This window comes from Cervus elaphus, chromosome 27 (assembly GCF_910594005.1).
Source record: "Cervus elaphus chromosome 27, mCerEla1.1, whole genome shotgun sequence".
In the NCBI taxonomy this organism is placed as follows: Eukaryota; Metazoa; Chordata; class Mammalia; order Artiodactyla; family Cervidae; genus Cervus; species Cervus elaphus.
This window is the reverse complement of record NC_057841.1, coordinates 10,323,607-10,395,695: the sequence shown is the minus strand read 5'-3', so window position 1 is coordinate 10,395,695 and position 72,089 is coordinate 10,323,607.

Below are 72,089 nucleotides of genomic sequence, written 5' to 3'. Positions count from 1 at the left end.
TGTTATTCTGCTGCTGTCCATATTATCAGAATTATCAGAATAAACAACTAGAAATCTAAGTCATCATCTCCACTCCAAATGACTCAATGGGATGATATGCTTCTGGAAAATGTCTTAATATTAGAACCCCAGCAGAGGAGACATCAAATTCTTCAGTAGAACTGTAGCTATGACTCTATCAATAATCCATGGCACTTTTGTATTCCCGTCTGAGGCTGTTATACAGTTTTGGATGACAGCCTACTTCAACTTCATCATATGATCTGCCGGGACAGAAACTCATAACTGACTTTCAACACAGAGCTTTCATATAAAAGCAATAACCACAGCCCAGGAGTATTGGGAGGGGTCAGAAGAGTGCCCTGGTGAACAGGAAAATTTGGGGAAAAGCAGTTTGACACAAAGCGACAAAAACAAGCCCAGAAGGATGGCTCCTTAAATGTTAAAGGCAGGAAAGAAATGAGCATCTTTGAAAGACAGGCATTTGGATAGTTTTTTTCTATTGTGTTCTTTTAGGAGCTGTGGCTGTAGGTTTTAAATTGCTCTGTACAATTTCCACACGTACACAGTCTCCAAAGAAGAATGAGATCAAAAATTCTCCTGTGAAAGCGCCTCCCGCCAGATCAGTGGGTCTATTGTTTACAAACACTCCATATCCTGAATCAACTTCTCAAAATTACACTTCATTGTTTTCAAAAATCTCTCCAGAGAATCAATATGGGTGTGGTTAAGAACCTATTTGCTGGGTGGTTTGTAGGAGTCATGAGGGCTGATTGTTAAAACTTCAGTAATTTTGTGAACTAGTTATTAAACACAGACATTATTGAAAATTACATTACATAAATTTACAATTAAATAAATTATACTAAAACATAGGTCATATGCAAAAACATCACTCAAAATTTTTTAAGCACATTTTACTATTAACTATACTCTTGAAGTTATCTATGTCTCTGTGTCTGTGACATAGAAATGCTATAAAATTATTTGCTACCAGGCATCTTTTCAGGTTTCCCTTGTGGCTCAGACAATAAAGAACCTATCTGCCTGCAATGTGGGAGACCTGGGTTCGATCCCTAGGTTGGGAAGATCCCCTGGCAACCCACTCCAGTAGTCTCGCCTGGAGAATCCCCATGGACAGGGGAGCCTGGTGGCTACAGTCTATGGGGTCGCACAGAGTCGGACACGACTGAGCGACTAAGTACAGCTCTGTGCCTAGCAAAATCTAACTGCTCTGTCAGTAGTTTCAAATCGGTCAAAGTGGAAGTATGTCTATAACAAAGACCGTGTGGGACCTTCCTGGGACAGGCCTTCCCCCATGTTCTCCGCTTTAGCCCCTCTCTGAAGTACCTAGATGATACTATTTGATGCACATGTCCTGAGCTGGATGTTAAAAACCTCCCACTAAATGGAAGATGTTAACTACTTGATGACCACGAGCATACAGCCGTAGGCCTCCTGGAGCCTAAGGACTGAGAATGTTAACACCCCCCCATCCCTGAACCCCGCCCTGCTCCCTCACAACAGCCAATCAGAGATCCCCTACCCTCCCCAGAACCCCGCCCTGCTCCCTCACAACAGCCAATCAGAGACTTCTGCACCAGCTGATCACAGACCCTGAAGCCCACCTGCCTCTGCTGGCTTTTAAAAGTGTTTTGCCGAAACACTGTGGGAAGCTCAGGGCTTTATAGTGCATGAGCCAGCTGTCTCCTTGCATGGCCCTACAATAAACCTTTCTCTGCTCAACGTTTGTGTTAGGTCTCACTGTGCATGCCTACATGCTTAGTTGTGTCCTACTCTTTGCGATCCTTTGGACTGTAGCCAACCAGGTTCCTCTGTCCATGAGAATTTCCAGGTGAGATCACTGGAGTGGGTTACCGTTTCCTTCTTCAGTGCAGTGGATCTTCCCGATCCAGTGATCGAATCTGCATTGTACATAGGGCACCGGAACTTGTGTTAACGTCTGCACCATTGCAATCAGCAGATGCTACAACTCGGAACTCCACTTCTCACTAGGAGAGGTGGTTGGTTTACCAGCTTATCACTGTCTTACAGTGTTCTATGTTATCAACACCAGGCTTCACATTTGCAAAGAGAAACTTTATATCTGCCACTATACATCTTTATTGAAATATAACTGAATATTTTAATCACTCCTTTTAAACGCTGTTAGAGATTTTAAAAAAAATGATTACTATAAAACTCTCAAGGTTTTCATTAAACTTAGCAATCATGATTATCAATTCATTACAGAAGAGCAAAATGGTAAATTGTTAAAACAATTTCAAAGTAAAATGTCTTTTAAAAAATAGTACCATCTTTTAAGTTTAAAATACAGTTGTCTTCAGTATCCACAAAGGATTGAGTCTGGGACCCCTGCAGATAACAAATTTGTGGATGCTCAAGTTAGTTAAAATGGTGTAACATTTGCTTGTAACTGTGATTGAAAAATGTTGCTTGTCATACCAATAAACAAAGGATGTGGCACCCATCAGGTCACTACAGCTACCCACTTACAATAACTGGTAACTGTTTTACAAGTTTTGGGGTTTACCTGAACTCACATCCATGTGAATAACTATCAACTTGAGGAAATAAACGATAGCATCTGTGAGGCACTGACTCTTATGTTTTGGAGAAAGGAATGAAGATGCGCCTTTGAGCTTAGCACCGCTCTGTCACCTCACTCCGGCTGTGCAGCTACAGACTTCACTGTCCTTGGGCGGCAGGAGGAGCCACGTGGACCAGGCTGGAGAAGAGACGCAGATTAGCTAGATGTGCTAGAGCATCAGCAAGGTTTTGAAAGCACAGCTCGAGTAATTTTGGCAAAAGACTATGGAATCTATATGAAACAGAAATGGGGGCTCACCTCAATAACATGTACACATTCAAGCTCTAAACTTGAAGAATTTAATGAATAAGCTTTAATTCAAATCTAAAGGGCAGCTTTCTCAAAAGCTGAGAAATAATTTGGACTAGTGTTAAAGAATGGCTGGTCCTGAAAAGGACCTTAAGAAAGGTTTACATCAAGCCTAAGTTTCTCAGAAAGATAAATGTTTATCCATCCAAGTTCTGTGGCATCTATTCTACCTTGAAATATCTCAAGAAATAGCCCATTTGACATTTGTTACTAATCTAGTATATGGTTTAATGATTGCCATAAATCACTCGGTGGACATGGGTTTGAGCAAGCTCCAGGAGTTGGTGATGGAGAGGGAAGCCTAGTGGGCTTCAGTCCATGGGGTTGCAAAGAGTCAGACATGACTGAGTGACTGAACTGATAAATCACTTTATGTTTTAGAATTTCTCCTTTAGTGCAGTTATATCCACATATGTTATATGAATTGTCATTATTAAAATATGAATTAGCCCTTAACCATTATGTAAATGTAGACTATTGGCACTGATTAAGCTTCAGTAAAGAAACATGAAACTATAGAACTCAGATTTTTTATAATGTTTTTCAGAGCTGAAAAATCACAGTTGTTTACTTGATTAGAGTATAAAAGTACTTAATACTAGAGCTAGAAACATTTTTTCTGTTTGTATAATTTACATACTGCTTATATTTTAAATGTATACATCATAACTATATTCCTGACAGTTAAATAAAATATTGCATCTACAGTGTTTGTTAAAAAGTTATTACATTCAAACTGAAAAATGACAATGATTTAAAATATGTTTTGCTAGGCCAAATGCTTTGTATAAGTGATCACTAAAAAAATAAAGAATGGCTATAAAAGTAGGTAGTGACAATTATTGCTTGAATGTTCATACATTTTTCTTTTGTCTAAATAAGCTATACTCTTCCATTACTTGAAAAACAAACCAGCTGCCTGGCTAATTATATATATATACATATATAAACACACTGAATTTTAAAAGCATTTTTTCCAAAATGCAAGTTTCAGGTTATTAAAATCCTTTGTGAATGTCAGACTAAAAAGATACAGCTAATTCTTTCTGAGTTCTATGGGGAATGTATATTTGTGTGTTTGTTGGTGAGTTTTTCTAGTTATAATAGGATGTTTCTCATTCACATTTTAAGTTACTACATAAATATTTGGGAATCTAACAGATATAATTAGGTAGAACTAATTGCTTAGGTAGAAACAGCTACGAGGAATTCTTTACTGAAATACCTGTTTCTTTCTTCACTCTGCTGGATAAAGGAATTTAATTGAAATTAATTAACTAACCAATTTGTTTATTGGAGAGAGGGCACACTGCATGACCTGTGGGAACTTCAGTTCCCCAACCAGGGACTGAATCTGGGGGACCAGCAGTAAATGTGCAGAGTCCTAACCAATAGGCCACCAGGAACTTCTATTAATTAAGTAAATCTATCAAATTGAGTTTAGTGGATATTGCATGTGTGTAAGCGTGTATGTTAAGTTGCTTCCGTCATGTCCACCTCTTTGCAACCCTATGGACTGTAGCTCACCAGGCTCCTCTGTCCATGGGATTCTCCGTGTAAGAATACTGGAGTGGTTGTCATGCCCTCTTCCAGGGAATCTTCCCCACCCAGGGATCTTAGAACCCACCAAGGATAGAACCCACATCTCTTGTTTCTTGAATTGGCAGGTGGGTTCTTTACCACTAGCACCACCTGTGAAACCCAGATATTACTTTATAACCCCCAAATGTTTTCTATCTCATGACCCCAGGTGAAAGTGTCAAGAGAAAGGAACTATCCCTTACTTCCATTTACTTGACAGCTTTTCATTACAGCCATCATAGCAATCATATATCTATTTTTACAAATGTTGTGTCTATACTGTAGCTATAAAAAGAAAAGATAATTCTTTATTTATTTATTTTTTTATTAGTTGGAGGCTAATTACTTCACAACATTTCAGTGGGTTTTGTCATACATTGATATGAATCAGCCATGGAGTTACATGTATTCCCCATCCCGATCCCCCCTCCCACCTCCCTCTCCACCCGATTCCTCTGGGTCTTCCCAGTGCACCAGGCCCGAGCACTTGTCTCATGCATCCCACCTGGGCTGGTGATCTGTTTCACTATAGATAATATACATGTTGTTCTTTCAAAACATCCCACCCTCACCTTCTCCCACAGAGTTCAAAAGTCTATTCTGTACTTCTGTGTCTCTTTTTCTGTTTTGCATATAGGGTTATCATTACCATCTTTCTAAATTCCATATATATGTGTTAGTATGCTATAATGTTCTTTATCTTTCTGCCTTACTTCACTCTGTATAATGGGCTCCAGATAATTCTTTAGAAATAAAGAAATAAATTATATTTTTAAAATGTTACATGGTAAAAAGTTATATCAGCTTCCTATTAAAAATGTTTTTTCCATAATTCACACTTATAACTGTTCAAGCTCCCATTTTCCAGAAAAAGTTCCTGAAATTAAGGAGACTAATAGGGCTAAAACCTCTTTGAAGAAAAAAATAATAAATAATAAAGCTAACACACTTGTAAGAAATTGCAAATCCCTTAACCCTCAGTCTAATTTATTTTTCCTTTAAGATGTTAATCTGTTTGGTTAAATATACCAAAAAAATGTAAATTGGTGGCTGTTTGTAAATCACGGTTAAGAAAGAAGGTAAGTAAAAAATGAATAAAATAATGACATCCTCAGCAGAATCAGTGTAGATCTGTAAAATTGTACTGGACCTAGATTGGAGCAGTGATCAAGAAAGAAACTGGGGGATTTAATAAAAACTCTCCTTATTCATTTCACTCTAGCTGAAGGAAATACAGTCCAGGGCTTGAGGAGAAGAATGAATGAAGAACATGTCCATCTTCACTTCTGTGTTGTTTCGTCTCATGTGAAATCACAGTATGAACAAACAGAAAAATCAGTCTCTCAGAAACAGAAGGCAATTTAAATGCTGTGGTTAAAGAAAGTAAAAGGAAGATTCAACTCACAATCTACTGGTTTTGAATAACTTTGAAATTCTGCGAGTAGTTTCTTGAGTGTGAACAACCTCAGAGGCTGCAGACAAAGAAGACAGCTTGGTGGCAGATCAGTGACTGTGGGAGCCCTAAAGACTTGCTTATGCTCACTCTGTTTGATTTATGGCTTTAAATAGGTATTTCATTGTCTAAGATCTTCTAAAGATTTACATGTATTTAAATGGTCATAATTATGCTTTAACTAATTTGATTAAAAATTGGTTCATACCACTCAGTATTTCAGGATACACAAATAAGTATCTGCAGTTAATGTTTCCTTTGCCATGCTTCCAAAAAAATTGCATATATTGGTGATTATCCTGAGAGTACTGACTACTTAAGGATAAAAAGAGAGTAATTTTTTCATTCGTTTATTTGTAAGTGAAGTAAGTGAAAATGAATTTATATCTACATTAACAAACAGCTGTTGGGTAGCAAAGAGGAATGCTTGTTTGTTTAAAATATTGTCTTCTAGCCATTGTGGGTTTTCCATTTGTGTATATAATCAAGCTGTAACAAACCAGTAAATAGTCCCTCACTGAATGAGGCTAAAAGATTCCTATGGCTACATTTTTGTGTTCATTAAAGACCGGTCTCTACAAGGGGCTTCCCTGATGGCTCACCGGCAAAGATCCTGCCTGCAATGCAGGACACACAGCAGACGCAGGTTTGATCCCTGGGTGGAAAAGATCCCCTGGAGAAGGGAATGGCAACCCATTCCAGTATTCTTGCCTGGAAAATTCCATGGACAGAGGAGCCTGGCGGGCTGCCGTCCATTGGGTAGAGTCAGACAGAAATGAGGCGACTTTACAAACTCACATACATCATATATATTCATATATATTTTAAACATATAAATATATATATTTATGAATATCTATATAAATTAATTCTGAATAGATACCAATATGTAAATATAGAGTGAGATATTTAATAAATGTAAGCCTCCATTCTGTCAGTGCTAGAATAAAATTATGGCTTTCTTAAAACACATATTTTGGTAACAACTCCATCTTAAATAAATAGAAAGCCTAAGGAAACAACTCATGATCTTCTTGAGAAGCTTTTCCTATCATCTACCATTCCTTCTCACAGCAATCACATATCAAAATTCAGTGCACAATTATATACCTAGATTCTTAGGAACAGGGATAAACTCATATGAATGCACACACCTAGCATGCTGCTCTTGGCCTTCTACATACCACTCCCCACTAAAAGGAACCAGAAATTCTTGGAAAAATAAGCATTTCGAAAGCTGGCACAAAGAAGGTTCAAGAGGAGACTCCTATCAATTAAAAAATAAGGAAATGCTGAAAGAATGAAGGCAGCATGTAAAACTGACACCCAAAACCAGCTTGACCATATCTCCTAAAATCTGAACATCCAAATATATAATAATAACTTTATTATGCTTGATGAATAAAATAAGAATCTGAGTCCATATTGATCTAAAGAGATTGACAGTTTCCTAAGAACTGGAATATTAACAGCATGTTACATTACCTCCCCATAAAATACTTTTTTAATTTATGAAGGGAAAAGAGTAACTTCACAGCAAAGGCACTTTACAGATATCATTGTAATCAAATCATCAATGTGACTTCAGTAAGTAATGGTACAGAAGGATATCATATCCTGAAAAGGCCATGGTATCATTCATACCCTGTGATGTTCCTGCCTGTACATAACCTGAATCTAATCATGAGAACACATTTGAGAAACCCAAAAGGTATGACATTCTAAAAAAAAAATAGCTGGCCTCTAATCTTTAAAGTGCCAAGGTCAGAAAGGTCAAAAAGATGAAAGGACGATGAGGGATCTATCCAAACCAAAGGAATCGCTAGCCCATATTCTCATAAAACTGAGAACATAAGGAAAACTCTACATGTTTTCAAAAGAAAACAACAATAACAACAGCAATAATAAATAAAACAAAGAACCAAAACATACAGAGAGGTGTCGGACTTCCCAAGAACAACACGGTGTGCTAAAAATCATGGAATAAATCCCCATGTTTGAATGAGAAGAATATAAATAATCTACAATTGCCTGTTCAGCCGCAGAATGAATCCAATATCACTACTGAATGCAATTTTTCAGCTGTCCACCAAGGAGAGTATGTACACATGATTTTTCTAAGGTAGTTTATTGCAAACACGGCAGAGCAAAAATGAAGCATTTTGTGAATATGCTCAGTCGTGTCAGACTCTCTGCGGCCCCACGGACTGTAGCACACCAGGCTCCTCTGTCGATGGGAGGAAGTGTTCCAGGCAAGAATACTGGACTGGGCTGCCATATCCTATTTCAGGGGATCTTTCCCACCCAGGGATCAAACTGTGTCTCTTATGTCTCCTGCATCGGCAGGCAGGTTCTTTACCTCTGAGCCACCTGGAAAGGCCATATAATATAATCACCAATATTTCACATCAATCAAAGGTATCAATGGAAAAGAGGAAAAGTGTGAACCCCAAGAAACAATTGAAAAAATATGCAGAACGCAGTGAAGGGAAGTTCAAAGGTAACAGCTAAGTACAGGGCTCTAGGGTAATAATCCATCTGGAGACAGGGTAAATCGGATCACAAAAGTTCATTGTTAAAGTTTCTAGGTTGGGTCACAAAAGATCATTGCCAAATTTTCAAGAACTTGGGAAGAGTCAGATTTTAAAACATTAATAGCTTAAAATTGGCTCTAGGCAAACACCCTGAAAGAGGGCTTCCTTCTTACCCCACTGCTGGCAAACCCTGCCCATTGTTAAATGTTTGCCATCACCCCTCCGAGTAATGTTTTGTTTAAGATAGGTATAAACCAGTATCAGTATCAGTTCAGTCGCTCAGTCGTGTCTGACTCTTTGCGACCCCATGAATCGCAGCACGCCAGGCCTCCCTGTCCATCACCAACTCCCGGAGTTTACTCAAACCCATGTCCATCGAGTCGGTGATGCCATCCAGCCATCTTATCCTCTGTCATCCCCTTCTCCTCCTGCCCACAATCCCTCCCAGCATCAGGGTCTTTTCCAATGAGTCAACTCTTCGCATGAGGTGGCCAAAGTACTGGAGTTTCAGCTTCAGCATCAGTCCTTCCAATGAACACCCAGGACTGATCTCCTTTAGGATGGACTGGTTGGATCTCCTTGCAGTCCAAGGGACTCTCAAGAGTCTTCTCCAACACCACAGTTCAAAACCATCAATTCTTTGGCACTCAGCTTTCTTCACCGTCCAACTGTCACATCCATACATGACCACTGGAAAAACCATAGCCTTGACAAGATGGACCTTTGTTGCCAAAGTAATGTCTCTGCTTTTTAATATGCTATCTAGGTTGGTCATAACTTTCCTTCCAAGAGTAAGTGTCTTTTAATTTCATGGCTGCAGTCACCATCTGCAGTGATTTTGGAGCCCAAAAAATTAAAGTCTGACACTGTTTCCACTGTCTCCCCATCTATCTCCCATGAAGTGATGGGACTGGAAGCCATGATCTTAGTTTTCTGAATGTTAAGCTTTAAGCCAACTTTTTCACTCTCCTCTTTCACTTTCATCAAGAGGCTTTTTAATTCCTCTTCACTTTCTGCCATAAGGGTGATGTCATCTGCATATCTGAGGTTATTGATATTTCTCCTGGCAATCTTGATTCCAGCTTGTGCTTCTTCCAGCCCAGCGTTTCTCATGATGTATTCTGCATGTAAGTTAAATAAGCAGGGTGACAATATACAGCCTTGGCGTACTCCTTTCAATATTTGGAACCAGTCTGTTGTTCCATGTCCAGTTCTAACTGTTGCTTCTTGACCTGCATACAGGTTTCTCAAGAGGCAGGTCAGGTGGTCTGGTATTCCCATCTCTTTCAGAATTTTCCACTGTTTATTGTGATCCACATAGTCGAAGGCTTTGGCGTAGTCAATAAAGCAGAAATAGATGTTTTTCTGGAACTCTCTTGCTTTTTCGATGATCCAGCAGATGTTGGCAATTTGATCTCTGGTTCCTCTACCTTTTCTAAAACCAGCTTTCAACAAGAGATTAGCCCAAAGCAAAATGGTGAAGTTGGATCTGTATTTGCATCTCCTCCTTTCCTTTACATCTGCCCAATCAGAGGCAAAACTAATATTTGTAGATTTCATTGACCTTTAATTAATTTTTAAATCCAAATAATACCGATGAACTTCCGTTGATTAACTTTTCTCTTTCATGAATGCATCCTAAGTCACTTCAGTTGAGTCTGACTCTTTGCAACACTATGGACTGTAGCCCACCAGGCTCCTCTCTCCATGGGATTTTCCGGCAAGAATACTAGAGTGGGTTGGTATTTCCTTCTCCAGGGGATCTTTCTGACCCAGGGATCAAACCTGCATCTTTTATGGCTCCTGTGTTGGTAGGTGGGTTCTTTAACACTAGTGCCACCTGGAAAGCTCAAATTTTCTCTTAGCCTCCCCTAAAGCCCTATAGCTAGCAATAGCCCAATCTGATTTTAACTTTCAATGCGTTTCCTCAAATGCTGTTGCCTTAGTGAATTTGATGGTTTTCCACACCCAGTTTTAATCTTCCTAACTGCTTTTGAAAATGAACATGGTTAGCCCCCATGTATTTGTGTTTTTTACAGGTTTTTTCCTGTAATTGATATTGTATCTTATGTCCCAGGAATCCCACTCCTAGGTATACATGTGTACATAGCATCACTGACTCAATAGGCATGAATTTGAGCAAACTCCAGGGGACAGTGGAGGACAGAGGAGCCTGGTGCGTTGCAGTCCATGGGTTCACAAAGACTTGGACATGACTTAGCAACAGAAAGACAGAAACAAGAAATACAACATGTAAAACCTTGTTCATGGTTGCATTATCCCTAATAGTCAAAATTTGGAAAGAACCAAGTGCCATCAACAGTAGAATGGGCAAATTAATTGTCATATATCCACACAGTGGGATATAAAGTCCTCAGTTGCTCAGTCATGTCTGACTCTGCGATCCCATGGACTATAGCCCACCTGGCTCCTCTGTCCATGGAATTTTCCAGGCAAGTATACTGGAATGGGTTGCCATTTCCTACTTCAGGGTATCTTCCCCTCCCAGGGATTAAACCCGTGTCTCTTGCATCTCCTGCACTGACAGGCAGATTCTTCACCACTAGCATCACCTGGGAAGTCCAGAATATAGTAGATCAATGAAAATGAATAAAATGCAGCTATATGCAACAACAAGCATGAGCGTTAAACATGAACTTTTGAGTGGATGAAATCGGACACAAAGAATACATTTCATATGATTCCATTTATGTAAAATACTAAAGCAGACAGCGAGCTTCCAGGTTAGTGAACACGTGGAGGTGCTGGAGGCGTGGCTCAGAGGGGGCGCGGACGCTCAGTCCCTGGGCCGTGCCTCGTGTCTCTTCCATCCAGCTGTTCTTGAATTTCACTCTTTGATAATAAACTGGTAACCTGGTAAGTAAAAATTAAATAGGCAAATGGAAAAAAAAAAAATGCTCAGTTACTTGCTCTTTTTTTTTTTCCTTTTCCTTCCTTAAGGCAGCGTTTGCATTTTATCTGGTCACATACTGAACTGTACAATCATTGTAGGGTGCACAATTATCATTGAGAACCATCTAGTGGTTCTCAAGGACCACCAGCATCTTCCCTGTCCTGCCCCCGACCTCCTGGATCAGAAATACTGTGAGTTGGACCCAGTAGTCTGTCCTGTAATAAGCTCCCCAGGGGCATCTGTTGCACATGGAGTTTGAGACCCAGTGCTTCACACTGCGTGATTTGTAAGGACAGAGATTGTGTCTGTTGACTGCTAGAGAGCCTAGAATACACTGGATATGGGATTTTAAAAAAATGGAAAGGATGAATGCATTAATCCTTTTAAAATCTCAATTCTAAAATACTTCGTACAAAAAAGAAGAAACATCTGTAAACTTCTCTTGTGTCTGGAGACCACTCTCCCCAGAAAGGATTGCACATTAGCATGACTTGAATTGATTCCTTTTTAAATCCTCATTTCCTCTGAAACGATATTGGGAGAGACCAGTCAATGTGCTTCCGTTACTGACAGGAAAGTGTTCAGAGTGGAGGAAAGCACAGAAATATTATTTTCACACTGATCCTCTTAGACAAAAAGGATATTTAATCTGCGATGGTTGGTCTCCTCTTTGGAGCCCTGCAGCAGGTTTTTTTTTAAGAAAGATGGAAAAACAGTAAACGGAATTGAGCTTAGGATCCAGACACGAATAGTGAGGGGGAAAAAATCAAAAGGTTTTTTTGAAAGAACTATCTTACAGCAGCTTTAATCTTGGAAGTCTCCCAAACAGCTTACACACAGAGGCCATCAAGCCACAGGTGCGCTTTGCACAAGCAGGTGAGCAAAACAAAGACACTGTCGGGCTTCAGTGAATTCTAGTCCATAATGCAGTCATCCCAAGGTGCCCTTCTGCATCTGGTATATATCTTAGTGCATGTAATTTTTAGCTGGTACATTTCAAGAACATAAAAGATCTCACAGAACCAAACGAGGCTATACCATAGTCAACAGTCTAATGAGGCAGCCCTTGCAATCGTTACTAGCAACATATTGAGGAAGACTTTTGTGTTTATCAAAAGAAAAAGATAAATGGCTTCTGTTTTCATTATTCCTAAATGGATGTTTTAGTTAGTAACCAGTATTGTTCAAACAAGAAATTTTTTAAAGTCTCAAAGCCAAAGGGAAATGGAGAGTTTAATACATACATACTTCATACTTTAATACTTCATACAATGTAACAATTTTAATTGAAAGAATTGAGATGGTGGGGAGTTCTCTGATGGTCTCCTGGTTAAGACTCTGGGCTTGCCCTGCAGGGAGTTGGATTCCTAGACAGGGAACTAAGATCTCACAGACCACGTGGCCAGAAAGAAAAAATTAGGAATTCTATTAACTTTAGATGTAGCAACACTGGTGTGAACAATGACAAGATGGAGGTGTCAATTTTGCCAAGAGGCAAAAGGCAAAATTAAGTTTATATTTCTTAGTTCCCTGCCCTGAGAAGTCCAGCAAAAATCTTGCAGATGCATCTTTGTTACTCAATTATTTAGATGTTTATGTCTTTACACAGATTTAAAAACAGAATCATCTATAGCTATAATGAATTGAAAATAATTATTTTCCAAAATGAAAATTTTAATCTGATCTAATAACTAAGAATCATTTCTTTAATTGCTCTTGAAAGAATCCATTTTTAATTCTAAGAAGTGATGCTACTAGAATGATGAAAAGTTGTCAACATCACTAGAGAAAAAATCTTGGAAAATTCAACAGCTCCAGAGGGTACTGGTTTGGATTTTAATATATGTCCCAATAAAAATATTTACCAACTATATCTATTTTCTATCATTGCCATAACCAATTATCACAAATCAAGTGGCTTCAACCACACACATCTATCATCTTATAGTCTACGTTCAGAACCATACATGAATCTCCTTGGCTAAAACCTAGGTTCTCCAGGGCTGCTTTCCTTTGTTATGCAGGTTCAAGGGTAGAATTCCTTTCCCCTCCCCTTTCCAAATTCTGGAGACTGACACTCCTTGACCTGAAGTCCTTGTCCTCCGTCTTCTAGCTAGCTTCTCACCCCTTGTCTCATACCACATTTCTTTCTGAGTCTTCATTTTCCTCTCACATTTTTGCAAATTTAAAAGCTCCTGTCCTGACACTAAGCACCACCCCCTGAATGCTCCCAGCCAATCTTCCTGTTTTCAAGTCAGCTAAGCATGGCTGAGTGATCTAAGGTGCTGGATTAAGGCTCTAGTCTCTTCAGGGTCAGGGGTTCGAATCTCACTGCTGCCAAGTGATCTGGGAGGGCTTCCTTGGTGGCTCAGACGGTTTAGAGACCACCTGCAATGCAGGAGACCTGGGTTCGATCCCTGGGTCGGGAAGATCCCCTGGAGAAAGAAATGGCAACCCACTCCAGTATTCTTGTCTGGAGAATCCCATGGACAGAGGAGCCTGGGGGGCTACAGTTCACAGGGGTCACAAAGAGAAGGACACAACTGAGCAACTAACACTTTCACATTTCACATTACATATGCAACCTTAATTCCCACTCACCAAGCAACATGGTGCCTTCCAGGGTGTGAAGATAAGGATGGGGATGTCTTCCGGGGTTCTTGCTCTGCATGTCACACCAAATATCCAGGGATTTTACGAAAATATTCACTTCTTAATAGATGTTTTACAACAATTCCCTTAAAAACAATAATCTGTAAAAGTAGTTTATTCTTTTATTCCCAGGACATGCTTTGTATGGCCATTGTGTTTGGTAAATACTTTAATACCACTCCCAGCAGGTCTTGAAACTGTGGTCTTTGTGCCCATGGCCAAAGACATTGCACATAAATAATAAATTCCAGTGTTGCAGTTGAATGCAGTTCACAAGTTAAAATAAACTGTTTTCATTATTTTTCATCATTTCTTGTAGAGTTTTTTCAGTGTAGTATAGAAAAAAGCAGTATCATATCATGAAATTCTCTGTAACCATTTATGAGGAGTGTTTAAACTTTTCTTTATGTAAAAAGGTAAAACAAGTCGTTGCATTTTACAGTGAAGATAAACATAGTCAGGAAATAAAAATGTCAAGACAGTATTGTAACTTTTAATACAGTTTAATGACCTTCTAAATTATCCACCTACCTCCCGCTACTCAAATAGTATCCTTCATGCTACAGCTATCTGCAGACAGATGCCCAACAGTTGTGAAGCTCTGCAGGAGACACAGGAGACCCAGGTTCAATCCCTGGAGGAGGAAATAGCAACCCACTCCAGTACTCTTGCCTGGAGAATCCCATGGACAGAGGAGCCTGGCGGACTACAGCCCATGGGGTTGCAAAGAGTCAGACAGCACTGAGGCACACACACATACGCAGGGTCACACTGTCACACAGTCAGTAGTCCCCCATTTCCCTCAGGACGAGACTGTGTACCTTGTTGGAGATGCATACTGTCCTTCACCATGGGTCCAGTGTACCTGCCCAGACCTATCTCCTGCACCTGAGCCCCTCTCTTGTGAAAGAGATGCCCCCTGCCCTCTATTTCTACTGCACGCTTCCCTCCCCAAACCGTCCTACCTGCCCTGTCCCTTCTGTTCTCTGCTCTGAGGTTCATCTAAGTTTTGAAGAAATACTAATAAAAACCCACATTCCCCAAAAGTCATCTCTGGGCCACACAGCTAGAAGTGACATTTTCAAATCTGAAACGATGTCTGCAAAATGATGATGCTATATACTCATCAATCTCGAGAAAGTTTCTAAAGATAGTATTTTTTTATTCAAGTATAGTTGATTTACAATGTTGTGTTCATTTCAGGTGTGTGGGTAAGTGATTCATATATATGTATGTATGTGTGCGTGTATATATATATATATGTTATTATATATATATGATATATATAATATATATAATATATTTATACATATAATATATAAATATATATTTATTTACATATAATACATTATATATAATGTATATGATATATAATATAATTATATATATAATATAATATGTTATTATATATACATGTATATATATATATACGTGTGTGTGTGTATATATATATGCATGTTATTTTTCAGATTCTTTTCCATTATAGGTCACTATAAGATACTCTATAGAGGTCCCCAAGCTATGCAGTAGGTCCTTGTTTTATCTGTTTTGTATATAGCAGTGTGTTTCTGTTAATATCGAAGTCTTAATTTATCCCTCTCCCCCTTTCCCCTTTTGATAACCATACGTTTGTTTTCTATGCCTTCAACTTTCTGTTTTGTAAATAAGTTCATTTGTGTCATTTTTTTAGATACCACACATAAGTGATAGCATATGATATTTATCTTTCATGGTCAAGTCTTTGATATTTTGTCTTCATGTAGCTGTTGATGCTACCATATATTAATTATCAGATTTTACATTTCTAGAAGACCGCAGTCATGTCTGCTAAATCTCTGTCCCCACCATATCACTCAACATGGGGCATTTTCCAATGACATTGTTACTGTACTTTGCTGAGTAGTAGAGGGTCATGGGAAATACCTCTTCTCATTTCCTTCAAAAAAGTTTTTCCCTAATAAAATAATTGGCATTATTACTTCATTGAAAGTTTGTTTTCACACAATTGGACCTCTTTGTTTGGGTATGTTTGGGTAGGAAATACCCATACAATTTTATTTTATCAGTGTTCTCTCTGAACAAATATAATGAGATCAATATTTCTGAAGAAGTAATACATGTAGAAGAGGAAATACCATTGTAAATAAGTCCTTAAGATGGCACCAAGTTTAATGTTATACAGCAATTATACCTTAAAAAGAGAGAGATGGCCCCAAGCTAATGAAATCAACTCCTACCAAATGGGTCCATTATTTGGATAATAAATGTGATATTATTTAGGTCTTAACTCAAAACATTATTAAGCGAAAACCTAGGAGACTGAAGGAGTTTGCATAAAAGCTGGAAGAACCCAACTAAAAATAATCAACTGTACAGCCAGCATTCGGGGACCATTACCAGACAGGGTTATTTGAAAGAGCTTTATTAGCTTTTCATGAGAGCATAAGATATAACTCTTTGCAGCATCGTTCCTTGCTCTTCAATTTGTCAATACTGTAAACACCCGAAGGAAAAGAGCTTATGCAGCTTTTCCCCCAAGAAAACCGGGGCAATGCTACACTGATTTTGAGACCAAAATGTGTCAGTGTTAAGTTCCTTCCTTTCTTACAGCAAGTTTATATTCTCTGTTAAACTTGCGAATTGATATGCATTATATCCTCACAATCTCGTTTTAGAAATACAATTAACTCTGATACTTTTTTTTTTTAAGTTTTCTAACATGGTTCTGTTTTGCATTTGTCATGCTTAGGGGTGACATATGAACAACATTATACCGATGCCATACTACCACTAACAAGATCACCATATAAGATGCCATATATAGCATTATTTATCACAGTGAGAAAAATCCCCAATTCACAAAACCTCAGCTGAGCAAAATGTCCAGGAGGGCAACATTTTAAGCATCAACTCAGTTTAAATGTTCGTATTTGGTAAAAATAACGAAGCAGTTGCATTCCTGTGTTCTGTGACATCCATGAACAGTTGCAAGTGACCTGATTACCTTTAAAAAAAAAATTAAAATACATAAGCATAAAGTTGGCTTCTCTGGCAGCTCTGTGTAAAGAATCTGCCTGCCAGTGCAGGAGACAGGTTCGATCCCTGGGTGGGAAGATCCCTGGAGGAGGAAACGGCAAGTCACGTCAGTATTCTTGCCTAAGATATCCCATAGACAGAGGAGCCTGGTGGGCTACAGTCCATGGGGTTGCAGAAGACACGGACATGATTTAGAGACTAAACAACAGCAAGGCGTGAAGTATGAAGCAAGGCATACTCCATTTATACCTGGTAGGACCCCTATTCTGATCATTGCAAAGGATCCCATGACCTTTTGATCAATTGCCAGGAAATGAGGTATTTGCTTCAGTGAGTGCCCATGTCTCCCTCTAAGTCTACAGACCTCAGAATAACACTGGATTATTAGGAAACCTACATAAAATCATCCTGTCATTCTCTTTGGTTTTATTGTTTGTCCGTACTTACAGCTAAACTGTCAACAAATAGTTTTTCAATAGTGCATAAGTATTACTAAGAAAATATGAGATCCAAAAATAGTAAACAAAACCAAGAAACCTATTATTGCCACTTACTATTGTCTTTTTCCTACACTCGAAGGCATTTAATACTTTTTAATAGTTGAAATCATATTTATCTATGTTCTGATGCCTTGTGTGGATGCAAATAGCAAAAGGATAGAATGATTAACTGCCTGTGATGCTACTAAACCCAAGCTGATCAGTTTTTCTTTTATCTGATTTTCTACAGTTAAATCTGACTAGAATATCATCATGCTAAATTACATTTTATTTTGAGTTACTAGGTGTATTTAACTATTAAATTAATTTTGAATCACATTTTTCAAACAGGCTCAGTGAGGAGAATTTTAAATAGCCATTTTATCAGGTAAATTAAGCAACAGTTTGCATATATAACCAGTTATACATCTCACCCATAACTATGAAAAATAGCCAGCTTAGAATTAATTGGCAACAAATAAACTGCATAACTGTAATTCCCTGTCATTCTTTGAATAGCAAAATCACTTCAAACATAGAAAACTTGAAAAAGGCTTAGATTTAAATGATGGATAATTTCAAGCAAATTTTCTGCTATTCTTTCATTTTTAAAAATCGCTTGACTTAAACATGAATAAAACATCAGCTATGGAAAGGTCAAGGCATCTGTTGCCAGGTCACCAATCACACAATGAATTTATTGCCTGTGATCTGAGTAAACAAACAGGCATTGTCATGGAAGCCAGACCTGAATCAGTTTGTGGTCCTGGTCTTTGAGACCTGTCACCATGCATCAGAATCATTGTCATTTAGCCAGCATTTTCCTTCCCAAATTACCACTGAGAATGTCTCGTGGAGGCAGGTACCTATTTATAAACTCACTTTATGGTTTTTGAAATGTGGTAAGTCAACTTAGAGAAAAAAAAAAAACTCTCAAGCAAGGAAAAAACATTATTTGACATAATGAAAGTACATTTACTTAGAAGAAAAAAAACTGCATATATATATATATATATATATATATAATATTTATGTGTATATGTGTGCTCAGTCACTCAGTTGTGTCTGACTGTTTGTGACCTCTTGAATTGTAGTCTGCCAGGCTCCTCTGTTCATGGAATTCTCCAGGCAAGAATAGTAGAGTGGGTAGCCATGCCCTTCTCCAGGTGTCTTCCCAACACAGGGATCTAACCTGGGTCTCTTGAATCTCCTGAATTGGCAGGTATATTCTTTAATAACTGAACCACTGGGGAAGCCCATATATATATATAAATATATATGTATATATACATATATACATATATTTTCTTTTAATTTACTTGCTAAGATTTATTTTTGGCTGTGCTGGTTCCCAGGTACTGAGCACAGGCTTTCTCTACTTGCTTTGAGTAGGGACTTTTCTCTAGTTGTGCTGCTGGGGCTTCTCATTGTGGTGGCTTTTGTTACAGAGCATGGAATCTAGGCACTCAGGCTTCAGTATCTGTGACTCTCAGACTTAGCTGGTCCTCAGTATGCGGAACCCCCTTACCGGACCATGGATTGAACCTGTATCTCCTGCACTGGCAGTCTTGATTCCAGATTGTGCTTCCTCCAGTCCAGCATTTCTCATGATGTACTCTGCATATAAGTTAAATAAGCAGGGTGACAGTATACAGCCTTGACATACTCCTTTCCTGATTTGGAACCAGTCTGTTGTTCCATGTACAGTTCTAACTTTTGCTTCTTGACCTGAATACAGATTTCCCAGGAGGCAGATAAGATGGTTTGGTTATTGAGAAATATCAATACCCTCAGATACACAGGTGACACCACCCTTGAGGCAGAAAGTGAGGAAGAATTAAAAAGCCTCTTGATGAAAGTGAAAGAGGAGAGTGAAAAAGTTGGCTTAAAACTCAACTTTCAGGAAACTGAGATCATGGCATTTGGTTCCATCACTTCATGGCAAATAGGTGGGGAAACAATGAAAACAGTGACAGACTTTTTTGGGGGGCTCCAAAATCACTGCAGATGGTGACTGCAGCCATGAAATTAAAAAGACGCTTGCTCCTTGGAAGAAAAACTATGACCAAACTAGACAGCATAATAAAAAGCAGAGACATTACTTTGCCAACAGAGGTCTGTCTAGTCAAAGCTATGGTTTTTCCAGTAGTCATGTATGGATGTGCGAGTTGGACTATAAAGAAGGCTGAGCACCTGAAGAATCAATGCTTTTGAACTGTGGTGTTAGAGAAAACTCTTGAGAGACCCTTGGACTGCAAGAGATCAAACCAGTTCATCCTAAAGGAAATCAGTCCTAAATATTCATTGGAAGGACTGATGCTGAAGCTGAAGCTGCAATACTTTGGCCACCTGATGAGAAGAATTGACTCATTGGAAAAGACCCTGATGCTGGGAAAGACTGAAGGCAGGAGAAGGGGAAGACAGAAGACGAGATGTTTGGATGGCATCACTGACTCAATGGACATCAGTTTCAGCATGCTCTGGGAGTTGGTGATGGACAGGGAAGCCTAGTGTGCAGCAGTCCATGGGGTCATGAAGAGTCAGATACAATGGAGTGATGAAACTGAACTGAATTCCTGATTGGCAGGTGGAGTCCTATCCACTTTACCACCAGGGAAGTTCCTATATATGTTTTGATCATGGTTTTGCTCTCATTCATCTGGCAAGACAGTTTTGATGAATAAAATAATCTCAGCTTCCAGAGCACTAATTACGTGCCAGGCCCTGGCATGTAATATTATTATATTTAAGAATAATGAGATATCAAAATAAATATTATTTATTTATTTAAAAATTTATAAATAATAAATATATTTATTTGTTAAAGTAAATTATTTTTATTTATTTAAATAACTACTACTTTATTTGTTAATGTTTTAATAATACAGTAAAATAATATTTTAATTTCATCACCACCACGTCCTCAAAGGAGAGGCACTATTACTCTTTGACAAAACAGGACATCAGAGCTTAGAGAGGTTAAATGAGGTACAGCTAGTCATTTAAGAACTGGGGCTGGAATCCAAGCCTGTCTAGTCACAGAGGTGACTGCATCCGTTTCTCAGATGGCTGGGTGGCTGAAGCAATGGGAACGTATCTTCTCACAGTTCTGGAGACTGGAATCCAGGATCAAGCTGTGGGAAGATGTGGCTGCTCTTGCCCGAGGCTTCTCTCCTCAGTTTGCAAAAAGATGCCAGCTTGCCGTCCTTGCTGGCATTTCTCTGTATGCCCATCTCTGGGTTCCCTTTCTCCTCTTATAAGGACACAAACCATATTTGATCAGGGCCCCACCCTTATGAGTTCCTCTAACCTCAGTTACCTCTTTAAAGGCCCTATTGCCAACCATAGACCCACTGTGGGCAGGGCTTCAATGCATAAATAAACTGAGGGTGGGATGGGAAAGGGGTTCAGTTCAGCCCATAGAAGCAGCACCCTCCCCACACCACACAAGCCTCACAAAGGACCTGTGTGTGTACTGTTGTCCTGCACCCCATGCTGCGCTGGGGATTGAGACGTGCAGTGCACTAAACGTGCCTCTATCATCCAGAACATCCTCTTCTAAAGAGAGCAGCAGACAGACACAGATGAGGCCAAAATGCCCTGAGTACTCTCACCTGAGACAGACTCACTCATTGCTAAGGGGTGTGGGGGAGTCAGGGTTGTCACAGTGTCTTCAAAGAGACCCTTGCAACGTTCAAGTGTTTGGAAAGACTCGGAAAGCATGTGCTTATGCTGAAGACTATTTATGCAGCCGACTTATGGGTTAGTAAGGCTCAGCATAGTGTCTGCTTCCATGCCCTGTAGAGTTGGTACTAACACTAGCTTGGGTTGGGTGGGTACTGTGTAGAGAGAGGCAATGTAAGAGATGCTATATTTGTGACAAATGATGAATAACATACTCTTTCAATTGTCTTTTAATAAGATCTGTTCAATTTTCCAGCCACACTGTGTATTATCAAGGTCCCTGGCTGATTTCCATCGTTTGACCACAGTCCTAATGTTCCCCTCAGCTTAGCTCATCTTTAGATGAGTTTCTTCCTTATATAGCCTTACCTCTCCTTTCTTAGAGCATTTACTTTAGAAATATAATTACATTTTACAGTTGCAAATTCTGGCTTCCCAGGTGGCCCAGTGGTGAAGAATCTGCCTGCCGATGCAGGAGACACGGGTTTAATCCCTGGGTCGAGAAGCTCCTCTGGAAAAGGAAATGGCAACCCACTTCAGTATTCCTGCCTGGGAAATCCTATGGATAGAGGAGTCGGGTGGGCTATAGTCCATGGGGTCGCAAAAGCCACAAAATTATTTCTCTGTCCTTTGGAAACATGTATGTCTCCCTAAAGCTCTGCCAACTGACTTTTAATAAGATCTCTTCAGTGTTATGACTCAGGTCATGTCTCTTGCAAGGACCTGGAGCCATCTCTTTGATAGATAAACATCTAAGGAAGATGATGGTCATGTCAACTCATCTCTGAGAGGGTCAAGTCCTCACTTCAGTGGGTGGGTGTCTTGGTTCAAGCTGTAAAACTACCTTCTGCCATCAGGATTTGAGAAAATTCTCTTTGTCTGCATCTCCACTGTTGCCCTGCAAATAGGTCCATCAGTACCATCTTTCTAGATTCCATATATATTCATTAATATATGGTGCTTGTTTTTCTCTTTCTGACTTACTCACTCTGTGTAACAGGCTCTAGGTTCATCCACCTCATCAGAACTGACTCAAATGTGTTCCTTTTACGGCTGAGTACTATTCCACTGCATGGATGTACCACAGCCCTTCATCCACTCATCTGTCAGTAGACATCCAGGTTGCTTCCATGTCCTAGCTATTGTAAATAGTGCTGCAGTGAACATTGGCATACATGTGTCTTTTTAAATTATGGTTTCCTCAGGGTATATTCCCAATAGTGAGATTTTTGGGTCATGTGGATAGCCAGCGGGAGCTTGCTGTGTAATGCAGGGAGCTCAGACCTGGTGCTCTGTGACAACCTAGCAGGGTGGGATGGGATGGTAGTGGTAGGAGGTCCCAGAGGCCGGGGGCATATGTATGCCTGTGGCTGGTTCACGTTGATGTATGGCAGAAACCAACACAACATTGTAAAGCAATTATCCTCCATTTAAAAAAAATGAATTAAAAAAAAAAAAAGATTTCAGAAAATTTACTTTTCCTTTGGGAAAACCAGTTAGAAAACACAGGTGGCTTCTGACTGACTCCTACCCCAGCTCTTGAAACTGCAGATTTTCATTTCAGAGGAGTTGAGTTTCACCTCTTTTCCCTATTGCTTTAGGGAAAGAAGGTCTTCCTTACCTGTTTAACTACATTTGGCAATATCTTTACTTCTCAAGGTTAATAGGCTGATCATGGCCTGAATTGCACACATTTTGACTTGCCTTTCAAGTCAATATCCAAATTCCAGGGGCCATGAGAGACAGCTCCAGGGCCCAGCCTTGGGTAGGAGAACAATTTCTACAACAACATGAGACAAAACCATTATTTTGACTACTTCTATCACTGCCAAGAACATAATGATGCTTACGTATACTGGTTTTTATCATTCTTGTTGACTCATAGTTCTTTTCTTAAACCACTGTTTTGGGGAACATCCAGAGTTCTCTTAATTCAACAGCAACAAAAATTGAGGAAGCTTGTGCTGAAGACAGGCAGTAGAGTCTGGAAAAAACAGTCTATCAAACTAATGAGGGACCATCTATGGAAAATTAGTGTTCTGAAGCAGCAGGGAATGTTTGGGCAAACACTGGTGGATAATTGAGAAGGATCTCACCCTCCTCCCATTATCCTTGTCAACTGTAAGACAAACCTCTCTGCATTTACAAAAATCAAACTCTCACGAGTTTGTTGTGTAACATCGTTAAAGGGACATAGTTAGAAAGTTAGGTAGGAGTTATACTACTTTGTACAAAAAGTTTCACATCTACTGTCTTATTTTACCTTCACAAGCACCCTGTGAATTTGCCTCTTTGACTGCAGAAAAGAAAAAGTTAAAGGACTTCCCTGGTGGTCCAGTGGCTAAAACTTCCCACTTTGACTTCAGGGGGCCCAGATTCTATCCCTGGTCAGGGAATTAGACCCCACATGCCACAAATAAGTTATCCCAGTGCAGCCAATATAAACAAATAAACATTTTTTAAAAGGAAATTACTTTTTTAATTAAAAAAAGAAATAATTAACAAACTGTAGCTTGCAGCTCACAAACTAGTTGTAAGACAGAGTTAGGGTTCAAACCAATTCACGTTCAATGGGAGGTGACATGTTTGCAAAGCACCATGCTGTCTTCTTTCTTCTTTCTCTTTTCACCACCACAGAGTTTTCACATCAATTTATTAGAATATGGCTCTAACAACAAGGCTGTGAGACAGATATAATCACCTCCATGTTTATACAAATACAATAAAGATCAGAGAAGTTGGGTAATTCCCCAAGAGTCAGAGATGTCAAAACTTGCAAGTTCATTCATTAGATTTAAATCCAGCTTTGAAGCAAACCTGAGAAGGTTTATTTTGTTGCGGGTATGACAGCAAAGCAAGTCTGAATCACTGGCAAGCTAATCTAGAAATAAAGCTCTCAGTGATTTCTTTCTAAAAAAATAAATTATATAGAGAAAATTAACTGGGCTTTATTATTTTTCTTATAATATGATTTATTTGTTTTTGATGATAATACTTTCACAGCAAGAAAAAAAGTGTAAGTAATCATAGTAGCATAATTTCTATCGATTATTCCACTTTTAATGATAATTAGGGTTCTTCCCAAAGTTGTTAGATCTGTCTTGCTCAGAGAAAGAAACCTTGCCTAGTCAATCGAAATGCCATAACTCAAATTAGGAAAACTATTTTATAAAACAAGTTTTTTCACGTGGGTAGAACTCACTAATTGCAAACAATAAAACATGTGATGTTGGAAACACATATATTTAAACATTTAATATTTAACATGTTAAGTACACTTTGAAATGAGTTATTTTCATGTCCCAAATCTATTTTGACTCTGGGCACCTAATGATAGCACATTGTACTCAAACAAGAATGGGAAACAGAATAAGGAAATGCCCCAAATCTCAAAGGATTTAATTCATTATTTCTACTAGCAGTGAAACATAGTGAAGTATTGCTTATTACTATTATTTTTTTTAAGTTATCCCTTTGGACCTCTGTCCCCATCCAGTTACCAGCCATTTCAGGTGATTGTCCTAATTTCAAATGCATACAGTGAGATTTCCCTAAAGTGCTGTTTATGTTCATGGTTTCCACTTCTTCATCTCCCATTATTTATTCAATCTCCTCAGACTTTCATCCCTGTTATTCCACTGAAATGAAACTTGTCTAGCCAAACATTATGGTCAAATCTTTGTTGATATAACACAGAACCCCCAGTCATTCTGTATGAGTGGTCATATGTGCTAAGTCGCTTCGGTCATGTCTGACTCTGTACCCTGTGGACTGCAGGCCACTGGGCTCCTCTGTCCGTGGGATTGTCCAGGCAAGACTGCTGGAGTGGGTTGCCATGCCTTCCTCCAGGGGATCTTCCCGACCCAGGGATTGAAGCCGTGTCTCTTACATCTCCTGCATTGGCACGCGGGTTATTTTTTTACCACTTGCACCACTTGGGAAGCCAGGAGTGATCGTGGCTCCTTAAAAATCATTCCTATCTGCTCTGCAGAATTCCGTCTTCTCCTGGGTTCCTTCTGTCCCACTTACTTCTCTTTCTTAGTCTCTTCAGAGCGTCTCCCTCTGACCTCTCAACGGCACATGTTGTTGCTGTTCACTCGCTACGTCCTATCTGCTTCTTTGCAACCCCATGAACTGGAGCTCACCAGGCTCCTCTGTTCTCCACTGTCTCCCAGAGTTTGTGCAGATTCACGTCTGTAAAGTCGAGGGTGCTATCTAACCATCTCATTCTCTGCTGCCCTTTTCTCCTGTTGCCAATGGCATATGGCCCTATCCGTTTGTCCATCTGTTTAATTCCCTGGAGTATTTCAGTGAGTCCCAGGTTACACACCACCCAACAGCTGATGATGCCTGACTTTCAGTTCCAGGCTTCTGTATATTCAAATCATGCCCTGAATGAATCCATCCCCCTAACCTTACCTGCGACGGGAGCCACCCCCGCCTGCGTCCTTGACCTCATCCCTTACCTGTCTGCCCCATTTTCTGTTCCCAGTGCACCTAGCCCTTGTCTTATCCCCAGAAATTCACAGTTGCTGTCCTTCTGCCTGAAACATCTCTGGATCAATTTTAGATGGTTTGCAGTTTCACATCATTTGGGTCTCTGCTCAGAAAGGTTCTCATAACCTTATTTCGATAGCAATGTCTGACTCTACACTTATACCATCTATTACCTCATTTCTTCATTTGTCACTAAAGAAAAGCATCATATTTTGTATTGGCTTGTCTGTTTCCTTACCATTAGCAATGTCAAAGGCATCTCAGGGACTTTGTCTCTTGTACTCGGCTCCTTGACCTCAGCATATAGGAAGATTTCGGTGACTATTCTGAACTAATGATAGAATAATAAATGAATGATAAGTTTTAGTGGTCCAGTGAGAATATATATGATTACCTCCAGAAGTAAATACCGGTATCAGTCTTTTTCCTCATCCATAAACAGCCTCTAAGAATCATTGTGTGTCGTGAAATTCACTCAGTCATGTCCGACTCTTTGTGACCCCATGAACTATACAGTCCATGGAATTCTCCAGGCCAGAATCATAGTGAATATTGAAAATTTTTGTTAGTCACCATTTCTCACAATACACCATTTGGGGCAATGATATATAACTTGCAGCAATGCTTTATTTTGTGGTGAAGGAAATAGGATAATAATCAAGACTTGTAACATTTAGACTCCAGGAGCTTAAGAACTTTGAAAACTCACTGCAGCAAAGAAGGAAATAAGGAATGGAGGGAAGGAGGAGCCCGTATCATAGTCTGGAAGCAAGATTAAAACCACTTTATGTGCTTCCAATGCTGGGGTTACAAGTAATGAAGGGCAGAGTGACCTCTAACTACTAAAAGTAAAAAATTGTCTTCTGGCACAGGAAAATCTTCTGAACACACTGTAGTTGGTGAAGGCTGTATGTATCATTTGTCTCAAAAAATAAAATACAGCACATTTCTTTGCATACATTTTAACTGCTCTTAGTATTGCTACCATCATCTTCAAAGGATTTACACTAGTGACTTTTATAAATTATTATTTTTTTAAAACAGAATGTATGACAAAACCCACTGGGATGTTGTGAAGTAATTAGCCTCCAACTAATAAAAAAATTAAAAAAAAAAAAAAAAACACAAAACCAGAAATGCTCCTTGCATAATTCCCACAAGTGGCTGAATAAGTTGTACTAAATCCTCGTCATCTTCTCTTTCTTCTATACTCTTTTATCTGTCTTCCATTTTTCCCCAGAGTCATTGCTTCACTTTTCTTTCTGATCCAACTTTGTGGTGATATCAGGGGGATAGGCTGAAAAATAATGCAAACCAATCAATAAAGTAGAAGTTTGTAAGAGATTTAAGGAAAGCCATCTTTCCAATTTTAATGATATATTACAATACTATATTTTATGAATATTACCATTTATAATTTTCAAAAGACTCTTAACAAAAAATCATCTTATTTAAAGTCTCATTACCACCTTCTCATAGAGTAAGTAGGACAGATATTATTTCTTTATCATAGGAGTAAAATCTTAGTCACTGGGGAATTCCTGGTAGTCCAGTGATTAAGATTCTGCCTTTCAACTACAGGGCCCTTGGGTTCAATCCCTGGTCTGGAAACTAAGATCCTGCAAGCCACACTGAGCAGCCAAAACAAACAAACAGAAAACTTAGTCACTGAAGACATAATCACTGTTATTCTGGAAGATAAGCTTTTTAACATAGGTCGTACATCAGTGCATGACTTGATTTCACAGGGGTAAAGGCCAAAATGTGAAATTTAAGTTAGCAATCTTTATGTGTCCCCAGGCTTCCCTCATAGCTCAGTTGGTAAATCATCTGCCTGCAGTGCAGGAGACCCGGCTTTGATTTCTGGGTCAGGAAGATCCCCTGGAGAAGGAAATGGCAACCCACCCCAGCATTCTTGCCTGGAGAATCCCACAGATGGAGGAGCACAGCAGGCTACAGTCCATGGGATCGCAAGAGTTGGACACGACTTAGAGACTAAACACCACCATCACCAGGTAAATCAGAATGGGAAACAGAACAATTATTTATTCCTCAGTAAACCACTCCCTTTTCAAAATGCATGGAAGCTTTTGTTTATATATAGTCTTCAGTTCAGTTCTGATCAGTCGCCTAGTTGTGTCCGACTCTGTGCCACCCCATGGACTGCAGCACACCAGGCCCCCCTGTCCATCACCAACTCCCGGGGCTTGCACGGTGATGCCATCCAACCATCTCATCCCCTGTCTCCCCTTTCTCCTCCTGCCTCAATCTTTCCCAGCATCAGGGTCTTTTCCAATGAGTCAGTTCTTCACATCATGTGGCCAGAGTATTGGAGTTTCAGCTTCCACATAAGTCTTTCCAATGAACATTCAGGACTGATTTCCTTTAGGATGGACTGGCTGAATCTCCTTGCAGTCCAAGGGACACAAGAGTCTTCCCCAACACCATAGTTCAAAAGCATCAGTTTTTCAGTGCTCAGCTTTCTTTATAGTCCAACTCTCACATCCACACATGACTACTAGAAATATCATAGCTTTGACTAGACAGACCTCTGTTGGCAAAGTAAAATCTCTGCTTTTTAATATGCTGTCTAGGTTGGTCATAACTTTTCTTCCAAGGAGCAAGTGTCTTTTAATTTCATGGCTGCATTTGCCATCTGCAGTGATTTTGGAGCCCAGAAAATAAAGTCTCTCACTGTTTCCCCATCTATTTGCCATGAAGTGATGGGACCAGATGACATGATCTTAGTTTTCTGAATGTTGAGTTTTAAGCCAACTTTTTCACTCTCCTCTTTCACTTTCATCAAGAGGCCCTTCAGTTCTTCTTTGCTTTTTGCAAAGCAAAAAAAAAAAAAAAGTGTGGTGTCATCTGCATATCTGAGGTTATTGATATTTCTCCTGGCAATCTTGATTCCAGTTTGTGCTTCATCCAGTCCAGCATTTCTCATAATTTATAGCCTTACTGAGGTACAATTCACTCTCAAAAGCCGTACATATTTGTTATATGCAGTTTGATGAGATTGGATGCAGGCATACCCCTCTGACACTATCACTGCAGTCAAGAAATATGCAAGCCAAACTTACAGTGAAAAGGTATTTTACAACTACAACAAGTCCATTGTCATAGTCAGGTCTTACCAGGCATTATCAAAAGAATAACAAATAAAAATCCTGAATTTTGATATCCAGATTAATCCAACATTAATCTTCCAAACCGAGTCAGTGGCAGCCTGGCTATACCAAGTTCCTGTGTGGTCCTTGTCTCCGCCCACTACCAGTCACTATCACCACATCACCTCAATTCCAATCCCCTTTTCCCCGAGTCCATGCCACTTGGTGCTAAAATGTTCCTTCTTTCATAATTAGTTGCTTGCGTGCTCAGTCGTGTCCGACTCTTTGTGACCCCGTGGACTGTAACCCGCAGGCTCCTCTGTCCATGGGATTTTCCAGGCAAGAGTACTGGAGTGGGTTGCTATTTTCTCCTCCAGGGGATCTTCCCAGCCCAAGGATGGGACCCATGTCTCCTGCATTGACAGGGGAATTCTTTACCACTAGCACCACCTGAGAAGCTTAGGAGGAGCCATAACCAAGTCTTGGTTTCTGAGAAAGCCCTAGAGAGTGATGTCAAGGAAATTTCACAGAGACCTTGCTTTCCTTATCTGCCTGAGAGTTTCTTAGAGTAAAATTGATTCTGAATAAGATTATTCTGAAAGACTCCTGTTAGCAGAGACTTTCATCCACTTGATGCATATGTATAGATTATGCTCCACAAACCTTCAGAGGTACTCAAAGGTTGGCAGGTCAGACTGGTACCATAGCATCTCTGGTCCAGCAAATTTTATGACTGTTCTCTCCTTGAAATGCTACTGTACTTAGTAGTCAAATATTCTTTCTCTGTCCCTGACGCAATCAATTTCCATATTTCAATTATAAGACACTAGAAAAGTTTCCACAAATTTCCAGCTGGACTTGTACTTTTAAAATACTCTCTCCTGGTCCAACAGTGAACCAGCCTCATAGCCTTCAGGGCACTCTTTTTAATCAGGTTTTTACCCTAGTGCTGTAGGATAAATTAAATAGGATGGCCATTAATTAGGATTGCAGTCATGCACAATCACTTCGATGCCATCGCCGGAATCTAGGTCTCCACGACAGGGCCCGAGCCAAAGAAAACAGCTTGACTCTGCTTAAAAAAAAAAAAAACAAAGAAAAATAATTTTCATCTTCTATAAATTTATGGTAATGTGTTCTTCTTACAGCTTTCTGCGGGCTGGAGAGGAATGGAATATTTTAGGCTTCCTTGCAGCTTGAGTTAAGGAACATCCCTCTGGGTACTTAATCTAACCTCTTTCCTCTGTCTCAACGTTCCCATGTGTCAAGAGTCAGAATGGCTTATTTCTGAGATGGTTTTTTAACACTGTATATGCTGCCAGTGACTTTGGGGAACAGGAAATCTTTTATTTATTTTTTTGGCATATAGTTGATATAGAGCGTTGTGTTTCTGCGGTACAGCCAAGTTAACTTATACATACATTCGCTCTTTTTTAGGTTCTTTGCCCATACAGATCATTAGAGTACCAAGTAGCTTCCTGCGCTATACGGTAGGTTCTTATTAGTTATCCGTTTAATATACAGTGGTGCGCATATACCAATCCCAGTCTCCCAATTTATCCCTCCCCATCTTTTCCCTTAGTAAACATGCTTGTTTTTTACATCCATGACTCTATTTCTGTTTTATACAGTATTTTTAGAGTTCAAATATAAGTAATGTCATGATATGTGTCAAACAGGAGATCTTTTAGATTTTGTAAGCTCTATGTTTAATCCACCAATACTCCTGACTTGATATCTTCTAGAATTAAAGGAGGGGCTGGACCTATCTCACTTCTTTTTAAAGCATCCATATGCTTGTTGAAAAGCCCATGCCTTGTGGAGCTGGACATGACTTGGCACTGTCCCTGGAGCCACGTCCTCTGCTAGAGAATAGAATTCCTTACCTTTGTTGTACAGCGGAGGCTAAATGTGTGGTCAGCATTTGGACATTCCCCCAAGGAAGTTTTATCAAGAATAAAAGAATGCTATATACAAAATCATATGGTCTAGTTATCACCCTCTTGAGACATTCCCTCAGATAAAGTTTTACTGGAAAAAATACGTCAAATAACAAATTTAAACAATAAAGTTATCTTCCCCAGCACTTTCTGCAGTTTTGGTAAACAACATTAACTAAATGTAACAACATGTGTATAAATAATAGTGACTTGAAAATACAGCAGTAGCCATACATAACTAATTATTTTGCAACCAAGTGTAATAAAATTTGGTGTTATTTTTGGTTGCCATGAATGGAAAGAGAAACAAATAAGCAAGACCATGAGATAAAGCTGCAAAACCCATGTGTCTGTGAGTACCTATAACATGCTATGGTGTGAGGCTTGATGTCAAGGTATATTAAGACATGCACTTTGACACTTGGGGAAAACTGGGTTGAGAGGGGTTTGGAATGGCCCAACCACAAGTCCCACTCCCCTCTCTACTTGCAGTAAAGATCCTCTAACCAATCATTGCCATAGAAACCAATTACAGTGTGTATATATCCATAAGTAATGGGTTCAGTTCACTGACAGCCCACAGAATTACCCAAACAAGCCAGTCTTGTCCTCTGGGAACCAGGGACCACCTCACCCTATTGTTACTACAAAGCCCTCATCCCACCATTTCTGCTTGTTCACTCTGTTCCTGAGTGCAACCCCCGTGTGATCCTACAAGCTATGTAGTATTCTCCTTTCCTGGGCTGTGAATTTATGTGACTAATACACTACCATCAAGCTCATCTTTCCAGGGTCATGGGCACATGTCTGGCGATTCCCATAACCCTAGGGCAGGAATCCCTCCTTTCTCAACAGGGTGAAAAGGAAGCTACCAAAATATGTGCATTTCCATATACTTTTGTAAATTTACATTCACAGATTGTTCTTACATCCATATTTTTATCTTTGAACTACAAGCAATAAATGCTGGAGAGGGTGTGGAGAAAAGGGAACCCTCTTACACTATTGGTGGGAATGCAAACTAGTACAGCCACTATGGAAAACAGTGTGGAGATTCCTTAAAAAACTGGAAATAGAACTGCCATATGACCCAGCAATCCCACTTTTGGGCATACACACTGAGGAAACCAGATCTGAAAGAGACACGTGCACCCCAATGTTCATTGCAGCACTGTTTATAATAGCCAGGACATGGAAGCAACCTAGATGCCCATCAGCAGATGAATGGATAAGGAAGCTGTGGTACATATACACCATGGAATATTACTCAGCTGTCAAAAAGAATTCATTTGAATCAGTCCTAATGAGATGGATGAAACTGGAGCCCATTATACAGAGTGAAGTAAGCCAGAAAGATAAAGAACATTACAGCATACTAACACATATATATGGAATTTAGAAAGATGGTAATGATAACCCTATATGCAAAACAGAAAAAGAGACACAGAAATACAGAACAGACTTTTGAACTCTGTGGGAGAATGTGAGGGTGGGATGTTTCAAAAGAACAGCATGTATACTATCTATGGTGAAACAGATCACCAGCCCAGGTGGGATGCATGAGACAAGTGCTCGGGCCTGGTGCACTGGGAAGACCCAGAGGAGTCGGGTGAAGAGGGAGGTGGGAGGGGGGATCGGGATGGGGAATAAGTGTAAATCTATGGCTGATTCATATCAATGTATGACAAAACCCACTGAAATGTTGTGAAGTAATTAGCCTCCAACTAATAAAAAAATTAAAAAAAAAAAAAAGATCAAAACGTAGAACTTCTTATTAAACTCTGATGCTCTCTTTTGTTCTTAATCTTGGAATTCACTTCATGAAAGATTTCTTCCCTGGGTAAAATCTTCATCGCACCTTAATGGGAACTAGCACTGTGACTCATGTGTCGCCAGCCAAATGGACCATCTTAAAATTGTTTCATGGTGGGTTAAAGGGAAAGAGATTGAGGAGAAATGTTCTGTTCCAAAAATAATTGAGCCCATGTATAATGATTGATAAGTGGATATTTTGTGGGGAGCATTTTATAGAGTTGTTATCTAAGAGATTTTCTAGAATATAAAGTTGTCTTTCTATTATATCATAAATATCATAAACTTGCATCCCAAATACTGAGAAATATGAGCTAGTCTACAGTTACAATGAAAGTAGTCAGGCAGACATGATTGAGGGTTTTGAAGTGTGCAAGAAAATCCCCCTTGTACAAACATTTCTTCCTCTGCTGAGATTCCTATTGTTGTGTCCAATTCTTTTTGAATGATTTATTCAGAAAAATCATTATAAAAGAAATAAATTATCTGGTATAAGTAATATGTTTACATTTGTTTTTCAAGGCTAAGTGCAGCATTCTCAAGGAATGTGATTGAAAATAGAATGTCAGTCAGAAAAAGAGATTTTTGTTTTTAGTATTTCTGCTAATCTGGAGATACTTGCTGCTCACCTGTCACAGTGAGGGCAAAAATCAATGACTTGTGATGTCACAGGGGAAGGTCACTGAAGGTAGACTGATGTCACTTCTTTGCCAATGGCTCTTTCTACATAATAGCTCCTGGCATTTTTAAAAAATTATTTGAAGTCGGTTTTGTATTAACCTCCTTGAGTAACTGAGATCAAATGTGTGCATGTGCATGCTTAGTAGTGTTTGACTCTTTTGTGACGCTAAGGAATGTGGCACACCAGACCCCTCTGTCCATGGGGTTCTCCAGGCAAGAATATAGGAGTGGGTGGCCATTCCCTTCTCCACAGAATCTTCCCAAGCCAGAGACTGAACCAACTTTTCCTGCATTGACAGGAGGATTCTTTACCACTCTACCACCTGGAAAGTGGTGATCAAGTGAAATAATATATGTAAGATAGCTAGTACACCCCATCCCAATAAGTCCTCAATAAGTGCTAGCTGTTCAGTGGGTTTTGAATATTTACTTGCATTATTCTTAGTTGTATAAAAAAATTCAATATGTTTTATCTTGCTTTCTATAATTTAATCATTCTCATTATTTTTCTATCTCCCTAGGGTGAGGGACAAACCTATATACTTTCTACCTATACCTACCTTTGTCTGTGTGTAATTAGTCTAATCTGGTTCCTGTTCAATAATTTTAAGACTTCAAATGCATATCCATGTACCTTCAGGTATTTAATTTATACGGCATACATGTCCAAGTCGAAGGCTTTAGCCACCTTGAATGCCTTGTGCTCCCTTCCAATATGGTGTCTGGGTCTATAAGGAGGGAGGGGAAGAGCTACATTATCTCACGGTCAGGCTCCTTGGTTTCACCCTTTTTGGTTCCTTAGGTCCACTCATTTCAATCTAAAACAGCACAAAAATGAAAGAAGTGACTTTATACTTCCTTTATTTTTCATCCTAAATTTTCAAGACTGTTGGGACCTACACTTGCACTCTGTTATCTAAACCTTCATATCTACCACTTAAGGGAAAACATGATTGCTGAGAAACTTCTGTCAGCTCAGAAATGTACCCTTCTCTTATTTGAAAGACAATTCAGGGTCCATAAATAGCATCTCTGGCCCTGATGGAATGTTTCTCTCATTCCCTGTGAGAGTAAATCTCATGATTTAGCCAGACTGGAGGGTAGAATGAAGCCATAATAGATAAAAAGAAAACCAGAAGGCAACAGATTAATATTTTCATAGTTTATCCCTGTTGCAAATATTAGTGCTCATTAAAAAATTCTGACAGTCACATAAACTCCCAGAGGAAAAAAATCCAGTTTTCATATATAAAAGTGTGATGATTCAATTTGAAAAGCCTCACATCACTGCCCTTCAAACCAGCAGTCAAGTGCGTTCTCTAAGCAAAAGCAAAATAAAACTTTTAAAAACTCTAGTTGTGTAAAAGAGTCATAAATTTCTCAGGCCAGATGGTATTAAGTCCTGGTCTGCCAAATACCTATACCACTTACAGTATTACAGTAAATGAAATTAGCACTGGTTGGCACTTTGAAATTTCAAGTGCTAATTTGCTAGACGTCCACAATCTCCATTATGCTTGCTACATGATAGTAGCTGTTTTTATAGGCACCATTTTAAGAATGTATTCATATTTTTTTCTGAAACCATAGTTATTTTTCACAGGTATCTGGGTCCCTCTTTGGAGATATACACAAAAAAAGAAGTATGTTACAAAAGGAAATCTTTGGGACCAGGATCTTTTTTAACTCTAATATTCTGTGATTCTAGAATTTTATTATCATGCTAATTTTGACTCAAGACCAGATTTGTCTTTGAGTATTCTTCCACAACTATTTCTAAAATGTCATCTGCTATATAAAAGGCTCTAGGACAGTGTTAACAGTCTTAGAAGTGGGTAAGCATGTCAAAGCCATCACTTACAATTTAATAAATGCTATAGATGCTTTTCTAGAAAATTCATACACATATAAAATCTAAAACAAATATTTAGGGTTCATTACATGCATGGAATGTTATGGAGTTATGAAAACCATGATGAAGTACTTTGCTCTTCTTATGTACACTGTCATAATTTAAAAGAATATCCCAAATCCACCTATCAGAAGCTATATTAATATCATATTCTTTAGACTGATAACATGCATCTAGGTATGTATATGTATCTATAGAATTACACACACCACACACTGGGTCAGTTATCATTGTTTAAATTGGTCAATGACTGCTTTCAGTTCAAGAATATCTTTTCCACTCTCTTAACAGTAGATAATATATTTTGTGTGTTTACACCCTTGGCCCTATTATAGGCATTTTACACAGATGATCTCTAAACCTATTAAAAAAAAAAAAAAAAAGAAAAACCAACCTACACATTGGGTATCATTTTCCCCTCCAGACCTACAGGAAACTCAGACTCAAGGTTCTGAATCATGTATCCCAACCAAGGTCACCCTGTTAGACTATGACAATCAGGTTCACAACCCAGGCTTATTCTAACTCCAATGTCTGTTCCTCTCCTCACACAATACTTCTATTTAAAGAAAATAAATCATCGAATGATCCTTTCTATCACTGCAGTTCTCAGCAGCAGTCTAGAAAGTGGGTGTGGGGTAGGCAGCAGGCAGCTATATGATTTTAAACCTACCCACTAATTGGGATGCACCATGGAACCTACAGAGCGGGTCTCTGAGAAGCCTAAGGAAGAGAAGCAGGGGTCTGGTGTCCAGGGCCACTACGTATGCAGCAGAGTCATCGAGAGATTTCTCCTGCAGAAGAGGTGGTCTTCCTGCAGAAGAGGTGGTCTTCCTAGTCCCATTTCTGATAACTTGGAGAAGCATATAGTCTCCCCAGCAATTCTCATTTCCCTAGGTTTCCTGTTTTCCTCCTTCCCACACCAGGGACCTGTGGGGAGAGAGAGAGAGAGAGAGAGAGAGTGTGTGTGTGTGTGTGTGTGTGTGTGTGTGTATTTGGGGCCAAAGAGGAAGATGACGACCTGGAGCTCCAACACGCACTACCCACCGCCAGCAACACCCCCTTCCCCGCGAAGAGGGAAGGCGGTCTGGTTTCTAGGAGGATGGAAACTTTGCTCTTATTATTATGGAATAGGCAATCCAATGAATCATCTCCTAGAGCTGCTTTCTGCTCTCTAGGGGGTGGTTCCTGTTTTCTAGGACAGAAGCCTTGCTTCAGGCAGGAAATCTTATTAGCTCTCCCACTCCTCCTGGTCTTCCTGACAACCTATATATCTTCCTAAATTGAATAACCATAGTTCCTACTTGCAGGTAGGCATTGCTTTTTTTTTAACTGTTAGATTTAAATAAGGAATTGAAAAGTCACACATAGTTTAATCATCACCTAGATCTTTTATGTGTCTATCTCAGACCAAAACAAATATTTATGTGGCTTTCACAATATCTATGCCTTGCAGTTGTATCTCTTCAATAGAGAAGTTATTCTTATTTTTTAACTAGGAATTATATGGCATTTACTAGGTACCAGATAATGTTTTAGATGTTTTACAAATAATCACCATATTCCATAATTAATCTGAGAGTTCGCTCCATCGCTGTTATCTCCACTGTACAGAAGAGAGAACTGAGGAACAGAGAGGTTCGCTAATGTGCTCAGGAAGGCACAGCCAGTAATAGCAGAGCTGGGATTCAGTCTGAGCAGTCTGGCTCCATTAATCTGTGAACTAATCATGAAATCGAGGACATGCATCTCAGTGTATCTGAGAAGCTGTGGTGTGCAGAATAATATCCCCATGGAGACGCCCACGTGGGCATGTGAAAACGGTGCATTCATGGGAAACAGGGATCAAAGTTGCACCCATGGAATTGACGCTGCTAATCAGCCAGCCTCAAAATGGGGAGACTAAGCTGGCTTGGTGGGTCCAATGGGTCACAGAGCTCTTTCAAGGTGAGAAAGGGAAACAACAGGAGGTTTGAAGTCAAAGCAGAAGAGGAGATGACAGAGGCAGAGGTCGGAATGACGTGGGGTCATTAGATATGGGATGCGGGCAGCCTCGAGGAGCTGGGAAAGACGAGGAAAGTGAATCTCTCCTAGAGACTCCAGAAGTTGTGCAGCCCAGCTGTTCCATTTTAGACTTTTGACCTCCAGAAATGTAAAATAGTAAACGTGTCTTGTTTAAAGCCGCTCTACTTATGGTAATTTGTTACAGCAGTAAAGGGAAACTAAAACGATTATGTACAAGTGACTGTCAAGTTAAGAACTCAACCCTCAAAATGTAGGTTCACATTTACTAGGTATGTGAACCTCAACAATTAAGTGAATTTTCTGCATCTGTGTTATCCTTTCTGCAAACTGGATACAGGCATATTTATTATATATGATCACTGGGTCTGGGTTCCCCAGAAGGTGAAAAATGCTATCACCTAATATGGAGACAGCAACGGCACCCCACTCCAGTACTCTTGCCTGGAAAATCCCATGGACAGAGGAGCCTGGTGGGCTGCAGTCCATGGGGTCACTAAGAGTCGGACACGACTGAGCGACTTCACTTTCATTTTTCACTTTCATGCATTGGAGAAGGAAATGGCAACCCACTCCAGTGTTCTTGCCTGGAGAATCCCGGGGACAGGGGAGCCTGGTGGGCTGCCATCTATGGGGCCGCACAGAGTCGAATACGACTGAAGAGACCTAGCAGCAGCAATATGTAGCTTCAGGATTCCCTGGTGGCTCAGTGGTAAAGAACCCACCTGCCAATGCAGGAGACATGGGTTCAAACCCTGGGTTGGGAAGATCCCCCGGAGAAGGAAATGGCAGCCCATTCCAGTACACTTGCTTGGAAATCCCACGGACAGAGGAGCCTGGAGGGCTACCGCTCATGGGGCTGCAAAAGAATGGAACATGACTGAGTGACTAAACAACAACAAAAATGTAGCTTTATTTTTTGGGTGAAAGTTTCCCCCAGGAATTGTGCAGATTAAAATATCTAGCATATGCACAGCCTTGTGTGATGGTTAAAATAGTATATGGGAAGCATCATCTGCAGAAAGCTGAAATATTCTCTATACTCAAATATTGGTGATGAAGAGGATGATGGTGATAATTATCAATAGAAGGTTGGTGGGAGCAGGGTAGGATTGAGTCAGAGACTTGGGATGTGCACTTGAGTGTATCTTGTCAGTGCTTTGGAAGCAGACTTGACTTCAAATATGACTCTACCACCCACAGTCTCTGCTTTAGGGCAAGTTTCTTCCAGTGTTAAACCATCTAGAAATTCCAAGTTCATAGGGTTGTTAGAAGGTCCAGCTGAGTTGACATATGGAGGCTAGAATGTAGTAGGCACTCATAAAATGTCCTTTGCAGGATTAGAATGCATCGCTCCATAATTCAGTTGACTGGAGACACTGCACTCAACATTTCAAAAACTATCCATCCCCTTTTAAGTGATGCAAACATTTTGGAATTTTCCACTTTTGCCCAAATCCAGCATGATTCTTACAAATGCATTCTATGTTTTATGTTCTCAGTAATACTGAACATCTGGTAGCACTCAAAATCAAAATAATATGTAATGATTCTGCCAAAAACAGAGTTACCTAAGACTAAATCAATAGCTGGGAAATAACAGCACTAATAAAGTACTGGGATTGCAGGTTGCAATGAAAAGTGACAGTCATTGTAGGTCCACTGCGTATCTATCAAAAACTCACCTCATTAATGCGGTCAGCCAGTATTGATTCCAAGGAGAGAGATTCTATGCTAAGATGACAACCACAGAACTGATTCTGCTAGGGCAGAGAAACAAACCCGAAAAACAATTACCAGTCAGCTACCGAAGCATGTTACTGACTGCCCTCCTGATAAGGCCTGTATTCTTGGCATAAAATTCACCTTGGGTTAGTAATTTACAATAGAACGGAAAAGAAATGAGATTATAGGAAAATATGAAAACTAAGTTACTCTCAAATGGTTTATTTCTCTAGTATTTTGATACTGTTTTATATTTTCATATTTTTACAAGATGATCAAAATGTAAAGAATTTTGTTAATTATATTTGTAAATGTCTCAAATTCTTAGGTTTCATTCAGCGCTAATGAAGTCAATACACGACTCATCTACTAATTACAACTGGAGTTCTTGAGATTTTTCTGCGCAGAATATTCAGTTGTAAAATGTTCATTTCAAGTGTGACACCTAGTAAAATGTTCATTTCAAGTGTGACCTGAAGAAAAAAAAAAATCTTTGAAGAGGAAGAGAGTGTCTCTGTAGTCATTATAATTTGAAGACATGAATTAAAAATAAATAATGCTAATATATGACCACTTTCCTGTGCAATTGAGTGATTTTTGAATTCTGGACAATAAACCATGTCAGTACTGTCTTTGGTGGAATGCCTGTTTGTTAAATTGTAGGTGCATCTCTTTAGAGTAGCAAGCCATTCTTTTAAACTAAGCTTAAAATAATTTATATTTTAATATGTATACGTATGGAACACTGTGTATGTGTGCTTAGTCGCTCATTCATGTCCGACTCTGTGTGACCCCATGGACTGTAGCCCATCAGGCTCCTCTGTCCATGGGATTCTCCAGGCAAGAGTGCTGGAGTAGATTGCCTTCTTTCCCTTCTCCAGAGGATCTTCACATCTCCTGCATTGCAGTCAGATTCTTTACCATCTGAGCCACCAGGGAAGCCCGTGAAATACAAGGCTCTGTGTTAGCTAGAACGGCAGTCTGTATTTTCAGAGGTCTTAATTACATACGAAGTATGTGTGTGCCTATGTGTAGTAGTAGTCGTCACAGTACAAACATGTATGCGTGGGGAGAGGTGGGGGTGGAAGCAAAGTCCCTTTATTACTACCAATGTATACAACGGAACCATCGAAATCAGCTACTAACCTAGAACTTTTTAAATAGAATTGACTCCAAAGAAATCTTATGAGATCTCAGTCCTGGAACTTATTTGCGTATTTACAAAAATAATTTTGAAAGTTAATAGGAATAATTGGGGAATCAAAATAATTGGTAAATTATTCTCATCAGGAACTTAAAATGCTTCTTTCTTCCATAGATTAAATTGGCTTTTAGGAAAAGATTTCTGGCAGACTCTCCTGCTGGCTCAGCAGTAGAGAATCTGCCTGCCAACGCAGGAGATGTGGGTTTGATCCCTGGGTTGGAAAGATCCCCTGGAGGAGGAAATGGCAACTCACTCCAGTATTTTTGCCTGGAGAATTCCACGGACAGAGGAACCTGGTGGGCTACAGTCCATGGGGTCTTAAAGAGTCAGACAGACTGAGCGAATGAAGACAAACACACAGGAAAAGATTTCTATTTATTAATAGGAATTTTAAACCTTCTGTCTGCGGCGATCAAGAGATTCTTTTCCAAAGAGTGCATGCGTGTTTGCTAGCTAAGTAATGACAGGATGCAAACAAGGCCTCCCAGCTCCCTGTGGATCACCCCCTGCAAACAGGAAGGGGTAAGGCGGAGGGAAGAACCAGGGGATCCTGAAGGAGCTGATGAGATCAAGGGTGAGAAGGATTACAGTGAACCCCAGGGGATCCTGCAACTCTGGGTTTCAGTTGATTTTTAATTCCCTACTGTCTAGTAAAGGGACCTGGTGATGTTTAAATCTCTTCACTGAGGTGTGACTGACATACAAAAGCTGTGCCTATTTGTTGGATTCAACTTGATGAGTTTGGAGATAATTATACATCTGTGGTTTCAAGTGGAGCTGAGAACCGCATAGCAGGTGGATTGGAGCCAGAAGATGCCTGAAGAAAGTTTACCCAACCCTCTGAGTGCCAAGAAGAAGCTGAACCTGAGCCAACGAGAGCACAGCTGGAACCCAGAGGGGAGCACAGGTCCTCAGGCCTGTCCACGGAGGCTCGGGGAGGGAAGGGCCGGCCAGGCGTCCCCGGAACCAGCTGCGGTTGCTTTCTTACCAATATGTGTCAACATGCAGCAGATAAACGGTGTTCACGCAAACTCCAACACACCTAGGTTACATTTTTATTAATTTTTCACAAATGAAAATATAAGTAAACATTTTGACATTCAAGATACACTATCCCAGCATTCAAAATACTAAAAAAAAAAAAGAAAAGAAAAGGAGTATGTGATTAAAGCTGGACCATCCAAACATTAAAATGATAAGCTCTAAAAGACTGATGACAAAATAATGCTGATGTCAGGGGATTCGTCAGGATGTGTAGTTCAGACAGCGTGTCTGATATGAAGCTGAGCAAATCATCAATGTAGTATTTACAGAATGATTGTTAAGCAATGTTCTTGTGTTCAACCTGCTTGTGTGAAGTAATTTCTCCTCATGTTGTGAAAGCATTTATATTTTGGCTGATGTTTCTTTCCAACATTACATTCCTTTATTTGTCTACCTTTTCTCCTTTTTAATTTTTAAAGAATAAAATAGTCTTTCACATTTACTATGCAAATGATCCATGTTCATTGTAAAAAAAGTTCAGGAAATGAACAAAAAGCAAAAAAAGGAAAAACATTTCACGTCTCCCCAGTCAGAATATTTAGCTTACCCCTTCTAAAACATAACTTCATGCTTATACAAAGATAAAAGGAAGGACATGTTCTAGGACTGAGTGATGGCAGCTAACTAAACTGATGGGTGTTAGATAAACTGATGAATTAAAGAGATACAGGCAGCCAATAGTGTCACCGCCCATAAAGTAATAAAGGTCATCTTAATTAAAAGGATTTAAATTCAAATTAAATCATTTCATAAAGCTAATTTAAAACACAAATTAGAGTATAATTAAAAGGGTTGCTGAATTCCATCCATAAGTTTCATCATCTTAAAAGAGTATTAAATCTTATAAGACTTCTCTAAATTTTAGAAAACAATCAGAAACGTATTTATAAAAGTTTAATCATCTGCTTTTCTTTTTTAATTATGCATGAATTTTACTATATTTTAACTATGCACTGTATTAAATGCTGTGAATGGAAATTACCAGTCTGATTTCCCTTCCAATCTCTTGCGTTTATTAGTAGGTTTTACCTTTCCAGTCTGTGGCCCTTATTATGTTGTGTGGCAATGATTTCTACAATTATTTAGTTTTAGTTTTCTATGTAAATAATTTCAGTGATTCTCACCAGTTTTGTTCCATATCTTCTGCACTCTTGAACTAATATTTTTTTACTTATCTCTTGGCTCTGATGGTACAGAATCTTCCTGAAATGCAGGAGACCTGGCTTCAACTCCTCGGTTAGTAAGATCCCCTGGAGAAGGGAATGACAGCCCACTCCAGTATTCTTGCCTGGAGAATCTCATGGACAGAAGAGCCTGGCGGGAGACAGTCCATGGAGTCCCAAAGAGTCAGACACGACCAAAGCAACTAACACTTTGTTATTGACCCTGTTTAGATTGCTCAGTAGACTTTTTAAACTATTATTTAATTTCCCCTCGAACATGCTTATGGTTTTTGACTTGTATGTGTAACATAGATTTTGGGCTTAGAACTAAAATTCTGAGATGCCACTTCTTTCCCTCAGAAAATTTCCCACAGGGTTATTCCTTTCCTCTGGAATTGTGTGTTGCTGTAGAAAAGACCAACCATTCATTCACTCACTAGTATTTCACTGAGTGTCCACTAGGGGTTAGGCACTAGCCTAAAAGCAGGAGTCATCAATGAACACCACAGACAAAATCTTTGCCTTCATAGAGATCACTTTCTAGTGGAGGAAAACAAAGATATAGAAGTAGAAAAGTGCCAGTTTGGATCAAAGAGGTTGAGGTTTTGGCTCATGTCCTCTGGGTGGCCACGAGTCCTAAGTCCTCTTTCCTCTCCCAGTCCAGCCCTATCAAAATGGCAAATCGCTACCATCTGAGAAGTTTAGTGGTATTTCTGCTACTGTTCTGAAGTCCCAGACAGTGATAAGCAAGCAGTCTTTCCCATCCAGATTTATCTTGGGGCCTTCAAATGCTCTCAGCTGGCAACAAATGGCAACTGAGACCAAGGGAGATTTGAAGACCCAAAAAGATAATAAAAGGCATTGAAGTTTTTGAGAAATAGGATCCCACACATACATTGCTTGTGGGAATACAAAATGCTCCAGCAACTTTGGAAAATAGAAGCTCCTGAAAATGGTGATCGTAAAGTTTTCATTATGACTTAGCAGCTTCATTTCTGGGTATATCCCCAAAACAAACAAACAAAATATATGCCTGTATAGCAACCTGTATGCTTCCCAGGTGGTGTGGTGGTAAAGAATCCACCTGCCAATGCAAGAGATGCCAGATACTGGGTCTGATCCCTGGGTGGGGAAGATCCCCTGGAGAAGGGAATGGTTGCCCACTCCAGTGTTCCTGCCTGGAGAATGCCATAGGCAGAACAGCCTGGCTGGCTACAGTCCATGGGGTCACAAAGAGTTGGACATGACTGAGGGAATAACACTTTGGAACCAAAAGTGAAAGAAACCATAAACCATAGTGATGGGAAAAGATATCACTAAGGCTCTGGGAACTGATTTTATTTCTTATAAGTGACTCCTATTTCATAGGTGGGTTTTCCAGAACTCTCTGATTCCCACATTTATATTTCTGGGACTTCCTAGTAAGCAGTAGATTTATAGAGACCAAGGCTATGCATAGATTCTGCTACGCGGAAATGCTGTTGGTGGTTTTGTGATATCATTGTTCTTATGGATTGATGGTGAAGAAAGTCACAGTGGGCAGACGCCCAATTGCCAGTGGTCTCACCGATGGATGACAGGAAACCCCACTTCTATCTTTCTGCAAGCTTCTTAGTGAAGCCTCTCAACCATAAGCAAAAGTCTGAATATACCTGGCCTTGACAAACACACCCTGGAATAAGGTGCTATCTCCCAAGTCAGGTTCACATTCCCTTCCTCTTTGCAATAGAATAAACCAGCCCTATGCACACCACAGAAGCATTTTTGAGGGATGCTGTGATGGTCTAACTACCAAGATGATTATTACAAATACCAGATGGAGGGATAATAGGTTTCTTTCACAAGCGCCAAGACTGGCCGTCATTAAGCCATTTCAGTCCAAAGTCTGTACCTCTGGTAAGTTGAGTTCTGAGCAGTTCCTTTCTCTCGGTTCTGTCTACTGACCACCACTGGCTAGCAACCAACCGAAGTGAGCCCTCAGGGAACCTGGCTGAACTTCTCCACCTCATCTGTGTCTTGCTCCTCACCTCCCTTGGGGCCTACACCAATGGCCCCATTGGGCCCTTCTCCCATGACTAGTCATGCCTGCTCTTTGGGCATGCCGTCCCTTGCGCCACCTTGCTCTTCAGATGTCTGGGTAGTTTTTCCATTTTCCCCTTGATTTAGAGGGGAAAAGGGGCCCTTGGAAGAACTGAGTGTCATGAATGTTAGTAACACAAGATGCTAATAGGATGTAATTGGACCACATAAACTGTCTGCTGGTGGTAAAAATCATTGTCTTTTTTGTTTACACTGTGAATAAGACTTATCCTTTTTTTTTTTTACATGTTTCATTAAAGAGATCTCCCTTCTTCTTTGAGATCACACAAAATCCAAACCAGAAGTTAGAACCCATTGAAGGACATCAGGTTTAGATTTAGAAGTCCTGTGACATGGCACAGTGAGACGTCCCTAGAGGTCTCTTATATTTGAATTTATTTAATTAATTATCTTATGAAAATGCCTTATCAATTGTTGCTTATGATAATCTGGTAGCATAAAAAATATTGACATATAATCCTAAGTAAACAATTTTTCTGAGCTGACTGTAAATATCAATTTCAGCTTCATACACAAATAAATAGATAAAACCACAACTACTATAAACAATTATTTATAATTAGAAGACAAAGTGAATTAAGATTGTTTTCCTTCTGAAACGGTATTCTGAATAAATGCTTTATTGGTAAATAAATAGACAACTCATGTTCCTTCATTGCAGAACAGTGGTTTTTTTTCAAGTTGACCACTAATTTGAATATCATGTATCTACAGAAAGTAGATTGTAACTTGTACACAAAATAATGCCCAGAGATTAGTCTAAATATTCTTCAAGTTATGCAAAATCATATCAGTCTTTGAGAGTAATGTCAAGTTTATGCTGATTTACAAGTACTACAGAGGAGTTTATTAGATTTTATAAAAGGCCCTCACATGTTCTATATTGTTCTTAAAGAACAAAGCATATTTTCTTTTGCAATAAATGCAAAACTAACTCTTGGCTTAAAAAAATAAAACCTCATAATAGAATTTAAATTAGGACTGTGACTGTGTTCTTTGTATATTTCATTGAGTATTATTCTTTAACTTAATTCCTAAATATGAAATCATGTGGCCTATTTTAAAAATATTTAATATTACATTGTAGGCTAGTGACTTGGTAATAAAGACTGACAGAATTCATAAGAGGAATATCTAGTTACATTGGGTTGATTGCCAAAGAAATGACTCCACAAGTAAAATCCCTCTATTGGTAAATGCTATGTAAATTTTCCACAACAAAAGGCTAATTTCACTGGTACATCAATGTGTGTGAAGAAAAGACCTTTTCAATAGTCTTCTCAATAAACTTAAAAAAGTTAGTGATATATATTTTGTGATTTTGATATTGACAGGGGCTCTAAAGTATAAAGTCCATAGTTAAAGCAATTAGTTCAGTCAATTAAATAAAAAAGAAAGAATGAAACAAAGGTAAATTGCTCTTTGAAATTCTTTGAAGGAATTCTGTCCCTTGTTTTCTGTACTTTACTTTCTATTACATCAAGATGGACAGACCTTTGTATAGACTTTGTCTTCATGTGCAACTACTTCAATACTTTAGCTATTGAAAGAAAGTGAAGTCACTCAGTCGTGTCTGACTCTTTGCGATCCCACAAACTGTAGTCCACCAGGTTCCTCTGTCCATGGGATTTTCCAGGCAAGAATACTGGAGTGGGTTGCTATTTCCTTCTCTAGGAGATCTTCCCAATCCAGGGATTGAACCCAGGTCTCCCACATTATAGGCAGACGCTTTACCATCTGAGCCACCAGGGAAGCTAGGTGACATTAAATGGACTGCTTTCAATACATATTGAAAGAAATATACCCTTGGGTTTTAAAAGGATGTACCTTATATCACCTAAAATCTCTTAAGAATGCTTAGAGGTATGGTATTCACATAACCTGTGAGGTAAGTGTGATCAACAAAATATTTATTTGTGCTACATTTTGATTAAAAGATTCTACATTTCTAATTAATTTAGAAGCATCATTGTGTGTGTGTGTGTGTGTGTTAGTCACTCGGTCATGTTCAGGTCTTTGTGACCCCATGGGCTCTTTGTGACCACCAGGCTCTTCTGTCCATGGAATTTTCCAGGCAGACTACTGGAGTGTGTTGCCATTTCCTTCTTCAAGGGATCTTCCTGACCCAGGTGTCAAACTCATGCTTCCTGCATTGCAGGAGGGTTCTTTACCACGGAGCTACCTGGGAAGTCCTTAAAGCCCAACAACGTGACAATATATAATTATGAATTGCCATGAAAAAGTGAGCAGAACTCACCACCCAGGGAGTCAGCACTTCTTCAGTAATAATTGTCCTAGTTCTTGGACTTTCCTGAGTCCAGTCTAGGAAGGATGTGAGTTAGGTCAAGGAATTCTCACTTTGGAAGATCTCTGGACTTATCTATGGGTACCAGGACTCCTGAGAATAAGGAGAAGCCTGTGTAATGGAGACTAATGTGGTCCTTAACCATTTCAGAGGCGCTTCACTTCTCTTCTGAGTGAGGGGTCCCCAAGGCTTTATCCCAGAAACAGCCAGAGCAAGGGTGAAGAACTTCCAGGCAATGGAAATCACTAATATCCTAAGCCCACCTCAGTAGGTATTAAAGACCTCAGGATGAAGTGAGAATAAAATTGAATTTCAGACTGAAAGAGGGGAGAAAATTTTACTTTCTCACACCAACCATTATGCTTGGTTCACTGTGTAATTTTAATCCTTCCAGTCAGAAACCGTGTAATGGGGTTCAAGAAATGTTCATTCAACAGTTAATATAAATAAGCCTACACCCTCCCCCACCCTGTGCCCATGAATCTGAATCATCAGCATTTTTTTGAGCTCTTACAATGAAAAGTCTTGGGCTCAAGAACGATAGAAATGTGACTTTTCTGAATTTACAGAATCAAGAAAGGCTTTCTGTCAGAACTAGAAAAACCAAGGGTTAAAGACGTTAAGATTCTGGAAAACCATGAACAGCCTGAACCCACCTCCACACAGTGAGAAATTAGTAGGACAATGAGCTTTCCTTTTCAATCTTCTTTAATGAAAAGTTTAATTACTGTATTTGCTGCCTTTAACATTTGCCTGCAAAAAAAGAAAATGTAATGATGTGCTATTTTTGAGAAACACCTTTGTGGGTGATGCTGAGAACACCTGCTGCAAACTTGAAGGGGAGGTTTCTCAGACAAAACAAGATGAAACAAACAGAAAGTAAAATTGGCTTATCCAAATACCTAGGGACTAAAATGAACGATCACACCATTTTATTTTCTTTTTAAATTTAAAAGAAGATTCTGGATTTTGTTTATAGCAGTTTTGTATATTCTATGGCTTCCCAAGTAGCTCACCTGGTAAAGAATACGCCTTCAATGCAGGAGACCCCAGTTCGATTCCTGGGTGTGGAATATCCACTGGGGAAGGGAATGGCTACCCACTCCAGTATTTTGGCCTGAAAAAGTCCATGGACAGTACAGTCCATGGAATGTATATACACATTCTTCTCTATTCTATAGGTTTGGACAAAATGGAATGTCATGTTTCCACCATTATAGTATAATACAGAGTAACTTTGCCTGTGTGTGTATATGTGTGTGTGTGTGTGTGTGCGTGCGTACACACATGCTCCATCGTGTCTGACTCTTTGCGACCCCATGGACTGTAGCGCACCAGGCTCCTCTGTCCATGGGATTTCCAGGCAAGAATACTGGAGTGGGTTGCCAATTCCTTCTCCAATGGATCGTCTGACCCAGGGAACAAACCTGAATCCTATGTCTCCTGCATTGGCAGGCAGTTTCTATTTTACTTCTGTAAAAATCCCCTGGGCACCATCTATTCATCCCTTAGCATCTACCTACCCACTGGCAACAACGGTATTTTTACTGTCTCAATAATTTTGCCTTTTCTAGAAATTCCATCTAGTCGAAATAATAAAGTATGTAGTACTTTCAGACTGGCTTCTTTCACTTAATGACATGCATTAAATGTTCCTCTCTGACTTTTCATGGCTTGATAGTCTGTTTCTTTTTAGCACTGAAAATTATTTCATTGTCTGGATGTACTACAGTTTTCTTTGTCCATTCACATCTTTGTTTGTTCAAAGTTCTGGAACTTATAAATAAAGCTGCTGTAAACACCTATGTGTAGGTATTTGTAAGACATAAGTTATCAAATTCTTTGGATAAATACCAAGGAGTTCAATAGCCAGATTGTATAAAAATAGGTTTAGTTTTATAAGAAACCACCAACTGTCCTCCGAAATGGCTGCACCATTTTTGAATTCACATCAGTCATTGATAAGAGTCCCTATTGCTCCACATTCTCACCAGCATTTGTTGTGGTCAGTGTTTGGATTTTGGCCATTCTCATAGGTGTGTAGAGGTGCCTCAGGTTTTAAATTTTCATTTCCCTGGTGACATAGAATGTGGAGCATCTTTTCATGTGTTTATTTGCCATCTGTTTATCTTCTCCAGTAAAGTGGCTGCTAAGGTCTTTGTCCCATTTTTAATAGAGCTGTTTGTCTTCCTGTCATTGAGCTTTAAGAGTCATTTGTGTGTTTTGGAAGTTAGTCCTTTTCTGATGTATCTATGGAAAATATTTTCTGTCAATATGTGGTTTATTTTTCATTGTATTAGCAATGCCTTTGGCAGTGCAGAATTTTTTGTTGTTTTGTTATTGAAATCCAACTTACCAGTTATTTCTTTGTTGGATCACATATCTGAAAAGTCATCACCAAACTTAATACTATGTTATTTTCAAAGAGTTGGCACTTAGTTTTACTTATCAATTCTATTTTTTATTTTAATTTATGGATTTTAGCTGTCATTATCAATTATCTCCTTTTTTTAGTTTAACACTATTTTCATTTTTTTCTAGTTCTTAAATTAAACCTTTTATATATTCTTAAATACTTTTATGTAATAAAATGATTTTCTAGATAGTAAATATAGTTGAAATCACATTTCATAGACTTTACAAAATGTGTTCTCGTTTTGGTAATTTCCAACTTTTTGTAAGAGTCTTTTTTTCCTTTAATTTAAAAATGGTTTAAAAATTTAGTTATTGCCATTATTGTTAAATTTTAGCTTTATTTCATTGTGGTTACAGAATGTGGCTTTCTCTTCTTTGGAAGTTTTCTTGTGGCTAAGTACATTTTGTTACATAAATTAACTTTATGCTCATATCATTTGGCCTGATAATTCAACTTACAGGAATGTGATTTTTTTCTGAGAAAATAAAATATTTGTGTACAAGCAAGTTTATCACCACTTTACTCACAAAAGAGAAAATTTGCCATCAATCAAATGATCATAGTAGCCATAAAAATGCCAATATGGGGACAACTATTAACAAATGCGTTTAAAGGTCAGGGATCAAGGAAATTCTGGTCGAAAAGCATAGAGAGCAACCTAGTCTTTACAGAATGATTTGCATGTGTGCATGCTCAGTCGTGTCCAACTCTTTGCGACCCCATGGACTGTAGCCCAGGAGGCTCCTCTGGCCCTGAGATTCTCCAGGCAAGAATACTGGAGTGGGTTGCCATTTCCTTCTCCAGAGGATCTTCTTGACCCAAGGATCAAACCCACGTCTGCATCTCCTGCATTGCCAAGTGGATTCTTTACCAGCTGGGAAGTCAAGAAAATGATTTACATGTGCACAAAAAAAGACTGATTTGAATACATTAAAAAGCTAATGATAATTGTTTTATAAAACATGGGACACCGGACAGCCCCAGCCTCTGTGACCCTTAACCCCCAGATGACAGGCAAGCATTTGGTGATCACAGAGGCAGAGCTTTCCAACTCTGGAGGCCTGCAGAGCGCTTGCACAGCTCACCCACTGCCTTTCTTGAGAGGAAGACGACGAAAAGGTGAGGCCATCACTAGGAGGAGTTTCTTCCCTGGACAAATGAAGACGTCCTCCTCTACTTCCTCCCCTGGCCCTGGAGGCGCTTCCCATAATCCCCCAGGCAGCCAGCCCTTCTCGTCATCCCCCGGGAGGGGGTTCACTTTCCCCCACCCCACCCTTGCACGGATAAGGCCTCCCATGGGAGAAAGGAGGGGCGCGGCCGCGAAGCCTCAGGTGACTGGAGAACGCTCCATTCCTGGAGGCAGAAGTTGTCTTCTTGCTTTTCTTAAATATAAATGAGAGACCCACCTCTCTCTACCTCCCCCACCCCTCTCTACCTCCCCCACCCCCAACGAAAAGGAGTGAAGGAAACCCCCTGGAAGGCTCAGCGCAGAGGAGAGTGCCTTGTGCTTATAGGGTGAGACTGCCCTGGGGGAGGAAAGTGTCCTGGAGACCTCCTGGGGGTCCGCTTCCCATCTTCCACACCTCTCTGACTCGTCTACTAGGAGGGTCCAGCTGCCTGGCAACTGGCTGAGTAGGGGGACTTCCCTCTTTGAGGGTGCTGTGCTAAGTCGCTCGGTCATGTTCAACTCTTTGCGACCCCATGGACTGCAGCCTGCCAGGCTCCTCTGTTCATGGGATTCTCCAGCAAAGAATACTGGAGTGAGTTCCCATTTCCTTCTCCAGGGGATCTTCAAGAAAATTAGAGATACCAAGGGAATATTTCATGCAAAGATGAGCACAATAAAGGATAGAAATAGTATGGACCTAACAGAAGCAGCAGATATTAAGAACAGGTGGCAAGAATACACAGAAGAAGCATATAAAAAAGATCTTCATGACCCAGATAACCACCTTGGTGTGATCATTCACCTGGAACCAGACATCCTGGAATGTGAAGTCAAGTGATCTTTAGGAAGCATCACTATGAACAAAGCTAGTGGAGGTGATGGAATTCCAGTTGAGCTATTTCAAATCCTAAAAGATGATGCTGTGAAAGTGTTGCACTCAATATGCCTGCAAATTGGGAAAACTCAGCAGTGGCCAGAGGACTGGAAAAGGTCTGTTTTCATTTCGGTCCCAAAGAAAGGCAATGCCAAAGAATGTTCAAACTACTGCACAATTTCACTCATTTCACACACTAACAACATAATGCTCAAAATTCTCCAAACAAGGCTTCAACAGTACATGAACTGTGAACTTCCAGATGTTCAAGCTGGGTTGAGAGAAGGCAGAGGAACCAGAAATCAGATGACACCACCCTTACGGCAGAAAGTGAAGGAGAACTAAAGAGCCTCTTGGTGAAAGTAAAAGAGGAGAGTCAAAAAGTTGGCTTAAAATTCAACATCTAGAAAACTAAGATCATGGCATCTGGTCCCATCACTTCATGGCAAATAGATGGGGAAACAGTGAGAGACTTTACTTTGGGGGGCTCCAAAATTGCTGCAGATGGTGACTGCAGTCATGAACTTAAAAGATGCTCCTTGGAAGAAAAGCTATGACAAACCTAGACAGCATATTAAAAAGCAGAGACATTACTTTGCCAACAAAGGTCTGTCTAGTCAAAGTTATGGTTTTTCCGGTAGTCATGTATGGATGTGAGAGTTGGACTATAAAAAAAACTGAGCACTGAAGAATTGATGCTTTTGAACTGTGGTGCTGGAGAAGACTCTTGAGAGTCCCTTGGACTGCAAGGAGATCAAACTAGTCAATCCTAAAGGAAATCAGTCTTGAATATTCATTGGACGGACTGATGCTAAGCTGAAACTCCAATACTTCGGCTACCTGACGTGAAGAGTGGACTCACTGGAAAAGACCCTGATTCTGGGAAAGATTTAAAGCAGGAGGAGAAGGGGACGACAGAGGATGAGATGGTTTGATGGCATCACCGACTGGATGGACATGAGTTTGAGTTGGCTCCAGGAGTTGGAGATGGACAGGGAAGCCTGGGAGCTATATAGTCCATGGTTTTGCAAAATATCGGACACGACTGAGCAACTGAACAGAACAGACACAACAGAAAATGCGGACATTGTATGTCTTCCCGACTATTTTGGTTGTGGGTAATTATCTTGGGCCAACAAACATTAAACAAATTCTGTACTTTTAAACCCATACACTGAGCCACAAAAATTCAGATACCGAAATTACTCATTCAGTCATTGTCTATTAGCAGGGTTTTCTCACCTTCAGGATTGGCATGTCTCATTCGACCCCTAAATTTTGAAGATTTGTAGGGAATTCCTCGTCAACACTGTTTTTAATCAGATCTAATCAAGGAAAGGCTACTCAGATACCAGTTAATGTCATTTATAAGACAATATTAAATATTGTCTTCAATATCAATCTTAGGTGCCTTAAACCCAGATGAAACCAAAAAATAGTTGATGGTTGAAGAGAAGGCCAGTAGTGGGGGCCTACTCTCAGTGTCCTTCTTGAAAGCGTTTTAACTCATTGCTATGAGCTGTGGTTTCTTAATGTATCTTTGTTGGGAAATGATCAGACACAGACAGCAGATACCAGAATTTTATTCAAAGATTATTGTGGGTTTTTTAGGCACAAAAACAAAAGCAGGAGTTAAGATATGATTTCCATATTTCCCAGAACATTATGCCCACATCCTTAAGGATGAAACTGAGGACTTTTTAGGTAGCTTTGATGTTAAAAGAAAATATCTTAAAAGAGATTGTGTTAACATTAAAATTAATCTAAATGGAAGAACATCCTGAAAAATATATTTGCAATGTCTCTAATATATCATAGACTGTTATTCCAAGTTTGAAATATGTTATTTCAAATGTATTTTTCAGGGATTTTTCTATTATACAGATTTATTGGGATTTTTCTCACTATATAAATGTGCACATTCCCTGTAAGTAATAGATTTAACCCTATAGCATTGAATTTTGTTGGTCAAAAAATGGTGATTATCAACAAGTTCTCATCATTACCATCATAAATGTGAGAGAAGCTCTATCCTATGTAAGATGGATCATAAGCCAGTGTCTGAGGAAAGGAGCCTCCTATATTATTCAGTGTGAAATTATTCTACTCTTTATATTTTACTCTTTCTACCCAAGTTCACCAAATTTTTTACATTTGTTCCATGAATCTGGAAGGAAACAAAATGTTGTGGTTCTCTGCTTCTGCATTATGAATCTCCCAAAACTTATTTAATTAAAGATTGGGCTTCTTGTTAGCAAGTTTTTATTGATGTTTAGACATCTTAGTTTGAAGGTTATTGAAAGTTAGTGGACAAGCCATTTGGGGGCGGCTCCCTTCATGGAGGCATTTATCTCGTATCTAGTTATTCTCCAGGAGTGATTCTCAGCCTTGGCTCTACATCAAAATCCACCCAGCTTTTAACAGTCCCAAAGCCCAGGGCTGGCTCTGATTCAGAAGCTTTGGGGAGAGGGATCCAGGCAGTGGTATTTTTGAAAGCTCTCCGAATCCAAACTGCAGCCAAGACAGAGAACCGCTGCTCTCCACCAGTTCTTCCAAATCTGTATTGGCTAAACTTCTTACACCTGAAATGCAATCTGCTTTATCCCTTGGCACCAGGATGCAAGACTGACATTTTAGAAGATATTTATGTAAATCACAAGCTAATATGCCATCAATTTGTCATGAGACTGCACAGAAATTACTCCAAACCAAACCTGACAGACCTCTTACTCTGCTAATACTTATTAAACTGCAGTGACATTAAAAAAATAAAAGGTCGAACAAATGTATTTGTACTACATTTTCTTCTATAAGCTGGGCTTTCCAGGTGGCGCTAGTGGTAAAGAACCCACCTGCCAATGCAGGAGACACAAGAAACTTGGGTTAGATCCCTGGGTCAGTAAGATCCCCTGGAGGAGGGGACGGCAACCCACTTCAGTATTCTTGCCTGGAGAATCCCAAGGAAAGAGGAGCCTGGCGGGCTACAGTCCGTGGGGTCACAGCAACTTAGCATACATGCACTTCTGTAAGGAAGGGATGATTTCTATGTTACAGTGTAGAAAGTAAAAACGCTATCAGTTCCTAATATTTTTAAACATTAAAATACTGTGAACCGAGGCATGGTTCTATAGATAGGACACTAAGCATGTGAACTTTACAGAACATTTGGTTTTCAAAGCACTGGAGTAACCAAACAAATTTTGTCTTTAAAGTAATAAATCTATGGAAATATCTAAGACTATAAAAAATGTGGTGGACCTTATTTACTTTGGTAGTGTACATATCACTTATTTTTGCAAATGCAAAGTAACTTACATAGTTCTGCCCCACTTTAAATTTATAATAAGTCAAATTTATAAACACAAAATTATAAATTTGAAGCTTTTGAACTGTGGTGCTGGAGAAGATTCTTGAGAGTCCCTTGGACTGCAAGGAGATCAAACCAGTCATCCTGAAGGAAATCAACACTGAATATTCATTGGAAGGACTGGTGCTGAAGCTGAAGCTCCGATACTTTGGACACCTGATGCAAAGAGCTGACTCATTGGAAAAGACCCCAGTGCTGGGTAACATAGAGGGCAAGAGGAGGAGACAACAGAGGATGAGATGGTTGGATGGCATCACCGACTCAATGGACATGAGTTTGAACAAGCTCCATGAGACAGTGAAGGATAGGGAAGCCTAGCGTGCTACTGTTCATGGAGTCACAAAGAGCCGGACAGGACTTAGTTACTGAACAACAATCAATTTAGGAGTTAAGGCAAAAGAACATATTTAGCAGTAACTATGTTTTTCTTTTGATAAACAAATATGGGAGGTAGAAAACTTAGGGGCTGGGCACCCCCTGTGGAGGTCAACACCTGTGAAAGTCCAGACTCACCCACTTGCTGACTGTGGAAAATTCGGCAAGCTATTCAGTATCTCAGGTCTTGTTCTCCCTCCCCAAGAAATGGGAATAATTGTAAGCTGCACCTGCCTCAGACCCATTCTTCAAGCAGAACAGTGCATGTGAAATGCTTGAAACAGCACCTCACAAATACATAGCAGCCAAGTGATATTATTTAATTTGCTTGCCATCCAATCTGATGTTCTTTTGAGGAAGGATGCTTTTTATAGTTAATATCGACTTATGTCAACTCCCTTTGGTTAAAAGGCCACCAATTAATTTTGCAAATGTAGCTGATGGCATTTGCTAAAAAAAGACAAATTTTGTCACAAAATTTTTAAAAATTTTAAATTAATGAGCCTTAGATAGATCATTACTCCAAAGAAGAATCAGCATATCCTAATGGTTTTGCTTATATAATTTACTCGGACAGCCTCAGCCAGAGTTCTTAAAGCACCATAATCCTTAGCTTTTGTCAATGACAAAATTTTCAATGGTAAGACTAAATTAATAAGAACTTGTATTTCCTCATGTTGTAAGGATTAAATAATATACTTCATGTAAAGCCCTGAGAATACCACCTGCATATATAAAATTGAAAATTAATGTTTTAGCATTGTTGCCCAGTGGTGTCCAACTCTGCAGCCTCACAGACTGCAGTCTGTCAGGCTCCTCTGTCCATGGACTTTCCTAGGCAAGAATACTGGAGCCATTTTCTACTCCAGGGTATCTTCCCAACCCAGGGATTGAACCCAGGTCTCCTGCATTGCAGGCAGATTCTTTACCATCTGAGCCACCAGGGAAGCCCCAAAAGGCCATTACCAGAAGCCTTCACCTGACACCTCATTGAAGGAATGAGGACTCATCTCCATATCTAACCTGCCACCAGAAAAGAAATGGGCCTCAAGATAATTGCATTAGAACAATGATGAATGAACTCTGAAGGCATCAACTGACCCACCTGCCTCCGAGTTGTGTGAGACCAGTGGTCACCATAACCACTCGGACTCTGTTCCCAGAGAGATGGGCAGGTGTACTAGGGATCTGAAATAGAGTTCCCTTATATTCCCAAGGCAAGTTAGTACTTCTGAGTAGTAATGCAGTACTGAGTATACTGTATATGCTTAATAAGTGGCTATCTGTATTCCTACAAATTCTACGAAAATACTGTCTGGTAGCTTAGGACAACAAAAAATAAGTGAAACTACTTAAAAGAATGAAGAATCTTGTTCAACATCATTTAAGACTGAAGCATAACCTAAGATTAGCTGAAAACCAGATTCTAAACATCTCATAGTTCACATTCTTAAGGCATCTAATTTAAGAGACATTTAGCTTCTAAATGTCTTATGTTAAACTACACATAAAATTATATTCATGCAGTATACTTTTTCATGAATACTAATTCCTAGACATTGTTTGCACATTTTACAAAGAACAAAACAGTTAAGGCTTAAAAGTGAGTGAGATGGCTTTATTCTTGTTGATCTGGTCTCTGACAAGCATTAGATAATCTGATGGAAGTGTCTTTGAGAAATAAACTTTGTGGTAAGCTTTCCTTACTGCGTTCTATCAGCAAAACCTTAGAAAGATCCACCTGCTAACTGAACCCCCATGCTTCCTGCAGAGTGATAAATAATAAAATTCTTATCCCTAAAAATAAGCAGCATGGTCACCCCATTACCTTTAATCCACACACTCATCAAAATGATCAACAGAACTGCCTACATTTGCATTTATCAAGAACATCCCATCCTGTTAAACTAGTCAAAATATAAAAATCAACCTCAAAAAGACCACGATTCTTTCTACACATGATTCATGAATAATTGGTTCAGTTGCTCGGTCATGTCCAACTCTTTGCAACCCCATGGACTGCAGTTTGCCAGGCTTCCCTGTCCATTACCAACTCCCAGAGGTTGCTGAAACTCATGTGCATTGAGTTGGTGATGCCATCCAACAATCTCATCCTCTGTCATCCCCTTCTCCTCCTGCTTTAAATCTTTCCCAGAATCAGGGTCTTGTCCAGTGAGTCCACTCTTCACATCAGGTGGCCAGATTATTGGAGTTTCAGCTTCCACATCAGTCCTTCCAATGAACACCCAGGACTGATCTCCTTTAGGATTGACTGGTTGGATCTCCTTGCAGTCCAAGGGCTCTCAAGAGTTTTCTCCAACACCACAGTTCAAAAGCATCAATTCTTTGGTGCTCAGCTTTCTTTATAGTCCAACTCTCACATCCATACATGACTACTGGAAAAACCATAGTTTTGTCGGCAAAATAATGTCTCTGCTTTTTAATATGCTGTCTAGGTTTGTCATGAATAATACACACACATACTTGGAGTATGTGCTGGTTCTATACAAGGAATAAGGTTTCATTTCTAAGAAAGAATTATAGTGATTTTGAAGGGTAAAATATTTGTTCTATATGTTTGTTGACATATTTGGAGGCACAAAACTTTTTTTCCTAAATCTTTATAAAATGAGGTTCTGAGATGCTTAAATATATCGATAGAATCATGTCACATGTATCAGTAAGACACAGAACTATCAGTGAGTTTTCAATTTTGTAGTAAACTTTTGAAATATTTTCAAAATGTGTGCTTTGGAATCTATGGAGTTATATGAGCGTTGCTCTTCTTATTTGATGTATGCCAGCATTTAATCCTATAGCAAACTTGTGACATGGGTGTTATTAATATCCCGATTATATTCATAAAAAGAATGAAGCTGGGAGAGTTTAAATACCCTGCATAGGAAAGTATGTATTGGTTTGATCTCAGAAAGCCCAGCCAGAGCACAGGCTTATCTTTATACCCAATTGCCCTTGAGCAAGATGAATTCGCTAAATTTCCCTGATGAAATTATTCCAACAGCCCACTGCTTTTAATAGCTACACGAATATACCCTTTTCCATTTGGATACATAATAAAATGAAAAAGTCCATGGCTTTGATTTATTATTGAAATATATTGATAGCCCATTTCTAAAAGCTGATAAAAAAAAAAGTACCAAAACTGTAATTAGTAAGAGAAAAAGATGCTTTGGGGGATGTGAAGTTAATCATCCACATAAAGCTTTTTTTCCATTTGATAGGTAATTAGGATATACTTAGTAGAGGTACGACATCAATTTTCCTTGTTACTTATAATTAATATCCTTATGTTGTGTTCTTTCCTAAATCAAAAATTCTTACATTGAATAAGAAAATTTTATTTTAGACCACAAAGTACTTCAAGAAGCAAGTACATAGAGAGAAAGAAAAGGGTACAGGTATTAGTCTGTGAGTCATTAGGTCTGGGGAGAAAAACAAGAATCTGCCTTTTAACAAGACCCAGGTGACTCCAGTACTGCTGGTCTGGGAATCAGACCTTGGGAACCATGTAATCCCATGGCAACAGATGAACACAGGAATCTCAGTGACCTCATGGAAAACCAGGCTTACTTCTCATGCATGTAAACTCAGTACGTCAGGAGGGACTCGTCGTGTTAGAACTCTGCCCTCAGAAACGTGGCTTCTAAGGTCACTGTGGTCAGAGTGCGGAGGGTCCAGAGAGGGAGATGGTTTTAAGGACAAGGCTAGGGGGCTTGGACATTTCCACCTACATGTTATTGACCAGAAGGTAGTCATGGCCTAGGCTAAGCACTGGGGACGGTGGGACATGTGGTCCTGCTATGCACGGGGAAGTAAGCGCCCAGAGTGCAATAGGCAGCAAGCACAGTGTCTACCTGAGGATCAGCCACCCATCAGATTGGCCTCGGAGGCTGAAATAACCATCACTCAGCGGTAACTCATTCAGGCCGCCCTTACGTTCAGACGAGTTTATGCAAGAGCTGTGTTAACAGTGCATGTGTGTGTGCTCAGTTGCTAAGTTGTGACACCATGGATTGTAGTGCCCCAGTTTCTCTGTCCTTTTCGATTTCCCAGGCAAGAATACCGGAGTGTATTGCCATGTCCTTCTGCAGGGGTTCTTCCTGATCAAGGGATCAAAGCTGGGTCTTTTGCATTGGCAGGCGGATTCTTTACCTCCTGAGCCACTGGGGAAGCCATCTATATAACAGGTGTTTGGTAAACATCTGTTGGTTCAATAGTCTATATATTAGCCAATCATTAAGACCAAAAAGTCTCAACATTTTTATTTCTGTGCCATAGACACCATCTGTAAACTTATAATAGCTAACGCTTTTTTCATATTTACAACCCACTGCTGAGCAATTTTCATGTATAATCTTATTTAATTTTTATGAAATCTGTGTAGAATAAGTTTGTAATCTTGTAACTAAGATTTGTGAAGCCTAGACTGAAAATCCCTCTTGTCGGTAAAAGGTTCAGGAACATCCTGGCAGGAAATGTCAAACAAAAGAGCTATTGTTCCTCAGCAGAGTTAATCAATAAACTAATTAACATACATTGTGTCAAGATTCTCAGCTTACTCTTAACTCATTAGAGTTAGTATGTCCTGCATGTCCAGTGCGTGATTCTCTTGTATGACTTCTCCACTAGAAGTTCATGCAGCCTTGAACATCTCGTACAGATCACTGCTTACTCTTTCATACGTCAGTTCAGTTCAGTTGCTCAGTCATGTCCAACTTTGCGACCCCACGGACTTCAGCACGCCATGCTTCCCCGTCCATCACCAACTCTTGGAGCTTGCTGAAACTCATGTCCATTGAGTCGGTGATGCCATCCAACCATCTCATCCTCTGTCGTCCCCTTCTCCTCCTGCCTTCAGTCTTTCCCAGCATCAGGGTCTTTTCCAATGAGTCAGTTCCTCACATCAGGTGGCCAAAGTATTGGAGCTCCAGCTTCGGCATTAGTCCTTCCAATGAATATTCAGGACTTATTTCCTTTAGTCCTCTCATGCATAGTGGAAAATACATCATATGAAATAATTTACAAAGAACAAAGTGTTTCAAAATCCTGAATAACTGGTATGTCCTTTAATTTTTCATAAGAGGAGTACATAGTAACTAACATATCAGAGAACACTAGCTATTGCCAGCAGGAACCAAGAAATCTCTATTTAGTGGTGCCCAGTAGGAACATTAATAAAGCATAGACTTGCATAGCAAACTTCTGGTAACATTGCTTACCTTCCTCTTGGTTTTATATACTGACATCTGATAGTCCTTCTGTTTCTACATACGTGCATCCAATACACACACACACATCTGTGGACCAAAATATAAATAGAATTAGAAAATAAAAAAATTTATAGTTTCAAGATAAGCAATTTGAAGGATAATTACTTCCTTTCTTATGTATATTAGTAGTAATCATGCCGTTACTAAGAATTTATGCATTTATCTTGGTTTAAATTGTGGTGCTGAAGGAGACTCTTGAGAATCCCTTGGACTGCAAGGAGATCAAACCTGTCAATCCTAAAGGAAATCAACTTTGCATATTCATTGGAAGGACTGGTGCTGAAGCTGAAGCTCCAATACTTTGGCCACCTGATGTGAAGAGCCAACTCACTGGAAAAGATACAGATGCTGGGAAAGATCAAAGGCAATAGGAGAAGGGGGCTGCAAAGGATGAAATAGTTAGATAGCACCATCGACTCAAGGTACATGAATTTGAGCCAAGTCCAGGAAATAGTGGCCAGAGGAGCCTGGTGGACTGCAGTCTCTGGGGTTGCAGAGTCAGACACAACTTAGCGAGTAACCAACAGCTTGGTTTAAAAACTAGAGCATTCATTGTCAGAACATGAGATTGTTCTGTATTTAGAACAATATTTAGAATATTGACTATATTTAATTAACAGAAAAAACACATATTTTTGTTATTTTTCTGCATGTATTCAGCCTCAAAATATACTTACCTATTTTCCTGATAGTGCAGTTAGGTGATCCTGAGAACTCAATAGTGACTACATTCACATGCAACAGAATTGTATTCGTTTATTAGTTTAGTTCCGTATCTCATTTTTTTAAAAGGATGTTTGGCTGAATTGTACGTATAATCAAACAAATGTTGCATTGTTCTCAAATTCCAGCTGCACACTTTGGGAACTTGTCTGCCGGTTTATGTTTGTGTCTGGCACTCTGATTGCAGGCCTGCTTGCTCTTCCTCTCCATCAGGATTCCAAGGAGAGGAAGAAACGGTGGCGGTGGTCCTGAGATCAATGCTGTGAACCGGAAAGGGGGCATTATTTTCTTATTTCTTTAGAGTGAGCAGAGTATGTTAAGAAATTTCCGTATTTCGAGGCACCTCACAAGGTGAATATAACTGCAGGATCAGAAGTCAGATATCTAACTTCCGTTCACCCACGACTCAGAGTCATACGTACATGTACTGCTTCCAGAGCACCTAACTTCTGTAATCTTTCAAGTTGAAAGGAGCTGGCTATCAAGGCACACCAGACACCCTTAGAAACCAAAGAGATGGGGAAGGAAAATCACAAACAAAGAGGGAGCTTCAATCATTGGCAGAGACTCTAGAAGCTAAATAAATTGTGGGCATGGGATCTTCAGCTCAACCAGCACTTGGGAGATGTGATCTGTAACATGTTCTCATCTTAAATATTAATACTCTATACCAAATGCACTCCTTGAGAAGGGAATGGCAACCCACTGCAATATTCTTGCCTGGAAAATCCCATGGGCAGAGAAGCCTGGTCAGCTACAGTCCATGGGGTCGCAAAGAGTTGGACACGATTGAGCGACTGACACTTTCAATTTCACTTTCACATATATAAGACTGTATTTATTAATTTATTTTTGGCTACGCTGGATCTTCATTGCTGCTCAGGCCTTCTTCCTGCACAGAGAGGGGGTCACTCTTCGTTGCAGTGTGCGGACTTCTTACTGTGGTGGCTCCTCTTGTTTCGGAGCATGGGCTCCAGGCTCGTGGGCTCAGGAGCTGTGGCTTCCGGGCCCTAGAGCATAGGCTCAGTAGTTGTAACCCATGGGTTTAGTTGCTCCATGCATGTGGGATCTTCCTGGACCAGGGATTGAACACGTGTCTCCTACATTAGCAGGCAGACTCTACCTCTGAGCTATCAGTGAAGTCCCACAAATGCATTCTTAAACTACTTGGAGACATACTGCATTTCAGGCTTTGAAACAAACCTACCTGCTTGAAATTAGTGTGTGTGGATTCCCAAACAACAAGTACAACTTAAATTCCAAGATCATAAAGTATTGCTTTGAACAGTTTTATTCATAGACAGGAAGAGTGATGACAATGTCTCTGGATTTCTAGTCTATGTCTTACAATTACTTGATGACTTTGGGCATGGTATTAAAGGACTTTAACTTTTACCTGAAAAAGATGTTGTGTATTGAATGATGTTCCCTCAAAATTCATACTGGGGTACCTCACAATGTGACTTTAGTTGGGGGATGCATGTATTAGTTGCTCAGTCATGCTTAATTTTTTGTGACCCCATGGACTGTAGGCCACCAGGCTCCTCTGTCCATGGAATCTCCAGGCAAGAATACTGGAGTGAGTTGCCATTCCTTTTGCCAGGGGATCTTCCAGACCCAGGGATTAAACCCAGGTCTCCCACATTGCAGGCATATTCTTTACTGTCTCAGCCACCAGGGAAGCCCTTTAGTTGAAGAAAGAGCCTTTAAAGAGGAAATTAAGGTTAAGTAATGTAACATGGATCAACCCTAATCCAGTATGACTGGTGTCCTTATGAAGAGAGAGAAGAAGGGTAGGGGATGGGAGAGGGAGAGTTTAATGAACTTGGCTCATTCGACCTTGAGGACTGGCAAGATGGGAGACTGGAAATTCAGGTAATCATTGATCTTATAGTTGAGACCGATATATGAAGGGCAGACCAGCATGCTGGAACTTCAGGCAGGGTTTCTAGGTTGTAGTACTGAGGAAGATTTTCCTTCTTCTTTAGGAAACCTGTTGTTGCTCTTCAGGCCTTCAACTGATTGGACAAGTCCCACCCAGGTAGGAGGTGATCACTTCACTTAAAATCAACCAGTTGTAATTATTACAGTCAGTTAATGTTAAATGTTCTCTTATTTAAACAGTAATTAATTACAAGGACCATGGGCAGAACACCACTCTCTTATTCCAAAGACAGCTGACTCTGATCCTCAAAAGTGTTTAGATTTCAATACAAACCCATTTGACTTGATTTGAAAATCAGAGCCACTTGTTAGGCTGACACACTTGAGCAAATCATTGAGGCTTCTCTTAAGGACATATTGTAACGTTGTGCTGTGCCAAGTCACTTCAGTCATGTTTGACTCTGCGACCCCGTGAACTGTAGCCCGCCAGACTCCTCTGTTCATGGGGTTCTCCAGGCAAGAATGCTGGAGTGGGTTGCTGTTTCCTCCTCCAGGGATCTTCCCTACCCAGGGACTGAACCCAGGTCTTTCACATCTCCTGCATTGGCAGATGGATTCTTTACCACTAGTGCCATCTGGGAAGCCTCTATTGAGTACCTTTTCCATTATAAAAAGGAATTAGTCAAATCCCTCTGCCAAAGAAGCAAAAGAGCTAGTAATTAACCTAGATAAGCTCTAAATAGTATCTAAATATGCAAAAAAAGACAAAACCAAAAGGAGCATTCTGCTTTGAAAACCTTCAAAGAAGAGATAACCTTTCTGGCATGTCCTGGAGAGTAATTAAACAATATATTACTACATTTAATTTCCAAAGGAAAATTAACTCCTTTTCAAAAAGTAAAAAGGACTACACATTTTTAATAAGAACAAACTCAGAATCAAGAATATACATTAATTATAACTGCATAAATTATTATATCACTTTGTCCAGGCAATCTTTGAAATATGAGTATAATTTACCATGATCATACACATCACCTTCATCTAAAATACAAATATTTAAAGACCTCAAGATAGATGCTACAATCCTCAGCAAAGATAAGTGGGTAGCAATGGCTATAGTGTTTTTCGTGGAAAAGAATGCAATCTATTCCAAATCCAAAAATGGGCATTATATAATCATAATTATGGGAGTGTTTATAGATGGATAAAAACTTTCTTCTAGTGAGTGTTATAGATATTTTGCTCTTGTTTAGGTGCTAATTCATGTCTGACTCTTTGTGATCCTGTGAACTGCAGCCCACCAGGCTCCTCTGTCCATGGGATTTCCCAGGCAAGGATACTGGAGTGAGTTTCCATTTCCTTCTCCAGGGGATCTTCATGACCCAAGGATTGAACCCACATCCCCTGTATTGGCAGCCAAATTCTTTAGCAATGAACCCCCAGGGGAACCTCAACACTACTTAGATGATGCTAAAATCAAGAGAACCTGGAACATTATTATAGAAAATTTATTCAAACTAGTGACCATTCAAATACCCACATTACCCCCAAAGAGTATATTGGAATAATAAACAGGAAACGCTATTAAAAGACACAGAAGATAAATACAGTGTTTCCATGGGTGTTTTTAAAATAACCTTTACTAAGACTTTTATTAGGAATATCCAACACTAAACTGTTAATATGGACATCTGTTTGAGCATTTAGATAGTAACTAGGCACATAAAATTTTAATTGGCAGTTTCTTCAGTATTTAAGACTATATTGCTATCAACATATTTTTCATAAAGAAAGTCATGCACTACTGTCAGTTATATTTATTACACGGAGGAACATTTTAATATAATAATGCAGATGTCTTCATTCTATAAGTCCCAGTGGTACTTAAAGCTAGAATTTTATTACTTGTGCCGAGGGCCGAACAAAGCTATAAACCTGCTAAATTCTAACTCAGCTACTGCTGTTGAGTGGTGCATTTTTGAGTTGTAAATTATAATATAAAGTAATCAAATATGTATAAGAATGGTAGCCGTGGAAGCAGCATCACGGATTCATTAGATTTCAGAAGAAATCAGGAAAAGAATTTATAAACATCAACACTCTGCTCTGCGTTTATGAAATTCTCTTCCCAATACATAGCTCTGTTCTACTAACTGAAGAAATGGTCTGTCAATCAGCACAGCCTACATTCTGTTTTTCACAACATCTCCTTTGTTCACAACTTATTTTCAAAACAATCATCTCGGCCACCCTACTAACCTCCATCTTTTACTTAGAATGACCAAACACTCCATGTAATGGTATATGAAGATATTAAAACCATTAGAAGGCATCTCTCTGAGGACATTTTGTAATGTGCAGAGCATTTAGAAATATCAACTGCAAAGTAAAGGCTGGGAAATTCTTTTGCTTCAAGTTAGAAGAGTCCAAACAACCACACCGCAACATGGAATTTTGTATTCGCAACCACAGAGAGATGGTGATGAATGAAGACTAGGAAGGCTGCTTTTCTCCTTCGGTGTCACCTGCCCTTGAAAGTGAAAGTATTAGTCACTCATTGTGTACGACTCTTTGCGACTCCATGGACTGTGGCCCACCAGGCTCCTCTGTCCCTGGAATTCTCCAGGCAAGAACACTGGAGTGGATTGCCATTCCCTTCTCCAGGGGATCTTCCTGACCCAGGCATTGGACCCAGGTCTTCTGCACTGCAGGTAGGTTCTTTACCATCTGAGCCATGAGGCAAGCCCGTATACAATCATTATTACTCTTCCATAAGAAAATAATTATTTTAAACACTGCCTATATTATAAACAGACAATTGCATTACGAAGTATACAATTTTTGGAGTGGCTTTATTTAATAAAACATATCACTTGTCATGCTCATTATTAAAATGAATAGGAGTAGAAGAATGTGGCATATATCTCAATGTTATAGACAGTCTCCTATAATCCTTTATTTGATTTGTTGTGCTTTTATACAATTGGAGGAAATCTACGATTTCAGCTTTGTAAAATATTATACAAGGAATATGAAGTTGGTCAAGTCTTAGATGGAGTCTACTTGCATCACATCTTGGATTGGAGACTACAGGTGAATTATCTACCCTTCCTGAGCTTCAGTTTCTTTATTTATAAAATAATGATGATAATAGTGAGTTAATTGGATTTCTGGGGAAAAACATCAGCTGACTATATATAAAGAGATATCACACCATAAGTGGAAGACAAGAAGTAGCCAATGGTTGGCACTATTGTATTGCTATTGCTTAATTATGTTGAGGTTGAAGCTACAATATTTGGCCACCTGATGCAAAGAGCCTACTCACTGGAAAAGACCCTGATGCTGGGAAAGATTGAAGGCAGGAGTTAATAAGGGGAAGACAGAGGATGAGATGTTTGGATGGCATCACCGACTCAATGGACATGAATTTGAGCAAAATCCGGGAGATAGTGAAGGACAGGGAACCCTGGCGTGCTGCAGTTTATGAGGCTGCAAAAAGTAGGACACGACTTAGCAAACAACAACAACGCTTATTTTAATCAGATTATTTTTCTTGTTATGGAAAAATACTGGAAAAGACTTACATTTTAACAAAGCTATGTGTAGGGATTATATAGGTGCTGTATGTATTTCTTTTAAGTGCTTAAATTGAATTTATGGATTTTCTCTAAAGAGGTACAATCTATAATCAGGTAATAAAATATTTTAAAAATAGTTGGGGATCCATATTTTGTGATTTATACTCTTGCCTCTTTAAAATACACCATCATTGAATTTTACACTATAAATGGCTTTTAGGAAAGAATGATTTTCCTTCAGTTTAATTGGGAACATCACTCTGTAAATGCACTTTTTCTCATTAAAGCCTTGGTCTAGTAAGGGAAGGCACTAATCATGGATAGTTATTCTGTATATAGTAAGGACAAGAGTCTTCTGGAGTGCAAGTACATCAAACCAGTCAATCCTAAAGGAAATCAATTCTGAATATTCATTGGAGGGACTGATGCTGAAGCTCCAACACTTTGCCCAGCTGATGCCAAGAACCAATTCATCAGAAAAGACCCTGATGCTGGGAAAAATTGAAGGCAGGAGGAGAAGGGGACAACAGAGGAGAAGATGGTTGGATGGAATCACTGACTCAATGGACATGAGTTTGAGCAAGCTCTGGGAGTTGGTGAAGAACAGGGAAGCCTGGCGCGCTGCGGTCCGTGAGGTCACAGCTGTGGGACATGACTGGCTGACTGAACAGCAAGAACAGGAACAAGCGCAGAGTTTGTCCTTACTATGTGCCAGGCAGGAAGCGTTTTTCATGGTTCTTCCAACCACCAGCACCTTTCAAGGTAAGGGTTATCACTGTCTACTACACAGAGACACTATGTAATTTACCTGAAGTCACAGAGCTATGCAAGGGCAAAGCCAGGATTTGAACTCAAGTCATGTTCAATAATTACAAAGTCTGTGTTCTTGACCCCTGCGGTACAAAGGCTTTCTGAGTAATGGATGCTCTGAATCATCGATGATTATGACTATTTCAGAACACAAAATCAGTGTCCTTGTTCCTACCTCTCCAGCCTCAAGAAGAATTCTTACACCAGGAAAGTGGAATATCCTGCAACAGGGTCCCCTTTGCTCCACATTCTCTCCAGCATTTATTGCTTATAGATTTTTTGACAATGACCATTCTGACAGGTATAAGGTGACATCTCATTGTAGTTTTGGCCAGCATTTCTCTAACAATTAGTGATGCTGAATATCTTTTCATATGCCTCTTGGCCATCTGTATGTCTTCTTTGGAGAAATATTCTATTTAGGTCTTCAACCCATTTTTTTGATTGGGTTGTTTGGGTTTTATATATATATTGAGTTACATGAGCTGTTTGTATATTTTGGAGATTGCTTGTCAGTTGCTTCCTTTGCAAATATTCTCCCCCATTCTGAGGGTTGTCTTTTTGTCTTGTTTATGGTTTCCTTTGCTGTGCAAACATTTTTAAATGTAATTAAGTCCCATTTGCTTACTTTTGCTTTTATTTCCACTACTCTAGGAGGTTGGTCAAAAAAGATCTTTCTGTGATTTATGTCAGAGAATGTTCTTCCTAAAACAGATAGCTAGTGGGAAGCTGCTCAGTAGTGCAGGGAGCTCAGATTGGTGCTCTGTGATGACTTAGAAGAGCAGGACAGGGGTAGGGATGGAAGGGGATGTCCAAGAAGGAGGGGATGTATGTGCACATAGAGCTGATTCACTTCGCTGTACAGCAAAAACCAACACAGCATTGTAAAGCAAGTCCACTCCAATTAAAAAATATCCTGCAGGACTTAACCTGTGAGTAATTTCATTTATCTCAATTCCCAAAACAATGGCACATGCCTTGTTTGTATCAAAAGAAATATTTCAATTAAATGAGTAATAAATTAATCTAGAGAACTTTGTCATTCACCCTGGTTTGTGTGTGTGTGTTTGTGAATATATGTGTGTGTTAAGCAAACTAATAGTTAATCTGTTCAGTTCAGTTCAATCCCTCAGTCATGTCCAACTCTCTGCAACCCCACAGACTGCAGTTAAACCTGTAGATAGCAATTATTGATGGCTCTGGAACCTGTATCAGAACACTGAGGAACATTAGGAAGCTCTAAGAGTATGAAGAAAAGTTACAGCAAACATTGTATATGCTTAGTTAGAAAGTATGTTAATTGCCACAGCTTTAAAATGTTTTGTGCAAGTATTCCAAAATATGTTTGAACCTTAATGTCAAAACAATTACCAACTCAAAATTAGAAATTTCTTCAAGTTAAAAACTCTGTTTACCATTTACTTTGTTTTTGGCACAGTGCTTAATCCTCCAAGTAATACAAAGGTAAGTAAACGTTCTTCCCAGTACAAAGGAGTTACGTGGGTGAAAGGTGGTGTCACCTTCTGATCCAGGTAAATAGAATGGTATTCATTTTGCAGGGAAGATATGGAATTTGTTCTTTGAGAAGCCAGGGTGAGAGGAGAGGAACCAGCTCTGATGAGAGAGCACCTTGAAGGGCCTTGTGAGGATGACACCATGTTAAGAGGCAGAGTCTATGAAGTGTGACTATGTAACTGAAGAAAAGAACAATAAATTAATGAACTGAAGACTGAGGTTCCATCAAAAGAGGTAAGAGAAGAACTTCTGGAGAAACTGATGTTAGGAACAGATGGAGAAGAGAGTTATAGACAGATTGAAGATCCAGAGAAGAGCAAATATGGGAAAGATGAAGATGCAGGCAAGTTTTCAAGTACGAGATGTAGTTGATTCTTTGAATTTGCTTGAGCTAAGAGGAAAGACAGAAGTTAGGTCAACCATGGAGTGAAAATGGAATGAGATTATGCATTCAAGGCTCTGAAGTTTAGATCCGCAACTTGGGAAATAATACATAGAAACTGTACAACAGCCCAGTTGAGGTTCCTCAGAGATTAATCCATGTGAATCCTCCACAGTTCCATTACCTCACCAACATAAAGTCACAGAGCCCTGGAACTCAGTAGGAAGAAGACTTCAGCTTAAATTCTGGATCATTGCTTATCAGCCCTGTGAATTTCAAGGTACTTAAAATTCTCAGAGATTTATCTGTTGAGGAAGATAAATGTGCTGTGTGATTCCTATGAGCTGTTGTAAAGATGAAACCAGCTGTGTGTGTGTATTTCATGCCTATACAAAAGAATTCTACACATTGTAGCATCCCATTCAAACGTCAGTGGTGATGGTGGTTGCATTCAGTGATGAATAATATGGGAACAGAGTATGAAGAGTATAGTTACTCAGGGCCAATAATTAGTGAGACAAATTGTAAAAGAGTCCATGCAAGAAATAAAGGCATGGATGTACGGAGAGGCAGAAGAAGCTAGGAAATGAGAACAGGTACTGAGGATCAGTTCACTGAGAAATTTCAGATCATGAGACGAACACAAGGCAAAGGGAATGGAAGATGCAGAAAGGAGCTGAAATTGGCATCAGAGGGGGAATTTCAGAGTTTCAGGACTGCTCTCAGACAGAGCAATATTAGGTCACCATGAAGTAGGTGGCTGAAGTAGAAGTGGATAAAGATGGAGGTGCTGAAAAAGAGAAAGTCAGAAATCTGGTACCCTGGGCTGACAATCAACAGTAGAAGTTTTCCCTCAGTTTGTCTGTGAAATAACAAGTGTTTGTGTGATGCTTCAGTTTATGAAGCCATAATTTTGTAAATTTTTGATTTACTATTCATCTCTATTTGATCATTACACCCTGTGCAGTAAAGATTATATTTACGCTCTTCACTACTAAAGGAAGTGTAGTGAGGTTGGAATAACTGCCCACATGCAGAATATCAGTGTGTGATGGATCAAGTGCTTGAGCTTAGGAACCTGCGCTTCACATGCTCCTCCACCATTTCCACATGTTCCTCCATCATATTTAACATCACTTTACATTCTACATGAAAATCTGTTTTCCTCCACAGCAGAAAAAAGCATTAAGAAAGCATGAGGAAATTTACACAATGGGGAAAAGATGATACCTTTCAGCATATCATCTGTGAATTTCTGCAGCCTGAAAGGAAAGATACATTTAAAATTAGAGTGTATCCCCCACATGAGGGTCATAACGATCCTTCCGGATGCCAGTGCTCACGCCGGTGTAGCTCTTTGTTTCCTAAGAATGTGATGAATGAGCCATGCCCACTGCTGGGTAATGGTGTAGTTCCAGGACCTAACTGAAAAGCTCCACAATGTCACCTAAAGTTAGCATTCCAACATTCAACGGAGTTAGGTTCAGGGCGGCATATTTGATGAAATATTTTAACAAAAGATCATTATTAGCGTTTTAGTGGTAAGGTGATCCTATAATTCCTTCGTTATCTATCAACCAGCCTCTCTTCCCCTCTCTCTCCCAGTCTCTCTCTCTCTCTCAGCTTTCAAATGAGAACAGAATAAGTCACTTCAGTCATGTCTGACTGTTTGCAACCCTATGGACTGCAGCCCGCCAGGCTCTTCTGTCCATGGGATTCTCCAGGCAAGAACACTGGAGTGGGTTGCCATGCCTTCCTCCAGGGGATCTTCCTGACCCAGGGATCATGTCTCTTATGTCTCCTGCTTCCACAGATTCTTTACCACTAGCCCCACCAGGGAAGCCCCTCAAATAAGAACACTACACCTTTAATACATGATACCGTATTATTGAAGATTTCTGTTAGATCTATTTCTTCTTGTCTTAGATTATATCATATCCTAAATTAGGTCTTATGAAAGCCTCCAAATCTCTTGTCATATTAAAAGACAAAGTTTTTCAGTGAAAAATATTCCAAACTTGTTGAAAACACTAGGCCAATAAACAATCTTCTAAAACGTTACATTGAGTCACTGATCATATCATTGAAGTGTATAGACAGATACAAAGAGAAAGTCAATTGTCAGGAGTGAACTAGGATCCAAAATAAAGCTACTGAATAAAATTGCCCACAATTACGACTGGCTGAAGAGAAAAACAGGAAAACAAAAAAAATACCTCCCCAAATTTGAACGTAATGTATTTAAAATCAAAGGTTTGATTTTTTTTTTTTAATGTTCATAGTACAATCTCTCCTAGAGGTCTAAATCATGCCACTCTACCATAATCTACTTTCTCTTCCCTGTGAAGTATATCCTGTAATGATATCAACCAGCATTTTTCCAATTCATTTTAAAATTAAACAGTTCATGGCACAGAGTAGCCATTTTGGTATACATAAGTCCCCTTTTCTAAAATTCCTGAGTGGCTAATTGCATGCCCTTCCTTCTAAGATGATACCAATGAATGAAGTTTGAAAATTCCTCAAAGTCGTCAGTTGTTCAGCTCAGAATACCCATAGGTAATTGCCAGCTATGGCAGGTTATCTTATTTTGACATATGTCATATTTAAATGATATATGAATATACCTATGATCTAATTCCCTAAGTCCTGTGTGTGCATATGTGTGTGTGTGCAGATGTATCATGTCTGGAAATCTCTGTGGCAGAAAACATGCTCAGGATACAAGTAAAAAGAAATCATATAGAAAAATGTAAAAAAAGAAAGAAAAACCAGAGTTTATTGTTCTGTTTTCTCTGGTTTTGAGTTTGTTTTCTTTGTAGAGTTTTATACATCCTTTGCTTTCTCCTTGAATTTCTTAAAAGAGCCATGATTGCTTTAAGGAATTTCTTGGCTATAGTGGGCTTCTCTGGTAGCTCAGCTGGTAAAGAAT